The sequence below is a fragment of the Lygodium microphyllum genome, chromosome 30, assembly GCF_053477565.2.
Source record: "Lygodium microphyllum isolate KBCC chromosome 30, Lygodium_microphyllum_v1.1.10, whole genome shotgun sequence".
Lineage (NCBI taxonomy): Eukaryota > Viridiplantae > Streptophyta > Polypodiopsida > Schizaeales > Lygodiaceae > Lygodium > Lygodium microphyllum.
This window is the reverse complement of record NC_141164.1, coordinates 54,039,538-54,111,626: the sequence shown is the minus strand read 5'-3', so window position 1 is coordinate 54,111,626 and position 72,089 is coordinate 54,039,538. Positions and strand designations below refer to the sequence as shown.

Here is a 72,089-nt window from a genome sequence, read left to right as displayed (position 1 = left end):
TGTTGCCAACATATAACGCATGCTCATCTCTAGAGGTACTTGGTTCTTCCTTAGTTTTTTGCTTCTTTTCCTCCTCTAATAGTGATGCCTAGATATCAACAAGTTCAGGATTTGGCATGTTGATTAAAGTTGTTGATACATTATTATATTCAGGAGGCAAACTCTTAAGTAGAACACCGATGCAAACATCTTCTTCCATTTTAATGTTGATTCCTGCAAGTTGGGTAAGAAGTCCTTCCATGTAATTTAGATGTGTGGCAAGTGATGTGCTGGACTTCATTTCAAGCCTGAAAAACTCAATTAGGAGACCATACTTTGATGATTTAGACTGTGCACTGAACAAGGTGTCAAGTCTCTTCCATGTATCCTGTGAGGTCTCACAGTTATCCACATGGTGGATATAGCTGTCGTTTAGCTCCAATTTGATAATGGCCTGAGCCTTATCATCGTTCTTTTGCCAAGTGACAGCAAGATTCGCATCACGAGGCTTCTTTTCTTTTCCAGTGGTAATGGCCCAGAGGCCCTTCTTCATCAAGATCAATTTGATGCGGGTCTGCCAAGTATGAAACCCGACTCCTTTGAAACGGACAGCTGGAGAATCTTTGCCCATGTTCGACTTGAGAGACCAGCAACAAATTAGCTTCAAATGACTGAGAATAACCAGGAATGAGTTGATCTTTGTATGTATCAAAAGACGCAAGCAATGGCAGTGAAGTATCAAAAGATACTAGTTTGAAATTTGATGTTTGTTGCTTGAGTTTGACTTGATGATCTTCAAAAAATCTTCATAGCTTTTCCTCCTTGCTGATTTGATGGTTGAATACTTGGTGAAAACTTCATATTAGAGTGGCCTTGTCTTGGTTTAAGTGGCACGAGAGAGAAAATAAAGGAAAAATGAGCTTAAAGGTAAGTGGCTATGGCTGTCCTGTCAAAATAGGGACTAGCAACTAGTAAATGAGCTCCCACGATTTCCACAAGTTGAATCTGATCAAACCCTTTGAGACGGAGGACCCTCACTAATGGATCTAACTCCCTCTAAGAGGGTTTGTACTCATTATGCTCTAGTTGAGAGATCTAAGCCTTCAAAGTGGTCACTGTCAAAATTGCACCCAGATTTGGGAAAATGCAAGTTCCGGGCATGGTCTGCATCAATCTCCTTGATTTTTGTCCCAACAAGTTGCATCTTGACCTTAAGAACAACTCTCGAGAAGAAATCTCGAAGAGATATGGCCTAGTTGATGAGATATGTCTGCTCCAACAAAGGTAGGTAGGTGCTATCCACAAACACAGTTATGGCAGCAACTCTGAAAAGAGGCAATGCTGAAGCTATAGTTGCCCAATCTCAATGATTGAGGTGCCAAGAAGGAGCATTGGAAGTAGAGAAACACTTCTTCAGAAGGAAGTTCAGAGATATTTGACCTGTGAAGAGAGATATGAAAGCTTCAAACTGACAGGGTGATGTTGTCTATGGCTGCCATGGAAGCTTCATTGAAGGTAGGAATGCAAATGAAGTTGTATTTGGAGCACCCATATCTGGAGCAGAGATACCATCAGGGGAAACTTATTTGGTGGAGCAAAGGATACAAAGTGATCAAGAGCATCGCCCTTGATGTGCAACTTGCTTCTTTCAAAGTTTATCTAGATAGGTTTTTGGCAATGTTAACTTGGATGAGTCATCGCTGCATAAGCACATCCTTGAAAATCTCCATTTTGAAAAACATTGTCTATCTCTTTCAAATTGAAAATCGCCACATACTTGATATATATAATCTCTGCAAGACTTTTTGAATGAGTTGTGTTTTATTCGATTGATGAAAATCTCCATTTTAAAAAACATTGTCTATCTCTTCCAAATTATTAAGATTTTTTGAACTCATTTCAATAGTTTATTTTTTCATATTTTCGCCTTGGTATTCATTCATCTTTGAGCGTCGAACACCTTTGGATCTTTAACACATTCGAGCCTTTGGCAAGACCTATGTATGGATCTAGACGAATGAACATCCATTAGTAGGGCTTGCACAAAGAGAGAGAGAGAGAGAGAGAGAGAGAGAGAGAGAGAGAGAGAGAGAGAGAGAGAGAGAGAGAGAGAGAGAGAGAGAGAGAATCGGAGGAGAGGAGATAAGGCATGGCCATATATGCATTTGGTTATGCGTGTTGGACTTAATGTGTGTGTATTCTTTCACTTTCGAGTCTAGGATATCATCGAGACTAACATGTCTTCAAGTTTGAGTGATGCTTGCTGGGCCTTTGGTGAGTGTCATGTGCACATGTGGATGAATGGACATCCATTGGAAAGGGGAATCATTAATTGGCTTTTGGCGAGCACTGTGTATGTTTGTGCTCATGCATGAGTATTTACACATGTGTTCGTGCATGACTATTCTTTTGTCTTTGAGTCCAAGACACTTTCGATTTAGGGTTTTCAGTTGGAAATGTGTCTTCAATGGCTTTGAGATTTCTCTATTGGGACTCTTATACTCTATTGAAAGTTTCGTGTAGTCATCATGGAACAAAGCAAAGCTATGGACGATGTTCCAGACATAGTGCATTCGACTCCATTGAATGCAATTGATTTGGTTGAATCAAAGAAAACAGCCACAACATCATCTCTTCGATGCTTGCCTGCTTGGAGCCGTTCGCATGGGTATGGGAGATAGTTATTCTAATAATTGTATTTTCGTCAAGGTATTGTGTTCTTTTTGGAGAGATAGTCATTTGTTATTTTGTTGCAGCCAAAATGTGGAGTTTAATAGAGTGAATAAAGTTAATGTGTGAAAGATGAAAGAAGTGGTGAGGCAACAAGGAGGGCATGTTAGTAAATCCACAAGGACATCAACGATTCGAAGAAACACAAAGGCTGCTTCAAGTTCTTTGGAATTTAAATGCCTCAAGACCAAGATGAATGAGTTGATGGAATTGCAGACGAGTTTATCCACACATGTCAATCATGCACTTGCCATTTACTCTATAGAGTTGCATGAACAAGCTAAAGATTTGTATGGTGTTGTGTGCGAGACAAAGCACACCCAAAGTGTTCTTCAACAAGTCTCGAGTGGTTTGGGTGGTGAAGTGAGGGAACTTTCGGCAATTGTCTCTGAGACAAAAAGGTTGATGAATTTTTTGTTGAATGGTATGTGGGCATCATTTTGGGGGCTTGGAAATGAGCACGAGCCTGTGATTTGCCAGAGGGGTTGTCGACTACTATTCTTGCAGTTTCAAATGAATGTTAATAGGTTCAATGCCTGCTACAACAATTGAGTCGTCAAATGAATGGTCCCAATTGAGGAGGACTTGCTTGGCTAAGGCTTATGATCTATTATCGTCCCGCTTATATCTTATTTGAAAGTGCTTGGATCAATGTTTTTTTTGTGATGATGTGTGCTTCCTTTTTGTGAAGCTTATTTTGGTTTTAATGTGACAATGTGATACCTCTTTCTTGAGGTTTAATCTATATAAAGAATTATCATGTCTTGCAATGTGGATACAACTTTTTTTATTTTTGAAGTATAGTGCATATGAGAGTAATATTCTCTAGTTGTATGGTCTAATTATAATTGTAATGTTTGAATATTCATCTCTCTCTCTCTCTCTCTCTCTCTCTCTCTCTCTCTCTCTCTCTCTCTCTCTCCAACATGTGGATGAAGGTTATGATCTATTGTCGTCTTGCTTATGAAGATATTGAAATGCTTGGGCCACTGCTTTTTTTATGATAATGTGTACTTTCTTTTTTTGTAACGAGACTAAATTGAGTAAACTGTATTGGGTATCTATACTGTGGTGTGATGTCTTTTTCTTGACGCTTGATTTGTATAAAAACTTATTATTATCATGTCAAATAATGTGGATATATAACTTTATTCATTTTTGCGGTGTAATGTATGAGTAATATTCTCTAATTGTATGGTCTAATTGTAATGTTTGAATATACACACACACACACACACACACACACACACACACACACACACACACACACACACACACACACACATATATATATATATATATATATCTTCTTAAAAGGATATGGAGGCATAGCAACGTCGCTTTCCGATACTAATAGCGACGGTGCTCAGACCAAAAAAACGTGGGCCGAAACCCGAGCGCGTTATTTTGCACAAGTACACAAAAGAGAGAGCGAAAGGGAAAGCGAACTCCATCTTGCATTTGAGAGGGAGAGGGAGAGAAAGAGAGAAAGAGGGAGAAGGAAAGCTTCTCACCGCCACCGCCGCCGTTCGCGAAGAAGAAGAAGTGTACGGAGGGCGAAGAGGAGCCGCTGTCGCGAAGAGGAGCCACCGAATCCATCCTTGAGCCTTTACAGTGAGTGCATTGTTCCTTCTTGCTTTGTTTTTGTGTTTTCTCTTTTTTTTTTACTTGTTTTTGTTAAAAATCATGTGCATTGAGAGAGGGAGAGGAAATGAGAGAGGGAGAGAAAGAGAGAAAAGGAAAGAAGGAACGAGAGTGAGAGAGAGTGAAAAAACATTAAACATAATAGGAAAAGAGAGAGGGAGAGGGAGAGGGAGAGGGAGAGGGAATGAGAGAGGGAGAGAAAGAGAGAAAAGGAAAGAAGGAATGAGAGAGAGAGAGAGAGAGAGAGAGAAAAAAAAACATTAAACATAATAGGAAAAGAGAGAAAGAGAGGGTGAGGGTGAGGGTGAGGGTGAGGGAGGGAGAGGAAGAGAGAAAAGGAAAGAAAGAACGAGAGAGAGAGAAAAAAAAACATTAAATATAATAGGGAAAGAGAGAAAGAGAGAGAGAGAGAGAGGGAGAGAGAGAGAGAGAGAGAGGGAGAGAGAGAGAGAGAGAGAGGAGGGAGAGGTTGTTATTATTGTTGTTGTTGTTTTATTTCTTCTTTTCTTTTTTTATTGTTTGTTGTTGTTGTGGTAGTCATAGTAGTGGTAGTGGTAGTGGTAGTGGTAGCGGTAGCGGTACTGGTAGTTGGAGATTAATTTCTTATTTTCTTGTTTGTTGTTTTTGTGGTTGTCGTGGTAATGGTAGTGGTAGTGGTAGTAGTAGTGGTAGTGGTAGCAGTAGCGGTAGTGGTAGTTGTTGTTTAATTTCTTATTTTCTTGTTTGTTGTTATTGTGGTAGTCGTAGTAGTAGTAGTAGTGGTAGTGATAGTAGTAGTTGTTTAATTTCTTCTCTTCTAGTTTGTTGTTGTTGTGGTAGTCGTAGTCGTGATCGTAGTCGTCATAGTCGTGATTGTAGTAGTAATAGTAGTTTTCTTGTTTGTTATTGTTATTGTTGTTTTTTCTTATTTTCTTGTTTGTTGTTATTGTAGCAGTTATTATTGTTGTTTTTTCTTCTTTTCTTGTTTATTGTAGTGATAGTGGTTTGTTGTTATGGTAGTCGTAGTCATGGTTGTAGTAGTAGTAGTAGTGGTGGTTTCTTGTTTGTTGTTATTGTTATTGTTGTAGTAGTAGTAGTTTTTTTCTTTTCTTTTTTATTGTTTTTTGGTTTTCTTGTTTATTGTTGTTGTAGTAGTGATAGTAGTGGTTTTTTCTTTTCTTTTCTTGTTTGTTGTTGTTGTAGTTGTTGTTGTTATTGTTGTTGATTTTTCTTCTATTCTTGTTTATTGTAGTAGTAGTGGTAGTGGTAGTGGTAGTGGTAGTAGTAGAGAGAGAGAGAGTTGTTGTGGTAATCATAGTCGTGGTCGTAGTTGTCGTAGTCGTGATTGTAGTACTAGTACTAGTAGTAGTGATCCGGGTTTTTTACAACCCGGATTATTACCACAAAATTTGGCCAAGGCCCCTATCAAGAGCTTACCATATCACTTTAGGTTTACTCTTCAAGCACTAGGTATGCTACATTGCTTCTCGATTATGATAACTCTAGCAAATGGGGGGGACAAGTTCTTAGAAGGCATGTCAATGTAAAGGGTAAATGGGATGGTTATCTTAGTGAAGATGAAAATGGATTACACCTAGGAGTTGAGTGAATGCATAGATTTTTCAAAGGACTAGCCTCCAACTACATATGGGCTCCGTTTGCATCACTAAGATTTGGAATCTATCACCATCATTAGAGGAAACCTCACCCTTGCACACAAGTCAATATCCACATCATGGTGTCATTTGGATCTTGCACAAAAGCTTACAAGCATGGACCCCTTTTGTCACATGCTTATATGTATTTATATACATATGGGATACTAAAGTCAAAGCAGCTTTTGGAAGCCCTTTTTTATAATCTCAATAACTCCCAAGAAAAAGCGAATTTCAAGAAAATTCTCGCGAAGGCCGATCGGTTTCAATCTGGTCTACAAAGTTGCAGAAGAAACTTTTTCCAAATTCCTCACGGATTTGAAGTTACGAAGGCGCAGACTGCTGGCTATATGCAATTTTCTTCTCTCTTTCACCACACCAACTTTCCACTCTATCCTTCTTGTAAATATATTATAATAATGTGCTTTGGGCATCCACCTCTTGTAATCTAGCTCCATTTCTCTATTTTTTCTACCACCACCCTTGGCTTCTTGCATGATGACCAAGGTGGGGACTTGTCCCATCCACTACTCTCCATATTTTCAAAGATGCCATACATCATCTAGGATTATGTTAATCAAGAAGATTAGCTTAATCTAATCCCTCATGAAGGCTATATAAAGAGCCCATGGAGAATGAAGAAGGGGGGAGGAGGGAGAATGACAAGTCCATGAGAGCATTCTAGAATACCCTCATCTCTTTGAGGGAAGCTATGAGTGAGTTCTTTTATTATGTAGCATAATGGCAAGCTTCCTCTACCTCTTCTCCTATTATCTCCCTCTCTTCTCATCTTCTCATTCCATGTAGCATAATGGCAAGCTTCTTCTATCTCTTCTCCTCTTGTCTCCCTCTCCTCTCATCTCTCTCTCTTATATTCCAATATGGTGTCTAGTACATGTATTCTCTCTTGTAAATTTGTGTCTTGGTTCTCTTGATTCTCTTTGAGAAAAGAGAATAAGAAGAATGACAAGTCCATGAGAGCATTCTAGAATACCCTCATCTCTTTGAGGGAAGCTATGAGTGAGTTCTTTTATTGTGTAGCATAATGGCAAGCTTCCTCTACCTCTTCTCCTATTATCTCCATCTCTTCTCATCTTCTCATTCCATGTAGCATAATGGCAAGCTTCTTCTACCTCTTGTCTCCCTCTCCTCTCATCTCTCTCTCTTATATTCCAATATGGTGTCTAGCACATATATTCTCTCTTGTAAATTTGTGTCTTGGCTTTCTTGATTCTCTTTGAGAATAGGGATGTCCTAGCCCATCCTCTCTTTGGCTAGGTGGTGCCCCTCTTTAGTTCTCTTAGTGAGGATTGGAGGTTGGATGGGTAAGAGGCAACCCGTTCATCATTTCAGCCCTCAGTAGTAATAGTAGTTTTCTTGTTTGTTGTTGTTATAGTAGTAGTAGTTTTTCTTTTCTTTTCTTGTTTATTGTTGTTTAGTTTTGTTGTTCGTAGTAGTAGTAGTAGTAGTAGTTTTTTCTTCTTTTCTCGTTTATTATTATTGTTGTAGTAGTTGTTGTTGTTTTTTTTTCTTCTTTTCTTATTTATTATAGTGGTAGTCGTAGTCGTAGTCATGGTCGTAGACGTAGTCGTAGTCATCGTAGTTGTGGTTGTAGTAGTAGTAATGGTTTTCTTGTTTGTTATTGTTATTGTTGTAGTAGTGATAGTTTTTTTTGTTTTCTTGTTTATTATTGTCTAGTTTTCTTATTTGTTGTTGTTGTTGTAGTAATAGTGGTAGTAGTAGTAGTTTTTTTCTTCTTTTCTTATTTGTAGTAGTAGTAGTAGTTGTTGTTGTTGTTGTTGTTGTTGTTGTTGTTGTTGTTGTTGTTGTTGTTGTTGTTGTTGTTGTTGTTGTTGTTGTTGTTGTAGTAGCAGTAGCAGTAGTAGCAGTAGTAGCAGTAGTAGAGAGAGAGATATGTTTTATTAAAGGAAATGAGAGAGGGGGAGAAAGAGAAAAAGGAAAAAGAAATGAGAAAGAGGAAATAAACATACAGCATAATAAAGAAAAAGAAAAAGAGAGAGAGATGGAAGGAGAAGAGATAATAAATGGATAAAAAACAAAAGAGAGAGTGGTGGCGAGGCACGGTGCAATACCACAAGACGAAAAACACTTCGACATACGTTAATTTGTGGGTGGGTGGGTGGAGAATTTACATACATTATCCCTTCTCAAACAATTTAAGAAAGAAAAAAAATGATAATAAAAATAAATTGTTTGTCGTAACATAGACAAAATGAAAAACGATGAAGGTCGTGATGTTCAAGATCGTGTGTTCCATGTCATTGCTCTCAACGTAAGCTGGCAATTAGACGAAAATGTCAATTGTCTATAGAACACGTACGATACTTCGGTGAGTTTCAATCTGAGATCATTAATCAGGCGATCTTGGATTTTGAGCAAATAGTAAGAAAAGCTAATATCAATCATGCATTGTATTTGCAAGCTAATTAAATACCATATACAAAAAGATTGGGTGTGGCTAGCAAATTTTCTATCCAGGGAGGTGACGTCTCGTCCCAAGGAGGAGTACACCCTTTGCGGCCAATTAGAAGAGTTCGTGGACGTGCAATAGATGGAGTGCCTGAGCTAATCCACCACTTGGAAGGTACTACCCAATCTATACCGTCAATACCAAAGGAGACAGACAGCCTTCTAGACTTACCTACAATCTTGGAACTTGAGATGGAGGCAATGATCAATACATTGATTCCCATGGATGTCGAGACTTCTAATCCGCTTAGAGAGGAAGCATCCATACCATTATATGATGGGTATCGAGTATCTCACCTGAAGACACTGCTTACACTCCTAAGTGTGCAAGCAAAATATGGGTGGAGCGATGCGAGTGTGACTGAGTTGATCAGGTACCTTGTACATACGCTTCGTTGATTTCTTTTCAGCACTATCATTAAAAACATTTGTGCTTTTTTAAGGTGTTTTATGATTTTTTTTCAAGTTACTGAAGTATCATATATTACCACTTGCAAATACCATGTCTAAGTCTCGTGATGAAGCACGACATATTTTACGAAAGCTTGGCATGGACTACAATAGTATCCATGCATATATCAACCATTGCATACTGTTTCGAGGAGAATACGAGACTATGGAGACATGTCCAAAGTGTGGTTCTCACATGTATCGACAGGACTTACAAGGACAAACCATCCCTCAAAAAGTTCTTAGACACTTTTCGCTTATCCCCCGCATAAGCCACATATTTCGTACATCCGACATGGCAAGCTTGACAACGTGGCATGTGCAGAATAGGTCCACAAATGGAGTTCAACGAATATCAACGGATTCACACGCATGGAGCCACATTGACTCTACCTTCCCAAGCTTTGCCTAAGAGCCAGGCTTGGTCTTGCAATGGATAGCGTGAACCCATTTGATCTGCGCTCAGCTTCTTACAGTGTGTGGCCTATAGTCCTTGTCAACTACAATATCCCTCCATAGCTTTCTACGAAGAAAGGGCATCTCATCCTTAGCTTACTCATTCCTGGCCGCTACAAAGTAAAAATATGGACGTGTATCTTTGTCAATTAGTTGATGAGCTTAAGATTTTGTGAGAGGAGGGGGTCACCGTGCAAGATATGAGCAAGCACGATGGTTGACGGACTGCCAATATTCGAGCCATTCTCATATGGACCATGCATGACTTTCCGGGATTCGGAGAGTGCTCAGGTAAGTAGGCTTCTGTTCTCATTGGTAATATCTATCATAGCTCGTTCAAGTTTGTATTCACTGGATAGAGGTGTTGGGACATGTCTGGTTACCTTAGGTTATCATGCATGTCCATTGTGCGGGCCACAGTTAAACTCCCGAAGGTCACGAACCATGAAGAAGATGGTATATCAAGGACACGCCGCTTTCTTGCCAGAGGGTCATGAACTCGTGGAAGGTTTTCTTAGACGATCTCCAACACGTATGAATGCCCAAAGCTGGTACCAGCTGAAAATGGTCCACACAGAGTCACATCCAAACGGAATGCGATGGTTCTCAGTTTTCTACGAGTTGCCATATTGGATCCACTTACAGATCAACCACTTGTTGGATCCCATGCATATTTTCAAGAATGTGGGCAGCTTGCTATGGAACCACATCACAGGAAAGAGAGACACTATAGGGGCAAGAGTGGATTTGAAGGAGATAGACAAGATGGAGGCGCTTTGGCCGCAGTCGAGTGCTGATGGTCGCTTGCAGCTACCTCGCACTCCTTGGATTTTGTCTACTAAATATTTCTCGAAATAGATTTCTCAATTTAGATTTCTCGAAATAGATTCTGAAAAAAATGGATGGATTTACGCGACACCTTTATGTTGCTGGTCCATTGTGAACAGGTGTATGAACTCATTTATTTTTTAATTATATTACGACATGGTACATGTCACAATAGTTAAATCTCTCTTGTACGTGATTGTGAACAAGTAATCTTCTATCCAAGCCCCGAAAACCTTGATGGTGATATGTTATACCTTCAGCTCCCCGAAGTGCGAGAGTATATGATCAAAGTGATGTTCCGAGCATAGATGAGGACAATATGCAAATAGAGGGGTCAATATTGCAAGGGGTGGAGGCCACCAAAAGCTTGGAGCATATAGAGGAGCCAGCATCGGGTAACAATGATGGAAATACAGGAGTCCAAGAATTCGAGATGGACTCATCCTTTTGTGGTGACATGTCTATCGACCTTCCAGTGTATGCCGAGTTGTGTCAGGAGATTGGCATGGGACCATAGGATACTTCATGCTTGGAGTATCCACCTACTCAATTCATTGATGAATCGCTTATAAGAGTACATAAGATATGCATTTTAAGTAAGATCATTTTTTTAAGATTTATATTACCGTGCTTTGTATGATTTAAATTGATTATGCTAACATCATTTTTTGTCTGTGTAGGTAACCTTTGTGGATACTTAGATCATCAAGATGAGTCGAGGGATGAGCGATGAGAAGCTACATGAGATCTTTACACACATGTCTCCAGATCATATGGCAAGATTCAGAGACATGGCGAACCAGGAGCTGTCTTGGACACCGTTAGGCCGCTCTATTAGATCTACTTCGACGCGATCTGATGCTTCAGTTTCGAGCAAACAAGGTCGATGCTCTAGACTTGGGCCAAACGGAGGGAGTGGTTCAGGGGGATGCTGCAGAGATCCGGATGCAATGAGCCCGCAATCGGCTTGGGATATAGGTGCTACTCCTCGCTCTCGTGGCGGTTCCAGAGAGCATGGCTTAGGTGGTTGCTGTGGAGGCACGGACGCAGTGTCTCCGTCTCGTCGTTCTACTGGAGTTATATCACCTCCGGGATTTGTCACACCTGTGGGGACGTCTACTCCACTCACTCCGGCTTTTTCTCAGCGGTCCATAGGTGGCACCCCTATGGGTGCTACTCTGATAGATACTACCCCGGTCAGTACACCAGATGTATAGGGGTCTCCTGGATATGCCCAGAAGCGTGGTCGCATGTGGAAGAGAACCCATCTTAGGCATACCCCATAGGGGTATGCTTACCTTGTAGATGATAGGTCATGAGCCATCATCATGAATGATGAAGGAAGGAGGGTGATGGCTCGCATGAGAGAGTTGTGCCAACAAGTTTTTCATCACAATGTCTTGGATCATTGGAAGAACATACCGGAGGGGAGCAAGGACTACATTATAGCATCCTTGCATGAGGAGTTTCCGGTACCAGCCGCAGCAGATAGGTTTTCTATGGGCTGAATGATGGAGTGTATGCGTGCATATATGTCACACAATGTGACAAACGATCGGACGCACACAAGGTACTCAAGAGTGAGGCTACAAAGCCCAAGTGACTAGACGCGGACGACTGGCGCCGACTGAAGGAGGAGGCTATAGATTCTTTAGGATGTTGGAGACAGCAATGCGAGGTGGTGAGAGCACGACTAGAGGTCGAAGTGGTCCATCATCTTGGGAGTGGCGGCCACAAGACATATCTGGAGGACTTTGTAAGTTTTTCTTTTGTTTTGCTTGCTTATTTTTTTGCAATATCCTTTGTACTAACAATAGTGTTTCTAATAGTTGTATTTTGTTTTCTTTGCAACACTCTATTACAAATCATGATCCAACTGACCTTGAGACTCGATATGTAAAGAGGCACAGTCTCACTGCATTGATCAGCTGATTGTATGGACGCGACGGCCCTATAAGTCACTCATCTTTCTTGTCCATAGCTACCATATTTAATTAGAATGCATTATTGTATATTGGACTGATGTATAGTTGTTTCTCTTTTTGCAGAGTCCATTTGATACTCCTGCGGGACGAGGTTTCAGATAGCGATGATCTATAGCTTGCCCTTGGATCCCTGGAGCTCACACACCCTTCTTTTTTGGTCACGTGATCTATATAGACATTTTCTATATAGTAGTAATATCTTGCCATGATTGTACCGGTCACTTTCATTATGTGATCATGTATTTATTTCATATATCAGTGTCATGATTTAAGTACACTTTGTCTTTATTTACACGAGCATTGTACACATGTATGAAACTATTTTGTATGGCCCAAATAAAGCACTCCCCTGCCACAAAAAAAAATCATGTTACTGTCGTTATTAGCGTCGCAAATTTACTACACGCATCGCTATTAGCATCATTATTAGCGTCGTTATTTGCGTCGGTATCAGTATCGCGGCTGATACCGACGTTGCAATACTGATACCGATGCAAATAGCGACGCTGATAACAACACTAATACTGACTATTCTATGGCGTCACCAATAACGACGCATTTTGCGACGACAGGGGTAAATTTATTTATTAATATTTTCGTTGCTTTTAACATCAGTATAAGGCCTATACCTTGTACTCTCTCTCTCTCTCTCTCTCTCTCTCTCTCTCTCTCTCTCTCTCTCTCTCTCTCTCTCTCTCTCCAGTGTTTTGTTCAATTTATTGGGGAGATTTAATCTATGATGCATTCTTCTCTCTTTTAAAGAGATTGTAAACATTGATCGCATTTATAATTCTATGTATGTGTCCATTGTCTCTTTGTTGAGGTTTGATCTATAGATTATAGATAGAATTATTATATCTTGCAATCTAGAGAGAAAACTTCATTGATTTTTGCAATATAGTACGTATCAAAGAGTAATATTCTCTGTAAAATACTTGAATATGGACATCTCTCTCTCTCTCTCTCTCTCTCTCTCTCTCTCTCTCTCTCTCTCTCTCTCTCTCTCTCTCTCTCTCTCTCTCTCTCTCTCTCTCTCTCTCTCTCTCTCTCTCCAATATTAGATTCAATGTCTAGGAACTTGCTATGGATTGGAATAAGATTGTGTATTCTTTCTCTTTTGAAGAGTTTGTAAATATTAAATACATTTTTATTTTTAATTATACTGCCTCTTTCTTGAGGTTTGATCTATAGAAATACTTATTATGTCTTGCAATCTACAGAGAAGAGTTCATTGATTTAAGAATCCTAACGTTTTATAGTTTATTGTGCATTCATGTTGAAGAGTGATGTTGGGGTTTGAGTTATAGGCTTTGGGAGATCGCGCGCTGGTTAGATATAGTTTTTTTTTGTTTGTCTTTGGATTAGATATCTAATTGTATAGAATATATAAAAATATATGATGATTCTAATTTTGACTACTATTGTTCCTTGAACATGGGAGGATTGTGTTGATTTAAATTGCTGTAGTATTTTGGATTGTGTGATTCTAGATTGATTCTACTTTTAAGTCTTTTTGAAAATACTAATCCCAATCAAGTCTCTTCTTGAAAGAATGCATGTTTTCTCTTGATGTGTAGGCTTTGTGAGAATCCAAACAATATGGAATTAAATAATCAAAGAACTAGCAGGGATTATGTGTTGCATATTCATAGGCATAGACTCAACTCTACACGATATAGACAACGACAGGTTGCTAGGCTTAGGGCTCAAATGGGAAAACATGACCGGAGGGGGTACAAAGAGATGTGTTCTACTATAGTTGAGTGTCAGAACATTTTACAAGGAGGGGCTCTAAATCATAGTAGCTTGATTCGTGAGAGACTTCACAGTTTGATTGAGCAGCAATTTGCTAATGATTATAATTGTGATGCTGAAAATCACCAAAACCTAGAAAATCCTGTGATTAATGAGTCACGTGTCAATAATGCTCCAACTTTTAGTCCTAAGCATGAGGTATCTAATCGGTTGGATGTTATGCCTAATTTATTTCCAAACTTGCTTGGGGAGCTTCAATCCATGATATGCACAAGCTTTTAGATCCGTGGGTATGCAATTGTAAAACAGTTCCTTGCATGATTTGAGAATGACTATTTTTGGGGTTCAACATGCTAATAGACAATACTCAGCTCCAGCAGCAACTAAGGTTGCGGCTATCATGCCAGGACAAGACGATAAGAATACTCTTGATCGTCGAGACATACATGTTTATAGTCGAGATGGATGATGTATTGCTATTTCAAACTTGCATAGGGCATATATACCAATGCTATACATTCTTATTTTTCCCATGGGTGATGATGGTTAGCATGTAAAGGTACCTCATAATGGTATTAATGTTCCAATTAATATACATGGATTGTCTAATAAGAACTGTGTTACTCAAATGCAATTTTATGCATTTCGAATACAAATGCATGAGGACACTGAGATGTGCATGTTGCGGGGTGGTCGATTGTTGCAATAATTTATTGTTGATGCTTATTGTAGTATAGAGCAATGTAGGTTGGCCTCGTGTGGTCAAAATCAATCAATTTTACGCTCGAAATTTTATAAGGGCTTAGCAGATATGATGGGAGTGATGGATGATGGACCGATGGGGATTATTGGTGCCTCTATTGGTAAAAGGATGGTTTTTCCATCTTCTTTTACTGGTGGGCCAAGACACATGTATCAGTTATACCAGGATGCCATGGCTATAGTGCGGAGTAAGGGAAAACCTGATTTGTTTATAACGATGACATATAATCCAAAGTGGTTAGAGATAACTAATGCTTTGTTACCTGGAAAAATTGCTTATGATCGTGACAGATTTGATTGCTCGGGTATTCCATAAAAAACATGCTGATGTGATGCATACATTGTTGAAAAGGAATCTGTTTGGGAATGTTGCAGGCTATGTTAGTGTGATTAAGTTTCAAAAGCGAGGGCTACCGCATTCTCATACTTTGCTAATTTTGGAGCACCCTTTTAAACCCTCTGAAGCATGCCATTATGATAGATTTGTTTGTGTTGAGTTTTCTGATAAGGCAAAGTTTTCAGCTTTGTTTGAAACTATCTCAAAATGCAATGTCCATGGTCATTGCGATGCATGAATCCCAAGAGCCCTTGCATGCACAATGGTCGATGCACTAAAATTTTTTCTCGGAGGTTTGTGAATGTAACAACTGTTGATAGCTCTGGCTATCTTGTTTATAGAAGACAAGATAATGAAAAGACGGTCACAATAAAGGATAATACTATTGATAATCGATGGATTGTTCCATACAATCCATACTTGAGTAAAAAATACAATGCACATATAAATGTTGAGGTATACTCAATGATGGCAGCTGTTAAGTATTTGTATAAGTATATATACAAGGGACATGATCGTGCAACCATTAAATTTTTTGTTGGAATCTCAAGGTTAAATGATACAACCTTTCGTGAAGTGGATGAGATCGAGAGTTATTTAGATACACAGTATGTTTCTACTTCGAAAGCATGTTGGAAAATATATGACTATGCATTGCACAATGAGAAGCCTGATATACAATGGTTACAGGTGCACTTGCTTGATGAGAATTATGTGGTGTTTCAAGATATAGACAATATATCAAATGTTATGCAGAATGAAGATATCAAAGCAATCGTATTCATCCAAAGGCTTGAGCTATTCGCTATCAAAACTTCCCGGTGTATTGGGTGTGGAATGCATAACGAAAGATATGGATAAAGAGAAAGCTTGGAAATACATGTGGTCGAATATACTTTGTGCCACCCACATCGCCCACATATGGTGAGCGTTATTACTTGCGAATGCTCTTGACAGTGTCTCAAGGATGTGATGATGAGTGTGTTGTGTGCTTGGAAGAGGTTGCATCTGTACAAATTGGTGCCCAATTGCGTGCTTTGTTTGCTACAATTTTAGTCTTTTGTAAGCTTGCGCAGCCTGGTCAGCTTTGGGATAGGTTTATGTCACCAATGGTGGAGGATATTTTGTATAAGTTACAGCTAAAGCATGTGCATATATCTTCTACAGTTCTACAACAAGAGGCATCAAAGAGGATTTTATTGCATCTTCAAGATCTTTTGCGACAGCATAGGCAAAGATTGTCTGACTTTGATGGATTACCAGAACCTTGTCGAACAGATTCTCAATTGTGTGCTAACCATCTTTTAGAAGATGAATATGCATATGATATACTAGAGCAACGTAGAGTTTGTGTTTGTATGGAGGCAATGTTGAATGACGGACAGAGAGTTGCATATAATGCAGTTATAGATGCCATTGGTGGAAACTTTGGGGATGTTTTTTTTTTAATGGTCCCGGTGGATCTGAAAAGATATTTCTTTACAAGTGTTTGCTTGCTAGGTTGCGCAATGATCGTCATATAGCATTAGCAATGACATCATCTGGCATTACTGCTTTGCTTCTGCAAGGCGATCGTACTGCTCACTCGAGGTTTTAAATTCCATTGGATCTATGTAATCGATCCACCTGTAATATTTCTATTCAGAGCGATCTTTGCTCAACTGTTCAAATATTCGAGCCTTATTTTATGGAATGAGACTCCTATGATATACAGGTTTGCATTTGAAGCTGTTGATAGAACTTTAAGAGATATTATGAGCTGTGATAAACCATTTGGTGAAAAGGTTACTTTGCTTGGGGGTGATTTTAGGCAAATCCTGCCCATTGTGATGAAGGGCTCCCGTGAAGATATTGCTAATGCGACACTATGTTACTCTCATTTATGGTAGTATGTTAAGGTGCTAAGGTTGTCTAGGAATATGAGGATGTCACAACCGCTGGTGGTGTAATGGATAATGGATTTGTTGGTTGGATTCAAGGGATAGGGGATGAAGTGGATATTACGGAGAATTGTGATAAGTTACATATTCCATCTAGCATGGTATTGAAAGGGCACTCTATTGAAACCTTGGTTAATAGTGTGTACAGTGAAGTGTCCACGGTGAGAGACTTTGGAGCATATTTTAGTGAGCGTGCTATACTTGCAGTGCGGAATACAGAGGTGGCTTCTTTGAATCATTGTGCATTGCAATCGATGCCAAAAGAAGTTATACAGTACTATAGTGCGGACACAATTGCAACGATGGGTGATAGTTCATTTTATACTCTATAGAGTATTTGAATACATTGGATCTTGGATGTGGATTTCGTGCCCATCTATTGCTACTAAAGATGAATGCACCTATTATTCTGCTTACGAACTTAAATCCAGCAAAAGGTTTGTGTAATGGTACACGGTTGATATGTAAGACATTCAATAAAAAGGTGATAGATGTTGAGATAATAACAGGGACAAATGTAAGAAAATGAGTTTTTATTCCTAGGATCACTTTTATTCCTAGCACCTTGCAATTTCTGTTTGCTATGAGACGGAGGCAATTTCTTATTCGACTGGCGTTTGCTATAACGATCAATAAGTCGCAAGGCCAAACATTGTCTGTTGTTGGTCTTTACTTAAAGACACCAGTATTTACATATGGACAATTGTATGTTGCATATTCAAGGGTGAAATCCTCATGCGATGTGAGGGTCTTATTGAATGAGGATGGAAGCACTATGAATGTCACGACGAACATTGTGTATAAGGAGGTACTTCAAAAGATGCAACGAGATGCATTGCTTTTTTGCAGAGATGCATACAAAGATGAATTTTTTGGAGGGTGAAATTATATGCTTGCATTTTTTAAAAGATGTATCTACTAAATTTTGATGGCTTTGTAATCCTTGCTTGGTGTGTATGTGAAATGACCTCAAAACTGTATTCGGTTGACATATACTCGATGGTAATTTAGTATATATTCCCTACGCTGTATATAAGTGTTTGCTTGACTTTTGCAAATGCCTACTCCAAGTTGGGGTTGTTATCCAGCTTCTGAGTATCAGAAGGAACTGCAGTGTATCTTGCGAGCAGAGACAATACATGATATTATAACAAGAACGCTTGCAAGGGTCATTGAGCATTTATATGATGATGTCAACATACAGATTTTACTTCCAATTTTTATTGAGATGGTGCATTGTGGATATACTCAGTGTTTTCGAGTGCATATGGGTGAAGCTGACCAAGGGGATAGTCGGCATATGAATTTAAGGACCTCGGTTGTTTTGTGATGCTACATCAAGCTATGATAATGCATGCCGAGTGGTTTACAAATGTTAAGCCAAGTATTATTATTCCAATGTTAAGTAATCTTTGTCAATTGTTAGATGTGTTCACATTTACATTGTGGGCTTTTAAAATTTTAAATGCAAGAAAGAGAGAAAATACTATCATGTCCCCTATACCATCACTGGGACGACGAAGAGTGGCAATGGAACTTGCTTCCCCTGAGCATGCTGTGTTGGAGAATTGAATTTTTCCCAATGATTCCTCAAAGAAAAAAAAGCTTCATTTTGGTTGGGCCCCATGGAAAGCTTCAACATTTTTGCAGCATTTGAATGTAGATATATAGGTGTAATCAAGAAGAGATACTTTGTGGTTTATTGATACTTGGATATATGGTACAAAGTTTTCGCTCTAAAGCAAGCTTTGGTTTTGGGCTTTGCTTCACCTATCTGTATTTGATGCTTAGATATACTTACACTTTGTGGTTCATTTCAACGTAGCAATGTTATTTCCGATTGTAATATCGAATAATCATGTAGAGCTACTTCTAGCTATTGCACATAGCAAGTATGGATGCAACTGCAATATTGATACATGGTCATTGCATGTATATATATAAGTCTATGTACTCCTAGATGCATGTTTGCCCTTTTGTACATGCATGAGAGAGAGAGAGAGAGAGAGAGAGAGAGAGAGAGGAAGAGTGTATGTGAATAGAGAGAGGTGTAAAAGGGATGAGAGATAGAGTAGAGGAGAGGGGTAAAAGAGAGGAGGGAGTGAGAGGTGACAAGGGGGGAGGGAGGAAGAGATAGAGGTTGTGGAGGGAGAAGAAAGATAACAAGGGAGGAGGGAGGAAATGAGGATGATAGATGTGAGAAAGAGAGACGTGTAACAAATGGAGGGGAGGTGAAGATAGGTAGGGAGAGGAAGGAAGAGGCAAAAAATAATGAGAGATTCGGATAGAGAGAATATGGTAAGCAAGCATATAGTTTCTTGCACTCAAGGATACAAAATATGCATTTTGTACGTCTTTTGTTTATGGTTTGGTGCAATGTTATTTCCAATTGCAACATCCAAGGATCGTATAGAGCTACTTCTAGGTATCATGCAAAGTACGTATGGGTGAAGTTTACAAGTTTGGTATGTAAAAGGCGTTGTATACATATGTGAGTCTCTATATACCTAGATGCAAATGCATATCTATCCTTTTATACATGTGTACATGAGAGAGAGAGAGAGAGAGAGAGAGAGAGAGAGAGAGAGAGAGAGAGAGAGAGAGAGAGAGAGAGAGAGAGAGAGAGAGAGAGAGAGAGTGTGTGTGTGTGTGTGTGTGTGTGTGTGAAAATATAGGAAGAGATATAAAAATTGAGTGAGAGAGGGGTCGCAAACAAAGGAGAGGCATAAACTAGGGGAGAAAGAAATACATTGTGGATATACTTAGCGTTTTCAAGTGCATAAGAGGTTTTGATAGCCTCACACTAATAGAGTACCAAGAGAGTGGGCGATATATGAATCTAAAAACCTTAATTGTTTTGTGACCCTACATTAAGCTATGACAAAGCCTACCAAGTGTTTTGCAGATGTTAGGCCAAGTATTGTTGTTTTAATGTTAAGTAGTCTTTGTTGGTTGTTAGATGTGCTTACATTAACGTTGTGGGCTTCTAAAAAATTAGGTACAACAAAGAGAGGAAATTCTATCATGTCCCCTATACTATCAACAAGACAAAGAGTGGCGATCAAGCTCGCTTCGCCTAGACATGCTATATTGGAGAGTGAAAATTTTCCCATTTATTTCTCAAAGAAAAGAAAGCTTCGTTTTGGTTAGACCCTATAGAAATTGGAAAAATTTTTGTAACATTTGGATGTAGATACATAGACACAATCAAGGAGTGACACTTTGTGATTTGTTGATACTTGAAATTGTGGTGCAAGGTTATTGGCGCAATCCCTAAAAGAAACTTTGGTTTAGGGCTTTGCTTCACCTACGTGGATTATTCATATTGAGAGTTTGCATGCAATGCTTGGACAAACCTAAAATTGTGGTGTGGTTCATACGTCTTTCATTTGTGGTTTGTTTCACCGTAGCAATGTTATTTCTCATTGTAGTATCCAAGGATGCAAGTTGTTTCTAATTGTTGTACAAAGCTTGGTGCATGGTCATTGCATGTATATATGTGTTGAGTGTTGAAATTACTTATTTTTTGGCTGATTTTTGTTGTTTTTGAGAGCTGAATGGTTGATTTTATGAGATGATTGATTGATTTGGAAGTGGTTTGAGAGTGTTTTGGAAGTTCATGATGTTTATTAGTGGTTTTGATAGGTTCTGATTGGTTCTGTATACCTTTTGTTTTGTTCTGTTTTGGTCTGTTTTGTTCTGATTGTCTTCTGTAAGGAGGGATGGAGTATTGACTGATGAAGATTGAGATATTGTGAAAGCTTATTGAATGGTTTGTGAAAGTTTGAAATGGTTTGAGTATGAGTTATGTGGTTTTGATGACCTTCTGTAACCTTCTGTAGGTCTTCTGTAGAGCTTCTGTCTCTGTTCTGTACTGTAGCTGTTCTGGTACTATTCTGTGACTGTTCTGTATGCTTCTGTATGTGTTCTGATGGATGAGAGTGTAGCTTGGGAAAGTTTTCTAGCCTTAGAAAGAGGTGAATACAAGTGCAAAAGAGCTGAAAGAAGTGGAAGAAGTAGCTGCTGAAGACTCAAGTGAAGACTAGAGTAAAGTGATAGTAGTGAGCTATGAAAGGACACTGTAGTGGCTCTGGTGAATCTTCATATCAGACATACCTCTTGGGAGGGGTATCCACGACCTAAGAAGGATTATTGAGGGTGATTATGAGAGATTGTAATGAGGATATGATGTATTATTAATGGAGAGAGAGAGAGAGAGTCAGAGATAGCCAATTTTACACAACCAAAGTGATTGTATATGAGAGATTGAGAGAGAAGACTATGAAGATATTGAAGATGAATACTATGTGATGTATTTCCATTCAAAGATGGTGTATTCTTTTGCTTTCTTTGTTCTATTGATGGATTTTATGGAGATATTGAAGAATATGGTTGATTCTATCAAATCCGTGGGAGATCTACATAATGCTGCATGAAGATTTGTTGTGCCTGGTGTTCTTTTCTTCATTGTGATTATATAAAACATAATAAACAAGCTTGTTGATGTTACAAGATAGATTTTCTTGCAAGAGAATTCCCTTTTCCTTGGTGTTCTTATCGGGGCTCCATGTTTTTGGTGCGCAGCCGGGGAAACTTGCCATCAACAAGCACCAGAAGAGGCTGAAAATGAAGGAAATGGCATTGCCAAGAAGAGAAGAATTCAATGGATGTTTGTAAAGTTCCTTCTTCCACTGAAGAGTTGGAATTTCTCATAATCAAAGCCACTTTCCACAAGAAGTTCATCCCACAATGGCGGAAACACATCACCATCATGATGCATGCTCTATGTGGTGGACAATTTCCTCTTCCTGTTGAAGCAGCAGAAACTTGCATCTTGGTGGCAAACTGTTTGGGAATAAACTGAAGAGCAAAAACAGAGAGAATGACCATCCATGGAAGATTTGGCATTCATTGAGAAGTTTCCAGACAACATCAAGTGGGAGATTGTGAAGAAGCTTCAGGAGTCTTAGTCTGTAGAGGTTCACAAAGACAAGAAGGAAAAGAGTTGGAATTTGTTCGTGGATGCTCAACAGCAAGATACATGGGATGCTTGGTGTACTAATAATCTTCTGTTTGTTCAATTAGCAACCCACTGGAAGTTGGTAGACAGAGTGTTTTTCACAACATACACTGTTGAAACCATCAGAAGTTGGCATTACTATGATGATTGTTGAGATATCGAGCTCCACTCGTGATACGCCAGGGTGACCGTTGTGTATTTATGTCACCGACTTGTCAGTTGCAGACGCGGTTGGTACACCGCCCATGAATAATAGCTACATGATAGCTATCCTTATCTACTCTAGTTCGTGGCTCAGTTAGTATGCCACCTTAGTTAGTTGAGTTTGGTTTGAGACCCATATAGAGGGTTCTTCTATTTCTTTGTACTTGAGTTCTTTTGGCTTACACAACTAAGAAGAGGAAAACTGTTTTCAGCCTCCACCCTTGTGTGTCTTCCCCCATTGTGCAAGCAAGAAAGCTTCAAGTGAGACTCCTTCCTTCTCTCCCACAATCTTGACATGGTATCAGAGCCTTGTTCGTGGTAAGGAGCTCAAGAAAGCAAGCTAAGCTCGCGGTGGTCTGGTAAGAGGAGCAGTGTTGCTTTCATTTTCTGTTTTGGGAGCAGATCTCTGCAGGTAGCACAGCCGGAAAGTGCAGGAGTGCATTGTCTCAGGTTGAGACGCCCTTCGCGGTGAAGAAAGAGGGCAGTATATGTTGCGGGTGAGGGCATTAGCCCTCGGCGACCCTGTTTTTTTGATTTGAGGCCATTTCGGGGCCTGTTTTGCAGATGGAAGTTTTCTGCACGCACTCAGGAAAAGGCTCAGTTTTATGCTGTGCAGCCACTGTTCTACAGGTCGGTGAAAAGTTACTGTAGAAATTGCATCGTATGCTTGTGCGCAGAGATATTGGGAGTTTCACAATCATCCTTGGTTCCTGTTTATGCAAAATCGTCACTAGGAAGTGACTATGTGGTCAAATACCACTTTCGCCAGTTTTGCAGATTTGCCCTTGTGAGGGTAAAGCTGTGTTTTTTGCAGTGACAGAATTTCTTGCAGTATTCTGTAATGGCGTCTGATTCTCTTTCACAGATTGTCACTGAAAAGCTTGACAAGAACAACTTCCAGCCATGGAAGTTTAGAATGACGAATTTCCTTATGGGAAAAGGATATTGGGAATTTGTTACAGGAAATGAAGAAGAACCAGTTCTTCCTGATGTTCCCAATCAACAGCAAATGCAGGCATTTAAAACATGGCATGAGAGAGCCAGAAAAGTTATGTACTGGCTGTCTATCAGCATTTCAGACTCTATGATTGTGCATATTCAGGATGCAAGTACGCCAAAGGAGGCATGGGATACTTTGTCAAAAATGTATAGCACAAATACGCAAGCCAGGAAAATGCAGCTCGAGCAAGAGTTGCACAATGTGCAAAGAGAAAATATGAGCATCAACGACTACCACATGAAGGTGAAGAAGATTGCAGATGCACTTGCTTCCATTGGGTCGCCAGTGGAAGATGATGATTTAGTTTCCGTGACCTTGAATGGTCTAGGAAAGGATTATGCACAGTTTCGAACATCCATTTCAGTTCGTGAAAGATTTCCTGATTTTGAGGAGTTGATTGCTCTTCTAATTTCTGAGGAGCAGAGAAATGGTGGTGCATCTTCTTCAGGAGGAACTTCAAAAGAAGCTGTCTTCTACTCAAATGCTAGAAGAGGTAGAGGCAGAGGTAGAGGAGGCCGATTTGGAGGCCGTGGTAGAAATCAAAATATGCAGCAACTCAAGAAAACCAGTCCTATGGAGGAGGACGTGGTAACTCTAGAGGCAGGGGGAGCCAAAGAGGTCGTGGTGGATGGCAAAGAGGTCAAAATGCAAACAGTAATGTTGAATGCTACTACTGTGGTAAAATGGGTCATATGGCTAAAGACTGCTATAAAAAGCAGAATGACATCATGAATGGAAAACTGCAACAAGGGAATTATGCATCTTCTAGTAGACAGGGTGATGACAGAAATGAGCATTTATTCATGGTGCAGCACATGAACAATTCTGTGACAAGTGTAGAAGAAAGCAATGATGTATGGTATGTTGACTCAGGTGCATCAAACCACATGACAGGTCATGCAGAATGGATGGAGGATGCAAGGAAAATGGAAAAACCAGGATTTGTGGAGACTGGTGATGATACTGCACATCCTATTGTGCAGATTGGAAAAATTCCCTTGTCTATGCAGGATGGGAAAAAGAAATACCTGTCCGATGTATTTCATGTCCCGAATATCACCAAGAATCTGGTTTCTGTTGGTCAAATGGTTGAACAGGGCTTGTAGGTCAGATTTAATCCTCATGGATGCTTTGTTGAGGATATGAAAAATAAAGGTCGCTTGATAGCAAAAGGAAAGAAGAAGGGCAGAATGTTTACGTTGGATGTAGATATGTCTGAATTGAGTGCAGCAATGTTTGCACATGGGACCGGTGTAGTTGCAGATATTGATATCTGGCATAAACGCATTGGTCATGTTAATGTACAGCGACTTAAATCAATGCAGGCCCAAAATATTGTTGCAGGTTTGCCAAAATTCAAGGTTGCAGAAATGCATAAGGTATGTGAAGCCTGTCAGTTTGGAAAACAGGCAAGAAAACCATTTCCTAGACATGTTCAAGAGAGTGAGAAGCCATTGGAATTAATCCACTCTGATGTGTGGACTACTAAAGCTGCATCTCTTGGAGGCTGTCATTATTTTGTCCCTTTTATTGATGACTATAGCAGAAAAGTTTGGGTGTATTTTATGAAAAAAAAAAGTGAAGTTTTGTGAGAAATCAAAGTTATAGCATTGGAATGTGTGTATAAGAGGAAGGAGAGGGCTCAAAGTACAAGAACAACATCTTGTTTACTAAGTTGCTTACAAGTACAACTTGGGTACACTCTCCCACTTTTGATAGTGACCCATAGGCTGTTTATGTAGCCTCTGCCAAGCTAGGGTTAGGGTTTTCCCTGCCCCTAAGGCTATTCACAACCATCTGCCCCTTATGCACCCTTGCTTGCAATGGGTTCCTATGCCTATCTTCTAACACCCCCCCTCAATGCCAGGGTGGCATTAGATTGCAAGGCATGTAAGATGTCCCCCCCCTTTAAACAGCCAAGATGCCTTTATAAATCAGGCTACAAGAGTGTTTTTAGGTAGATGGTTTAAAGACTAAAAAAAGTCGATCTTCAAATGAATTGGAGGCATAATTGGCCACCAGTTCTTTGGGTACATCAGGAGTGTTGGGGCATTTACTAGTGATATGTCCTATCTTTTTGCATTTGTTACATTTCATTTTCTCGGGAACATCTAGTGAGAGCTGTATGTACCAATACTTGATCACGGGAAGCTGAAGATGCCTGAGTGTTGCTGCTTTCTTTGTGGTTTCTCTTTTCTTCATCCAAACAGGATTGGATGGTACTTGCCAATGTAGGATCTGGAATGTTGATAAGAGTGGTTACAAGAGTAGGAAACACATGTTTTACAGCTTTTAGGAGAATAGCTATAGCATCTTCTTCATGTATTGGAGCTTGTATACTGAGGCAAGCTGTGCCATAAGTCCCTTCATGTGAGAGATGAATTTTCCCAAGTCTTCTCCTGATCGATATTCCAAGCTAAAGAATTCAATTTTAAGGAATATTTTAGTATTTTTACCAGTGGCTCCATAGAGCTTTTCAAGCTCATCCCATTTTTCTTTAGCAGTATTTAGTTGATCAACATGATGAATCAATGACTCATCTAAGTGTAACATAATGATTGCCTAGGCACGTTGGTCATCCTCTATATCAACTAGATTTGCAGAGTTAACAGCTCTAGTGCCTTGAATGAGAGGCCAATACCCTCTCTCCATCATTTTATACTTGATAAGTACCTGCCATGGGTGGAAAACTTTGCCATCAAATTTTTGAATTTGAGGACGGGCAACATCATATGTTGTGGCCATTGGGAAGGTCTTATCACTTGCTAGAACAAGGGCAGTGTCTAGTCCCTTACAAGTTTGCCACTAAATGCGGAAGCAATTCAAAGTTGTAATGAGGAGAAGGGCTGAAAATCGTACATATGTAATATTCCAAAATATGACTTTGGTGGTCCTTTCTTAGGGGCAAGCTTCTTCCAAGGTTTAATGGTCTTTTTAGGCTTCAATGAGTTGAACCTAGATTGGGACTTTGGGCTCCTCTTTGTGGTATGGTTCAGTGGATGGCCCTTGTGTAGGAAAAGGATGGTCTATGATTTCAATGCTTGTTGCTAATGATTCTGAGGAGAGTACAATGACACTCATTCCTCTAATTTCATTGAAGAATATATTGAAGAAGAAATCACTCAAGATATGCAATACACTTCTAGTGTATGATGGTCTATGTGTTTATAGTTGTACACATAGCCTTACAACTTGATGCAGGGTTCTTAGTTGTTTTATTTTCTTGATGAAAAACATTCAAATTATATAAGTATTAGCAGCAATGATGATTAGGCAATGTGCCTTAGTGCTTACAAGCACTCATCTGTAGCTCATGTTGCTAGAGATGATAAATGTCGGTCTTGATGATGACCCTTCGAGTAGAGAAACCACTTAAATGAAGTTCCCAGGTTCATAAATCACTCTGGAAGAGTTAACTCAGTGATTAAAATCACTGTTGATGACCAAACATTGAAAATTTTTGAAAATGGATGAAGCTTGAAGCTCTTGGCTATGGCTGCCAGAGACCCACAGTTAGGGTTTTGATCATTACAGGCTGTAGGAGATGAATCAGTACAAACCCTCTTAGGTGAGTATAGTCCTATATAGGGGCTACAATAGCCCTAAGGTAGCTGACATTATTATGCCCTGTACCAAACGTAATTTAGCTCGAATCAGGTCACCTGCAAAAACTGTGCCAAATCTGTGATTTCTACAATGTCGTCAACCACGTCAACTAATCTCAACCTTTTTTGTGCTAGGCTGAGTTACCCTGAGTTGTCAAAGAGTTCCTTAGAAGGAACCATGAGTTGAAACATCTTCCTTCATTCTCCTAGAGTCCTCCATCAGAGGTGGGTCTGGTTTGGCTATGGAGGCAAGAGGTAAAAGATGAAGATGATGGACAATCTTGTGCACTTAGTGAGGCTGAGGGTATAGGAAGCTGAAGGGATCAAAAGAGGCTTTGATATCATGCGAGAAATTAGAGTTACAGCATTGGAATGTGTGCACAAGAGGAAGGAGAGAGCTCAAAGTACAAGAACAACATCTTGTTTACTAAGTTGCTTACAAGTACAACTTCGGTACACTCTCCCACTTTTGATTGTGACCCATAGGCTGTTTATATAGCCTCTGCCAAGCTAGGGTTAGGGTTTCCCCTGCCCCTAAGGCTATTCACAACCATCTGCCACATATGTACCCTTGCTTACAGTGGGTTCCTATGCCTATCTTCTAACACTCTTGGCCGTCAAACTAGGGGTATTGTGCCTCGAGTTGCTACCAACATAACTACTCTATCTAACCCAAAGGCTAGATCCATAAAGATCACATTTTTGCTATTCAATCATATAGACCTCGTTTGACATACAAGTGAGGATCCACCCAATGTCCATGCTCACACATGGCTTCTCCTCATAATGTGAGCCTTACAACTTTGAGCACCATGGATCATTGGTGGCCCCTTACGAGGTTGGGGCATTGAGCATATATGACACCCCCCCACAATATCCACTCGCAAGTGAACATTCTCGACCCAATGCCAAGTCACTAAAGATGAATTTGAAGGAGATCCTTTGTAACAGTTTTGGTAAAGATATATGCTCCATTCTCCTCCGTTAGAAAGTAGACTAGCTCTAGTATCCCATCCTCAATCAAGTGTCATGCACACAATTACACTAGATCTCAATGTGTTTGGTGTGTGCATGAAAAACTAGATTTTTGGCAATGATGGTACAACTCTTGTCACATCTCAGCACTGTTGGATCTTCATCATGTACTCCCATATGCCATAAGAGCCTCCTTAACCATGCTACTTCACATGCAACAAAGCAAGATACCTTGTACTCTGCTTCAATAGAAGACAATGCCACAATTGGTTGCTTCTTTTACTAATTCATGGGAAAATTCTTGAACCTAAAGAGAAACAACATTTAGAAATTGATTTATTGGAATCATTGTCACCTATCCAATCTAAGTCACAATTTTCCATAAGAGTACTTCTGAAATTGTATGTGATACCATAGTCAAGAGTTCCCTTCAAGTATCTGAGCACCTACATCCCAGCTTCTAAATGACTTTCTCAGGGTTTGTTTGAGAACCTACTCAAAGACTAATATCAAAACTGATATCTAGCCTAGTGTTACACAAGTAAATGAGGCTACCAACAACCAACTTCATGCACCTCCCAATGCCTACTAGTGCTTATGTATCCTTAATGGATAATTGCACATTGAACTCCATAGGTGTAGCTATCTCCTTACACTCGATCATACCAAACACTTTTAAGATCTCCCATACATACTTCTTTTAAGAGAAAGATTTTTCCAAGTAGAGTTTAGTCCCCAAACAATAGTGCAACAAGCCCAAGTCTATCATTTCAAACTCAAAGCTCAAAGCGTTTTGAGTCTAATGGACCATATCTTCATAGTCACCTATAATAAGAAGGTCATTTACATATACGACAATCACTACAAACTTTTCACTATCCTTGTAAACATAGAAGTTAGCACCTGAGGCACATCTTTTGAAATTCAAACCTAGAAAGAATTTATCTATTTGTTGACTCAATGCTCTAGGGGCTTGTTTCAGCCCATACAATGCCTTCTCCAACTTACAAAATTTGTTCTCAGAATGGGGGGTCTCAAATCCTAGTGGTTGAGCCACATACACCTCCTCCTTGAGGTCACCATAAAAGAATAATAATTTGGCATCCATTTGGTAAACTAGCCACTTCTTATGAGCAGCCATGTAATGTGCCCGCCTATCGGCTGTCTTGGCACGCTTTTAGTGTTCCATTGGGAAATGAGTCTAACTGATGCCGCTCGGCACTCCCATGGAATTCCATGAGGTTTGTTTCCTAGGGTTTCTCGATTTTGCCTCGCAATACAACGTCCACAATTGAACCCACTAGGATCGACCTAAAATCTAGGTTCCTAGGGCCAAGATCTCCTAATAGCATTCTAGCATCGGGGTTTTGGACATCCTACTTTATGCAGAGATTCCCAATACAAAACAGATCCATACCGCACTTCGTTCAAAGATAATGGGAAATGAGAGGGATGTGCCGCTCACCTCTCTGCTGCCTGTAGGGCATAGTCCCATTCCAGTCCCCTGAAACGAAATGAATCGGGTTCTAACTTAACAATACCTAAAGTCAAATGGTGATAAATCCTTGTGAGAAGCCTCCCAGTTCTCTGGGACCGCCCTACCACAGGACGGACGTGTTAGGGATTCTGCCCACTTGCTTCCCTTGATAGCTTTAGTTTTCTAATTAGGTCCTACCACATTTATGTGCAACATTTAAAATTGGCTTCATTAATTAAGCCTTTTAGGGAATAGGGTTCATTCGCATAATTTACAACACAGACACGAAAACAGAGCAATCAGACCTTTTGATAACCAAGTTCCTTAATTTATATTCAAGTTAATCTTTGTCTCCTGCCCATACAGGAGAATTATGTATCCCTTCTATCCAATAGAAGTACCCGGTCCAAATCACATGACACCATAATTTCTATCTAGTATCTAGAATAGGATCTTCCAATGCCCCAGATGTTGGGCTCACGGCAGTCTACAACTCCCGCAAGGGGTCTCCAGAGCTCCACTGACCCCAAGCGACCTAGGAGTGAGACACACTTTCTGTGGTTGGCCTTTTCACCACTCGACCTTTGGCCTGTGAATCGAACAGTGCCCTCTCGGGTTCAAACACAACATAACCTTGGAGATGATCCACCCACACAAAATATCCTTCCTTAATTAAGCCAATCAGGAAACATGCACAATCAAGGCAATCAACCTAATGTCATCTTTCAAGAAACCATTCCTTTATTTCCCATGGCAATTTGTCATTAATTGACCCTTGCCATGTATTTACCATCAAACACAAGCACTTGGAATAATCATCCAGATCACATTCTAACAATCGTTTGTTTAATGCAAAAGCATTTAGAATGTTATTCGATCAATCAACAAAAGAAATGGTGTCCTTTTGGTAACTATCCATCGCATATTGGCTCTCCCCCTTGGGATCAAGAGCAATTCAACAGACCCTTCTTTCAGCTAAGGCATTTGTTAGGGGTTTTAACACTATACAAGACATAAGTTCCATTAGTCACTTATATTGATCGATAACCTAGCCTTCTTTTGAAGGAGTAGTGATCTTTCCTTTTGACTCGATTTTCTTAATCCCTTGGGCTCTCTACTTGCCTTTGGGGACTGGAGCCGTGTTCCAATCCAAATAGGATTGATAAACATAGTTATAGTCCTAATGAATGTTGTTTGTACTAGCTACATAACTTCGGGATCCCAATGACTAATAGTTCGTGATATTAGCAAGACTCTAATACAAGATCAATTTGTATACCATCGATGCATGTGGCATATAATCTTCCCCCATGCATGTATTGCCTACATGCATTTGCAAGCCTTAACAATATTGTCCTAGGTATAGAGTAATCAAGAATTTATTGATGCTTAATACTTTAGAAATACTATATGCCGCTTATGATATGCATGGTTTTGTCGCATAGCAACTAGGGTAATTAACTTCTCTTGATACAAGCACTCCGCAGACTTCATCCTCGAATGCTTGTGACGGACTTTGTCCTTTTAGTTAGCCTAATCTCGCGCGGTATAGTACGGCCTAATGCACTTCATGTGGAAATCAAAGCTAGTTCTTTAATTCAAAAATATATTACTTACGACTAGTAGTACCACAATTGGATGGGCAGAGATGTCCTCACTCGAAGCTTTCGTTGCAAGATTGCCATCTAGGTGCAACAACTTCTGCTTGGATGCCATCCCTGGTCTCTTCTCTTTTAGTTGTACTTTGCACAATACTTTCGTGTCTTGTATTTCAATTAGCGGGGGCCAATTGAGGAGTGAGATGAGCTTGCAATCGAGGGATAAACATGCGAAAATGGGGTTTCGGTCCGCGGCCAATGAGAGAGAAGGTATGCGTGTGGATAGCCTCTACAGAGGGGCCTTCTCCTTCTTCTTCTCCTCTTCTTCTCCCTCTCTCTTCCTCTCCCTATCCCTCTCTCTTCTTCTTCTTCTTCTTCTTCTCCCTCTCTCTTTCCCTCTCTTCTTCTCTTCTTTTCTTCTTCTCTTCTTCTCTCCCTCTCTTCCTCTCTTCTTCTTCTTCTCTTCTTCTCCTCCTTTCCTCTTCTCTCTTCTCTCTCCCACTCTTCTTCTTTTCCTCCTTCTCTTCTCCTCTCTCTCTCCCTCTCCTTCCTTTCCCTATCTCTCTCTCCCTCACGGCCAACAGTAGGTTGAGGCCCTTCCTATTCCCCTCCTCCATTTGCTTAAGGGGGGGGTTTATAATTGGGGGGTGGGGAGGAGGTGGAGTCGCTAGTATCTCCCTCCACCCACCTTAGACAGTGCATGGCGGTGGGGTTCCAGGTGGCCGTGGCGGCTGGTCGAGGGAAATCAGGGGGGGTAGGCCACGTGGCCTTCCCCCCTCCATCATTATCATCTCCATCTACGTCTCTTCTTGACGTCATCTCCTTCCACATCATCGACGCCTTGTCCTCCACCCTCGTTGACGTTGCCCTTCCCCCTTCCCCCCCGCCATCTCTTCACAGCGACGGTTGGGGGGGAAATAATTTTACAAATATTACATTATTCCAAGTTAAAAGGGGGGGATTTATGCAAAGAGGGGTGTGGAATGCTACATCCTCTCCCCCTTAGAGAACTCAAGATGTCCTCATCTCGGAAGAACTAGGGAAGACAAGCATCAGTGGGGCTAAAGGCATGTGGATTAGGACCCATCATGCGTCTGCTGTGCTATTCTAATCACTGATAAGCGTATGGTCATTTGAAACACAACTTATTGTATTGGATATATCCAAGCCTAGATTACAAGAGAAAATTTATTGTAGTTACATCTCAAGTTCTCTTCGAGTTCTCTTGGGACAATTGACGTAGTTATGTCCAATGTTGTGGCACTCGGAGCATGGTGTTTAGGGTACTTTGGACATTCCCTTTTGAAATGACCTAACTGCCTGCAATAAAAACAACGGGAAGCTTTATCACCTGTGGTCAAAAGATTCCTGGTCGTCCTTGGCAATATTTTCTTCTTTAAACCAAATTGTCCTAGGATCCTTTCAGCAGACCGAAGTTGTCCTTTATTGTGGAAACTTTGTTGTCGAATTGTCCTCTTTTTAGACCTAGACTGAGGTCCATGGTCAATCGGTTTTGCTTTTAGTATTAAAGAATACTCCCAAACTTCGTCATTTTGGCAAGACCCAATCTATATTAGTTGAGAAGGAACGACTTAAGGAAAATTCATTGCAAGTTATAGTTGTCATTCCTTGCCAGAGTATCTCTAATCATTTACAAGTTCTAGACTCAAAATAAATGCAACTCATATTACTCAGGTTAACTATAGTTACAAGACTAGAGTTTATTCCAATACAAGTTGTATTTCATGTCAACAAAATTTCTAGAATTTCTAATCATCCTGAAGAGGTGTTGTAGGTTCTAGGTCTTTGTCTTCATCTGATTCCTCTATATATCCATGGATTGCACTTGTGTAGCTTCGTTTCCTTGGAGGCTCAATGTCTTCTAGACTTAGATCAGGGCAGTCTGCTTGGATGTGTCCTAGCTCATTACAATGAAAGCATTGATGGCAGGGACATCTCCTACGAATGTGCCCTATCTCTCCACACATATGGCATCTCTTATCCTGATCTCAGGAATCATCTTTACTACAATTTCTTGATTTAAGTTCTTGGATGATTGGATTTTCTCGAAGTAATGCATGTTGCAAGTTTGTTGGACCGATTTCTTCAAGACGATGGTTCAGAGGAGTGTTTAAGCCATGGAAAAACTTGGATACTTGCTGTGCAATATCCATAGGTGGCGCATATTTTAGTAGGGTTACAAACTTTGAGTAGTAAGCTTCCACAGTTAATTCCACCTGCTTGAGCTTGAAGAATTCATTCATCTTCAAAGTCTGGTAGGTTGGTGGAAGGTATCTTCCGCATACAATGTATTTCAGCTGAGCCCAAAAGACAGCGGCTTCAGAGATACCTTGATCTTTGCACCATTGCTTCCACCATAATCGAGCTTGGCCAACTAGCTTAAGTGAGAGCTAGGTTTAGGATCCAATTTGGACACATTCTTGAAGCGATGGAGCCCATTTTTGGAGCCGAAAAGTGTCAAAGAGGCGATAAAGAGCTAATTTTCATGAAAAATCAAATAGTGGTGGATGATCGAGCTAGAGTTTTCCCAGATGCACTTCGACGTTAGGAATCCAACGCAAGTCTCGGTTTGTCAATCAGAGGTCGTTTGACCCCCCATTTAATCCCCGCAAAAGGGTTGGCGTTGTAGTGCAGCTACTGGATCTAAGAGCGAAAAAGTTTGTGACAGGGCCCAAGTTTATAGATTTTCACACAAGATATAGGCCTTATACAGACGTTAAAAGCGACAAAAATGTAAATAACAAAATTTACCCCCGTCGTCGCAAAAAGCGTCGTTATTGGCGACGCCATAGAACAGTCGGTTATCAGTGTCGCATTTGTGATGCTGATACTGACGCCAATAACGACACTGATACCAACTCTCTGCGATGACAATAATGACGCGAGCAGTAAATTTGTGACGCTAATAGCGATGGTAAAAGGGAAAGAAAAAATTTGAGGCAGGGCGGCAAGCTGCCCTGCCACATAGCACTGTGTGCTTTATTTGGGCCATACAAAATAGTTTATGCACTGTGTACAATGCTCGTGTAAAAAAAACAAAGTATACTGAAATCATAACACTGATACATGAAATAAATACATGATCGCATAATGAAAGTGACTGGTACAATCATGACAAGATATCACTACTACATAGAAAATGTCTACACAGATCAGGTGACCAAAAAAGAAAGGTGTGTGAGCTCCAGGGATCCAAGGGCGAGCTACATATCCTCGCCATTTGAAAGCTCGTCCCACCACAAAGGAGCATCAAACGAACTCTGCAAAAAAAGAAATAACAACACATTATTCCACCATACAATAATGCATTCTAATTAAATATAGTAACTACGAACAAGAAAGATGAGTGACTTACAGGGCCGCCGTGTCTATACAATCAATCGATCAATGCAGTGAGACCGTGCCTCTCTACATATCGAGTCTCAAGGCCGGTCAGATTGCAATTTGTAATGGAGTGCTGCAAAGAAAACAAAATACTAACTGTTAGAAACATGATTGTCAGTACAAGGATATTGTAAAAAAATAAACAAGCAAAACAAAAGAAAAACTTACAAAGTCCTCCAGATATGTCCTGTGGCTGCTACTCCCAAGATGACGGACCACTCTGGCCTCTAGTCGTGCCCTCGCCGCCTCGAGCTACTAACTCCAACATCCTCGAGAATCTGTAGCCTCCTCCCTCAGTCGGTGCCAGTCATCTGCGTCTAGCCACTCGGGCTTTGCAACCCCACTCTTGAGTGCCTTGCGTGCATCTGATCATCTGTGTGACATATATGCATGCATGCAGTCCATCATCCAGCCTGTAGAAAATCTATCTACTGAGGCTGGAATCAAAAACTCCTCATGCAAGGATGCTAGTATGTAGTCCTTGCTCCCCTCCGGTATGTTCTTCCAATGATTTAAGACATTGTGTTGAAAAACTTGTTGGCACAACTCTCACATGCGAGCCATCACCCTCCTCCCATGATGATGGTTCCTGACCTATCACCAACTAAATAGGCATATCCCATTGGGATATGCCTAAGATGGGTCCTCTCCCACCTGCATCCACGCTCCTGGGCATATCCAAGAGACCCCTGTGCATCCGGTGTACCGACCGGGGTAATAACTGTCGGAGTGGCACCCATAGGGGTGCCACTTGCAGATGACCGGAGTAACTAGAGTAGACGTCCCCATAGGTGTGACAAATCTTGGAGGTAACACAACTCTAGCAAAACGACGAGACGGAGATACCGCGTTCGTGCCTCCACAGCATCCATCTGAGCCTGAGCCACGCTCCTGGAACCACCACGAGAGCGAGAAGTTCCACCTATATCCCGTGCTGACCGTGGGCTCACTGTCTCCGTATCTCTGCAGCATCCCTTGACCCTGAAGCACTCCCTCTCTCTAGCCCAAGTCTGGAGCGTCGACCTCGTCTGCTCGAAGCTAAAGCATATGATTGTGCCGAAGTAGATCTAGTAGAGTGGCCTGACGATGTCCGAGACAGGTCGTGGTCTGCCATGTCTCTGAATCTTGCGATCTGATCCGGAGACATGCGCATGAAGATATCCTGCAACTCCTCATCGCTCATCCCTTGACTCATCCTGAAAATGTCACCTGCACAGACAAAAAATGATATTAGCATAATCAATTTAAATCATACAAAGCATGGTAATATAAATCCTAAAAAAATGATCTCACTTAAAATGCATATCTTATGTACCCTTATAAGTGATTAGTCAACGAATTGAGTAAGTGGATGCTCCAAGTATGAAGTATCCTATGGTCCCATGTCAATCTCCTGACACAACTCCACATACACTAGAAGGTCGATAGACATGTCACCACAAAAGGATGAGTCCACCTCGTTCTCAAAGAATTCTTGGACTCCTATATTTCCATCATTGTTAGCCGATGCTGGCTCCAAGCTTTCAGTAGCCTTCACCCCTTGCAATATTGACCCCTCTATTTGCATATTGTCCTCATCTATGCTCGGAACATCGCTTTGATCATATACTCTCGCACTTCGAGGAGCTGAAGGCATAACATACCACCATTGAGGTTGTCGGGGGTTTGGATAGAAGATTACATGTTTACAAACAAGTATAAGACAGTTTAAACTATTGTGACATGTACCATGTCGTAATACAATTAACAAACAAATGAGTTCATGCACCTGTTCACAATGGGCCGGTAACACAAAGGTGTCATGCAAATCCGTCCATTTTTTTTCAGAATCTATTTTGAGAAATCCAAATGGACCTCGTTGAACTGTTGCTCAAGCTCCTTCAAGTACCACTTTGAACCACTGCACATTGAATAGTATCGTGGAGAAGCTACGGTAATCCATCGTAACAATACTTTGCAAGTTTTCAAAATACTCCATCTCATCTATAACCATGTTTGGATCCATTGCTCGTCGCCGGCTCTCCTACTCAAACCTTGCCATGATACCATAGTCCATTGTGGAGCGCATTTTGTCAATACGCTCTACGCGAAAATGTCGTCCGCGCGACCATGCTGCACTATGTATTTTGTACTGTACATTAAAACACTCAAATTAGATGTCGCATATAAAATATAGATATGACAAATCTTAAACACCTCATCACCTTTGGACTATATCCTCTCGAGAAATTCCACTCCTCCATTGAGACCTCTACCCCTTTGCAAGACGCTGCGGTCAAAGCTCCATTCAACCATCGCGTTGACATGAACCGCGTCATCTCCTCCATGCCCTCGGGATATCGAATCGGTCGATGACGTATACTACGTCGAAATTCAGATCGCGCTTCCTCTCGATCTTGCCTAGTGATCTGGTACTTGGCGAGCCACATCTCCATAGAGGCATGGTGCAACATAGAACAGTGATTTACCTTCTCCTTCAATGTAGCATCCATTCCTTTTTCTATCCCATTTTCAACCACCACATCTCCGGTCAGTCTATCATTGTCCTTCAGTGATGACCATAGCATTTTGTTGTCTGGATCCAACATTGGTAGCCATTGTGAAATATGCACTAGACCCTCAGACACCAACCAACCTTCAGCCATGCTACCTTCTAGCCGAGCTCGTTGTCACACAAAGCCTTTCAGGGTTTTCATGAAGCGCTCCAAGAAAAACATCCATCGTGTATGAACAGGTCCAGCAATCTCCACTTCATCTACAAGATACACAAGAAGGTGGATTTGTATCGTGAGCATGCTGGTAGGTAGGTATTTCTCAAAGAGACAGACCGTCTCCACTGCTCCCTGCCTCGCGGATTCAATAGAGGATGTCTTAATCTCCTTTTGTGAGATCCATTGCACCAAAGACGACAACCAGTAAATGGCCCCGCATATTTTTGGAGTAAGGCATCCTGCGATTGCGATTGGTAGTACAAACTGCCACAAATGAGAATGCATTATGAACAATGGCTATACTCCAAATAGCAAAATGCGCATGCCAATTACAACCCATTCGTAGTAACAAACCTGATATATCTTATGCCAGTCATGGAATTTTAGCCCTGATAATTGGTCGTCTTTAGAAAATGTAGACCTGAGAGAACGCATCATACCCGTCAGAGTGCAGATAGATTTGACTACTTGCTTCACAATGCGCTCTTCTTTGGTGGATAAAACCCAAGGAGCACAAGGTAGCTGCACGCAACCATCAGCACTCGACTACGGCCAAAGCGCCTCCATCTTGCCTACCTCCTTCAAATCCATTCATGCCCCTATAGTGTCTCTCTTTCCTGTGATGTGGTCCCATAGCAAGCTGCCCACATTCTTGAAAATATGCATGGGATCCAACAAGTGGTTGACCTGTAAGTGGGTCCAATATGGCAACTCGTAGAAAACTGAGAACCACCACATTCTTTCTGGATGTGACTTCGCGTGGACCATTTTCAGCTTGTACCAGCTTGCGACATTCATACGTGTTGGAGGTCGTCCAAGAAAACCTTCCCTGAGTTCATAATCCTCTAGTAAGAAGGTGGCATGTCCTTAATATACCATCTTCTTCATGGTTCGTGACCTTCGGGAGTCTAGCTATGGCCCGCACAATGGACATGCATGATAACCTCAGGTAACCAGACATGTTCCAACACCAAAACCCAGTGAATACAAGCTTGAACGAGATAAAATATAGATATTACCAAAGAGAACGGAAGCCTATTTAACTAAGCACTCTTCGAATCCCGGAAAGTCATGCATCGTCCACATGAGAATGGCTCGAATATTGGCGGACCATCGACCATCGTGCTTGCTCATATCTTTCACAGTGACCCCCTCCTCCCACAAAATCTTAAGCTCATTGACTAATGGACGAAGATACACGTCCATATTTTTGACTTTGTAGCGGCCGGGCACAAGTAAGCTAAGGATGAGATGTCATTTCTTCGTAGAAAGCCATGGAGGGATATTGTAGTTGACAAGGACTATAGGCCACACATTGTAAGAAGTTGAGTGCAGACCGAATGGGTTCACGCCATCCATTGTAAGACTGAGCCGAGGATTCCTTGGCTCTAAGCCTGGGAAGGTAGAGTCAATGTGGCTCCATACGCGTGAATCTGCAAATATTCATTGAACTCCATCCATGGACCTATTCTGCGCATGCCACGTTGTCAAGCTCACCATGCTGGACGTATGAAACATGTGGTTTATGCGGGGAATAAGCGGAAAGTGTCTGAGAACTTTTTGAGGGATGGTTTGCCCTTGCAAGTCCTGTCGATACCTATGAGCACCACACTTTGGACATGTCTCCATAGTCTCGTATTCTCCTCAAAACAGTATGCATACATGCATTGATACATGCATGTCTCCATAGTCTCGTATTCTCCTAAAAACAGTATGCAATCATTGATACATGCATAGATGTTATTGTAGTCCATGCCAAGCTTTCGTAAAACATGTCGTGCATCATCATGAGACTCAGGCATGGTATTTGCAGATGGTAATATATGATATTTTAATAACCTAAAAAAAATCATAAAACACCTTGAAAAAGCACAAATGTTTTTAATAATAGTGCCGAAAAAAAATCAACGAAGCGTATGTACAAGGTACCTGAACAACTCCGTCACACTCGCATCGCTCCACCTGTATTTTGCTTGCACACTTAAGAGTGCAAGCAGTGTCTTCACGCGAGATACTCGACACCCATCATATAATGGTATGGATGCTTCCTCTCTAAGCTGATTAGAAGTCTTGACATCCATGGGAATCAATGCGTCGATCATTGCCTCTATCTCAGGCTCCAAGATTGTAAGTAGGTCTGGAAGGCTGCCTGTCTCCTCTGGCATTGACGGTATAGATTGGCCTTGCAATTGGTGGATTGGCTCATGCACTCCATCCATCGCATGACCACGAACTCTTCAAATTGGCCGCAAAGGGTGCACTCCTCCTTGGGACGAGGCGTCATCTCCCTGTATAGAAAATTTTCTAGCCAGACCCAATCTTATTGTATATGGTATTCAATTAGCTTGCGAGTACAATGCATGATTGATATTAACTTTTCTTACCGTTTGCTGAAAATCTGCAATTGCCTAATCAATGATCTCAGATTAAAACTCGCCAAATCGTCGTACATGTTCTATAGACAATCGACGTTTTCGTCTAATTGCCAGCTTGCATTGAGAGCAAGGACATGGGACACGCTGATTAAGATATGCCTCGCGATCTTGAACAACAAGACCTTTATTGTTTTCCATTTTTTCTACATTACGACAAACAATTTCTTTTTGTTATCATTCTTTTTTTCTTTCTTAAATTGTTCTCCTCTCCTTCCATCTCTTTCTCTTTTTTTCTTTCTTAAATTGTTATCCTCTCCTTCCATCTCTCTCTCTTTTTCTACGTTACGACTATGACCACAACCACGACTACGACCACAACCACGACTATGACCACGACCACGACCACGACCATGACCACCACGACCATGACCACCATGACCACGACCACGACCACAACCATGACCATGACCATGACCACCACGACCACGACCACGACTACGACTATGACTACGACTACAACCAGGACCATGACTACGACTACGACTATGACCACGACTATGACCACGACCACGACCATAACCACGACTACGACAACCATGACCACGACTACGACCATGACCACGACCACGACTACGACCATGACCACGACCATGACTACGACCACCACTACCATGACCACCACCACCAGATTGAGGGAGAGAGAAGGGTTGAGAGAAGAGATGACTATGACCATGACCACGACCATGACTGCAACCACCACCAGATTGAAAGAGAGAGAAGGGTTGAGAGAAGAGAGAGGAGAAAGAGAGAGAGACCCAACTAGAGCATTTGACACCCATAGTCAACACACTGTGGAAAACACAAGTACAAATTGACATTGAATTATGGCAAGAAAATCCACCACAAAACAATAGTTATAAGGGTGTCTTCTCTGTGGTCTTTCAATGTTGTACCTATCTTAATGTCCACTGGCCTTCAATGTTGCCAATTTTCTTCTTGAAAATGTCCATCGATCACTCCAATGGTGCCTGCCATGTCTGTACTTGTGTACCTGAAATTCTTGGATTTGTGAGACTGAAAAGGAGGAACTAAATGAAATATGACTTAACTGGATCAAGAACCTGAGAAGCTCTCATACCACTTGTTAGAGTGAGAACTAGGGAGAGAGAAAACTGTAGAAGAGAGAGAAAGACTGCAGGAAGAGAGAGAAGAGGAGTGACGAGGAGAGAGAAAGATTAGATTTGGAGAGAGAAAGACACGAAAGAGGGAGAAGCCATAGAAGCTGTGAGTAAGATGGGAGAGAAGGACAGTAATTGTATTAATGTACCAAAAAGATTATTGAAAAAATTACATGTCCTCTCCTTTTATACCAATGTCAGTGTGACATGGCAATACACACTAAATCCCTATTCCTCCCAACTTCTTACAACAGGTGGCGGTCACAAGCGGCACGTCAGTAGTCTCCGGCATGTCACAGGTAGCACATGCACCCAGGAAGAAGTAGGCGGCCGAGAGGAAGCAGGCAGGTACTTTGCCCCGTAGAAGTCATATCTCGCTCATATATCTCTCTCATGGCAGACGAGAGAGAGAGAGAGAGAGAGAAGAACGCCTCTCTCTCTCTCTCATGTCTACCGTCAGAGAGAGAGAAGAACGCTTCTCTCTCTCTCATGTCTACCATCAGAGAGAGAGGTCATATCGTATATATATATATCTCTCTCTTTGATAGCAGACGTTATATATATATATACACACACACACACACACACACACGATATGACGGGTAGCGTGGAGAGGATTGACCTGTAGTATTCTAGCGCAGTGGAGAGAGAGAGAGAGAGAGAGAGAGAGAGAGAGAGAGAGAGAGAGAGAGAGAGAGAGAGAGAGAGAGAGAGAGAGAGAGAGAGAGAGAGGACTGACCTGCTGCCTGCTACCTGCTTGCTTGCTGGCCTGCCTCCTCATGTCTCCTGCCTGTGAGAGTGAGAGAGAGTGAGAGGAGAAGAGAAGGTGGTGGAAGGAGACCACATTTCCTTCTTTCTGCCCCCCAATCATGCGACATAAATGGTCACTTTGGTTTGGTTTGGGAGCTAGGTTCGGGAGCACTGTGGTGCTTCGACACTTTCCCTAACCTGTAGCTCAAATAATAATGTAGTGTGTATATATATATATACATATATATACATATATATATAGAGAGAGAGAGAGAGAGAAGAGCATTTGCACTTTGAGGTCCTTGTCACTGTGTCCTACCTCCCATGTCCCGCCATGCAATGTAAGCACGTTCATTTGATTACCGCACCTTTGCGGCTCCTGCCGATACCCGTAGTAAGAGAGCGACAATGAAAGAGAAAGCGAGCCACTTATAAGTGGCATTTAGGCATGCCGAGCAACGGGGCGAGAACTTGTAGGGTGGGTGTGGTGGCATGAAGTGATGCGAGTGGTTCAGAGAGATGAGCGCCATATCGGTGTGCATGGGAGTCTCACTATAGAATAGAAGAACAGACCATAGTATGTTTTTTCCTAAGGTACCATTCTAGGACCCTTCCAATACCATGAGTTGTGTCCTGGGGATCGAACTTAGGCAAATCAAGATACCCAGTCACCCATGCTGACGTAACCAGCTCGCCTCCCAGATTGGTGGTATAAAGCAATCCTTTGTGATTGGCCACCGTGTTTCACATGAATGACTCAATAAGTTGAATCACTCAATAAAGATGAATGAACTTTCTCATCTGTCTGGGCAAATTAGGGTTCCTAGTCGATGAAGGAAGCAGACGAAGGTAAAAGCCAGGATGACTTGCTGCAGGCCCACACAGACGCCATCGCGTGTTTTCTTTGAGGTTGCGCGTTTCCTCGTGCGAAGGTTCAGCAGGCGAATATGTCCAGCCTGCGTTCAGGCTCTGAAAGCCTCGATGAAGCTTTGGCGTTCCCTGATCTTGCAATAGCAGTGCAAAGTGATGGCATTCTGTCAACGGCTCCAAGACCTGGCCTTTTGGATCATGGAGGTGGGACGATAGAGGTGCAAAATGATAGCATTCTGTCTAGAGCGTCAGGACAGGGCGTTTTGGATCATGGGAGTGGAACGATTGGAGTGCAAAATGATAGCATTCTTTCTACAGCACCAGGACGTGGCCTTTTCGATCATGGAGGTGGGACGATAGGAGCGCAACATGATAGCATTCTGTCCAGGGCATCAGGATACAGCCTCTTGGATCATGGAAGTGGGACTATAGGACCAAGAAATGTTAGCATTCTGTCTATGGTGTCAGGTCATGGCCGTTTGAATCACAGAGGTGAGACGCTAGGAGCAGGTCATGACCTTTTGGATCATGGAGGCCAGGTGCTAGGAGTGCAAGATGATAACATTGTGTCTTTGGCGTCAGGACATGGCCTTTTTGGTCATGGAGGTGAGATGCAAAGTGATAGTATTCTCTCTACCACATCTGGACAAGGCCTTTTTGTTTATGGAGGTGAGACGCTGGGAGTGCAAAATGATAGCATGCTGTCTATGTCATCAGGACATGTGGGAAGAGAGGGCCCTTTTGATCGTGGTGATGGTTGTTCCACCTTGCACATGGTGCCAGCATTTAGAGGTGAACCAGTGATTTGCCGTGATGGTGATAATGGTGATGATCCTAAAGGCAGTGTTCAGGATGGCAATGATTCAACCTTATGCTGGGTGCGAAAATTTGGAGACCGATCTATGATCAGTGATGTCAATGATGTTTGTGACAGCAGTCTCTTGGTGCCAATTCAATGTGCTAGAGGCCATCATGAACTCCCTTTAGGCAATGGTGATAGTAATGAGGCTGGCGCTTCAAGTACAGCAGGCTCAAATGTATCTGATCCAGGTCTTGATGCATCAAGAGTTTGCCTTCATGATACTATTATTTCTTGCACCCAGCAGATAAGAGTGAGTGAGAGATCTGAACATATAAATCCTCACATCAGTAGTGAGAGAAATTGTAGCCATCAGGCCAGCCTGCATCAGACAACAGTATGTAGGAAGGCAACAGAGGAAGATTATAAGAAGACTGATGCTTTCTGGAGAAACCAGCTGGCAACACCAGACCATACTCCAGATGTCTCTACAACCTCCAACAAGCAGTTTGCAGGGAATGCTATAGAGCCAGACCTGTGGTCAAACTTGCCAGATCACATTTTGGATCGAATTCTTACTTTTCTTCCATTTTGGTGCATTTTCCGGTTCCAATCTGTGTCATCAAAGTGGAAGACTCATCTGCAGGCCCGCAGTTTCCAGGAAAGCTGCCGTCGGCCAGCCCTCCATGAGGTGCTATTTATAATGTCATTAGACTTCTCACACCTTAAGGTTGCTGCAGCTTACAATCCAATGTTGAACAAATGGCATCTTGTCCCCTTATCATACTTTTGTCCAGTTTTGCCATTGAAGAAGTTCAACATTTTAGCTGCAGTTGACAGTCTTCTTTGCTTAGAGGAGGATGAATGGCCAGAACGTCCATTGTTTGTCGCAAATCCTATCAACAGGACATACAGGAAGCTTCCCCCCATGTTGAAGATGGAAAATACTTTTGTTGTTGGTATGGTTATGGACGATGATGAGAAGGGTTACAGGATTCTTGTTGCACAGGATGGGCAGGAGCTGGTTTCTCAATTCTACGAATCAAAGAGCAACACATGGAAGATGAATGAAACTTTTAACAGAAGGGCTTCTGTGATAGCTGGTGCTGTATATGAAGGGCTATTTATTTGTCTTACGATTTGGCCAATTGGTTTGATAGCATATAACATTAAAAAGGCATCCTGGTGTGACCTGAAAGTCAGATTACCAGCATCAATAGTTTCTCCCCATGTGTTAGAGTTCAAGAAACAGCTGCTTTTGGTGGGAGGGGTGGAAGAATTTGGACAACTAAGGAGTATAAGGTTTTGGAAGATAGACCTTACTAACCAAGTATGTACAGAAACTGAGAGGATGCCTGACCATCTTTTCCACAAGCTTACTTTTTCTGGTCAAGAGCATTTCTTTTCTGTTGGGCAGGCTGGCTTGATTTGCTTTTATGATGGCTTAACTGCCAATATTCTCATGTACAGCATGGTGGAGAAGCGGTGGTGGTGGCTACCACCATGCCCACTATTTCACTATCAAAATCTTGGATTTTCAATTCAGCCACGGTTTGACTTAAGGGCTGATGTAATTATTTAGTCCATTGCTATTTTTGATTATTTAAATGTCATGGATCACTATCAACTGTTGGTTAAGCATAGCTTTCTGCATGTCCGCATAGAGAAAGCCACCAGGCTTTTTTTCCGGCCACTGTGACTGTACGTGTTTTAATACACAACCAGATGGAATTAAATGAGTGTTCATATCTGTATGTTGGAGACAATAAAGAGCAAACAATAGGGATGACCTTTTTCCACGTTATGGCTGTTGTTAGGCATATAGTGCTTTCAGCTCATGCTTGGGATGTAGCTATTGACCTTGTTGGCTTAGTTTCAGGGTAATATGGGGATCGGTTAAGGAAAGTGATTTTTAGAATATCAATTTTAAGGAAGGTGACTTCGGAAGGCCATTTTTTAAGGGCATCAGATTGTATTGTTTTGGATGTACTGGTGCCAGATGCAGTGCAGCTATGTTAGATAGTAATAGTCATTATGGCTTAATGGTATCAACATCTAGACTAGGAGAATTATCTTCCCTTGAGGACCATTTAATAAGGGCAGGTCATCCTTAAGCAGAGGTGAACATGAATAGTGAGGTATTGCCTAGTAATTAGATGTCAAGTCCTGGCTGTACTAGTTAGCTTGCATTTTGGGCTATTTTTATGGAGTTGGTTGCTTGAATGTGGTACTTGCTGCTTAAAGTAGTGCCCTTTTTCAAGATGTGATTTGGTGATTGAGCAGCAACTTTCTCTCAGGCGAACCATAGTGTGTGTAGCACACTCAGTGGCATATCAGTCAGTCTCTGCAACTGTATGCAGCTGGTGTATTGGCAGCAGAGATTGTTGTGAAATCATGAGTTGCATGTGATGCATGGGGAAGGATACTTATCATAACATGGAGCTGGTCTTTCGGCTATTCAGTTCATTTGATAATTGGGTAGATGCATGATAAATACAAGGGTTCATTTTCAGTTTTGCAGGCATGACAATTTGTTCTGAACCAAGCAACAAGAATGTACGGCCACCTTGTGCAATCTCTTTGAATACAGGAAGTGTTATAAGCTTGAAATCTCTTAACATGCAATTAAGGTGTAATTCTGCCAAACTATAAAGTTGATTGCTGGACCAAGCTGACGCAAATGACTTGTGCCCTCTGTCTTTGTTGTTGTCCTGGTTTACTACTATTTGTTGTACAAAACACCACTGATGCCAATCACTTCTAAAGCAGGTTATGTATTGGCACCTCATTTGTTTTTAGCTGTTTACTAACAAGCTATTGCTGTCCTTTCCCTTTCCTTGGCTACCCAACATAGGTTGGGTCATACTCATTAGTCTTTATAGCATGTCACTATTTAGCATTGATAGCCAACTCTTTCCCATTATGCTTACTATGTGAACTGCTTTTGCAAGAATGGTGAGTGAGGCTCGGCTAATTGGTCCAAATAGTCTAGGTCTTCTAGTGTTTTATCTAAATAGTTGGGTTTCAAAGAAGTAACCAAGCAGTCATGTAGAGCTTTTTTCTTAGTCACTTATGTTGTTATAAGCTCCTTTGCCATTGTGACATGTTTGGTGGAAATGAAATCATATTCCTCCTACGAGCATGGAAGGGCATCTATTGCTTCAAGTGTTTTGCTATTAAAGGTGCATAGGATAAAGACACATTGAGATTTAGTTACCATACACTTTGGAGTGCTATTTGCACAAATAAAACATTTGGTTGCTAAAGCTATAAGAGTTGTCATGCATGTAATGATCCTAAGGTAACTGGGTGCTTAGGGTTTTCTTGGACTTCTATCATCATTTCTTGGACTTCATCTTGAAATTTCATGTTAGTTATAGCCACTTTTGTTGCAAAGTTTTTCTCTAGCTCCACCAAGCGTGTGTGCACTTTGGCATGTGAGTCCTTTAAGACCATTTCCTTTGTTTCCAATTTGCAAAATCACTCACGTAGTTATTCCTCTCAAGGACTTGGCTCATGTGATGTTACAAGGATTGTTGAGAAAGTCTTTGGGTACATGCCATTTGGGAAAGAGTGCAAGTCTAACCTTATCCCTTATGTGTTGCACTTGCATAGAGGGGCGTGATGAAAAAAAGTGTAAAAGCTTGAAACTTGTATAGGTGATAGTCATATAGGATACATAGATATTGCTAGAGAAAAGAAAGGATTATGACTATGCATGAGGCCGAGAAACACCCAAATTCAGAAAGTTGGAAAAACTTATATCAAAGGTGACTAGAATGGATGGTGTTATTGACACAAGCTTATGCTATGGATAACTATACTGTGAGAGTGCGCAACGGAAGAAGGAACATGAACGTAGAGAGAGAGAGAGAGAGAGAGAGAGAGAGAGAGAGAGGAAACATAAAATGAAGGAAGAAATACTGCATTGACTGAAATGAATGCTAGATACAAAGCTATGGACTGATTAGTCCTTGCATGCAATCTAGAGCGTCAATGAGGGTACCGGATCAGATTGATGATGATGACAACACTGAAGACGAAGGAAGACGATTGAGTTGAAGTGTGCACCTGCCAAGGAAGGAGGAAAGATGATAATCTAACTGATTGCCAAGTGGAAAATGGCTATAAATAGCAAAGAAACAAAAAAATTGATTGACCTGAAATTTGAGGCAAAAAATATATCCGGTGGACAATGTCTGGCAGGTGAGGCAAGCTGAAGAATGCAAAAACTGCCTCGGGAAATGCACACAAAATATTGACTGGAGGAGAAAATGAACTGAAATGCAATAAATTGAGTGCTCTACAATGAGCTACCTCCTTCATCAAAACAAGTGATAGACAAGTTAGAGCTCCTAAAGTCCTCGTTTGACTCAGACTGACTCATAGGCAGGAGATGACAAGGCATGACCGCTAACACCCCCTCTCAAATTCTGGATGTGGCGGAAGGCCAAGGGAGAAACGGATCTTGGGGTGGCAAGGGGAATACCAATGTCGAGGAGTCTGTCGATGAAGATTGTCGATGAAGAAACTCCTTATGAGTCTAGAAAACCCCCTCTAAAACACTAGGGGCCAGGAACTCCATAGCTGCATCATTGAGATTGTCTCCCTTTGAAAGGGATGGGGGGCACGAGAGAACCACCGAAGGAGAGGGTGGGGGATGGGAAGGAACCTGTGGAAAAGAGGGTGCACAAGCAGGAATTGATGTAGCAATAGACAATTGCCTCGGAGGACCATGCATAAGAGAAGAAGAATGGAGCTTGTAAAGCCCGCTCTCCTGCCAATCTGTCGTGATAACAACTCATGTAGAAGAATCCTCAATACAAATGGCTTGCTCGGTGAAGACAACCCTGGTACCAAGCCTAGTAAGGCCATAGATTGAGAGGAGTGGAAAGCCCAAGTCCGAAACATAAAGAGCTTGTGAAAGGAGCTCGACGTGCGGTTGGGAAATAAAGGCAAAGTGCCAACACCACAAATAGGCACCGAAACAATGTCAGCACAACATTAACTGAACCCTCAGAAGGACATAGATCTTGCAACAAATCACCTTGTGGAGTCATATGACTAGAAGCTCCACTATCAACCAATCAAGGCCTCTCAGAAGATGAGGCAACCACTGAAGAAGGCTCCTCCAAGTCAACAATATGAAGGAACACTGACTCATAGGTAACCGCCGGAGTAGAGGTAGAAGGCTCAAATGTTTTAGCTCCATCCTTCGCTCTTGGACGAATGTGAGGGTACTTCTTCCAACATTTCTTCTTTAGATGTGTCCCCTTCCCATAGTAGGGGTATTTAGGCTTCTTCAAGTTGGAGTTAGAACCTGAAGACGTCTCTTGTCTTTTAGCTTGCGACTTCCTTTCTTCTGCGTCCCCCCTCCCGAACTTGCAACAAAAGCTTTGGTGGAGCTGGATCCAATGATTATCTCTTTGGCGTGCTCGTCACATGCTCCAAAACAAGCGGGGCAAACTCCTTTCAAAGAAGCTTCTCACAGGTCCTCGATGTAAAAAGGCTGGTGTAGAAGACATCAAACCGGGGAGATAGCAACTGAATCAAAAGAATCATGGCCATATCCTGTTGGAAGAGAGGGAGAGAGACAGAGTGGAGCGGAAGATGAGCCTCAGCTCATTGTTATTCTTCTTTCATTATTCTTCCATCATACTAACTAAAAGAGACTTACACATATAAGTATGACTAACCAATACTAACTGTGGTTAAGTCACTGACTACACCGACTTATTGAATGTCACACACATGTACAACTGTATCTAGCTAATGCCGGTCACACACATAAAGATAGACACATGTACAACTGTATCCAGCTAATGCCGGTCACACACATAAAGATAGACTGACTGAAGAGTAATGAGAGCTTGATGTTCTAACAATCCCCCTCAAACTCAAACCATCTGATAAACTCCAAGTAGCTGTCTGAAATATATGAGCTTTTCTTTACCAAGAGACTTGGTAAATATATATGCTACCTGGTCTTCAGTCTTCACATGAATCAAGTCAATCTACCCTGTAAGAATCATTTCTCTGATGAAATGGTAGTGAAGCTCAATATGTTTGGACCTAACATGGTAGATAGGATTGCTAGCCAACATAACACTAGTGAGGTTATCACAATGCAATCTCACTCTGCTTTCCAATTGTATTCCCAAGTCTTTCAACAGTTTCATCAACCAAACTGCTTCGCAAGCCGCTAAGGCAGCTCATCTGTACTCAGCTTCTGTACTAGACAATGCAATAGTAGGCTGTTTCTTACTCTGCCAACTGATTATATTGTTGCCCAATCCAAATGCATAACCATTGGTTGACCTTCTGTAATAGGAAAAACCAACCCAATCAGCATCAGTAAACCCTGTCAAGTCAATATATTTTCCATATGCATAAAACAACCCATAATCTGTAGTACCCTTTACATATCTCATGATCCTCTTGACTGCATCTAAATGTGGTTTGTGAGGCTTGTGCATGAACTGACTAATCAGCCCCACTACATAACATAAGTCAAGACGGGTAATAGTCAAGTATATCAAGCTACCCACCATCTGTCTATCGATACATGGTCACATTCTCTATGTCATTCCCAACATCAATTTGCAGCTTGACATTCTGATCAAGAGGTGTCTCCATAGGCTTGCATTCAGTCATACCATACTTCTGTAACATGTCATGAGCATACTGCTTCTGTAGCAACCATATACCTTAAGGCGTAGAGACTACCTCAATCCCAAGAAAATACTTTAGTTCACCAAGGTCTTTGACTCTGAATTCAGTCTATAAATATGATTTAATTTCAGCAATGCCCTCTTCATTATCTCTAGTGATGATAAGATCATCTACATAAACCACTAGAAACACATATCCATGATCTGTCTTCTTCGTGGAACAGACTATGATCTGCATCACCCAATCTAAATCCATGTTGGTGTAAATAACTACTGATCCAAGCATTCCATGCTCTAGGTGCTTGTTTTAGTCCATATAAAGCATTTTTTAGCTTATATACATGTGTAGGAAAGTCTGGGTGAACATAGCCTTTAGGCTGCTCCATATATACTTCCTCAACCAAATCACCATTCAAGAAAGCATTCTTGACATCCATTTGCCATAATTTCCAGCCTTTGCATGTTGCCAAAGCAATGATAGTTTTGACTGTTGCCATTTTAGCCACTGGACTAAAAGTCTCCTCATAGTCAAAGGTCATATTGTTGTGCATACCCTTTTGCAACCAGCCTGGCCTTATAGCATTCTAACGAATCATCTAACTTGCACTTAACCTTGTACACCCATTTACAACCAATGGGGACTTTGCCTTCAGGCAACTCAACCAATTTCCATGTCTCATTTTCAGCCAAGGTTGCATACTCCTCATCCATGGCAGCACACTAGTTATCATCTGTAACTGCATCATCAACCTTTGTAGGTTCTTTGTAATATATCACACTAGCCATATATGCATAATGCGGGCTGAATAACCAATGTATGTAGACCTATCAATTGGTTTTCTGACTCTCTTAGATCTCCGTAAATGTGGCTCACTTTGAGCTTGCCTCTCATGACGTGGTACATAATGACTTTGCCTTACTCCAGGCGTCATAATAGACGGAATGCCCAACTCACTATCCAAACTATCACTGTTGGATGACTCATAACCTGCTGTAAGTGGACCTCTCACATCCTCAAGCATCTTTTCTTTTCCCTTATCCAATCTCCCCCCCTCACTGACATACCCGTGTCAATGGATATAGGAGTACGACTCCACAAGCATCCTGACCAAGGACTCACTATACGTGACCTATCACCTGTAGGACCGCTCATAGATGTACTCACTGTAGGTGTATTTTCAGCATTACTAGTGCTAGCTTATCCATTAGTAGCCACTGCAACAGGGTTACCATACTACGATGCCAACTCATAAAAAACATATATGCTAATCAATGTCTCATGTGTAGACGTTACATAACACTTGTAAGCTCTCTGATCTTGTGCATAACCAAGGAACACACTCTTGACAGCTTTAGGATCCGATTTCTTCCTCTTTTCATTAGGAACATGCACATATGCAATGCTGCCAAATACCTTCAACTGTGAAATGTTAGGTTTATGACCATACAACCTCTCATACGAAGTTACATCATTAATCCCTACTGTAGGAGTTCTATTCACCACGTAGACAGCAGTCACTACTGCTTCAGCCCAATAACCATTCGACAAACTCTTCTTATTCAGCATAGCTCTTGTTGATTCCGTCAGTACCCTATTTTTCCTTTCTGCTACACCATTTTGCTGTGGTGTAAAGCTGCAAGTTAACTGTCTTCTGATCCCATGTTTAGTAAGATACCTGTCAAAGTAACTAGAGACATGTTCTCCACCTCCATTTGATCTAATACATAAAATTTTACAGCTCAACTCATTTTCAACATGCTTCTTAAAGTCCTTGAATGCATTAAACACATCATCCTTATGTTTTAGTATGTAAAGCCAAGTATACCTGCTGAAATCATCAATGAAGGATACATAGTAACGAGCACCACCAAACGAAGCATTATGAGACAAACCCCATACATCTGAATGTACCAACTGCAAGGGTCATGAGCTATTCTGTACATGTCTCATAAATGGAAACCGTGCTTGCTTTCCAAACTGACATGCATCACATACATGTCCAAAGTCATGATACTTAAACTTAGGCAATCCAAGCACAATCTCCTTCTATTGCATAGATTTCAGCTTTTGCACATTCACATGGCCAATCAGCTTATGCCATATCTCAACATCCCGTATAGCACCATCATCATGTGTAAACACGGCTGCTTTCAATTTTGGAATTGACACATCAAGAGTAAACATTTTGCCATCCCTTCGGCCTCTAGCAATCAATTTGCATCCATTACCATATTCTTCAACAAAGCATCCATCTCTATTAAATCTCACCTGCAGATTCTATTCTGCCATTTGTCCAAACTGACAAAAGATTCTTGGTTATTGTAGGTACATGTAGTACATCATGCATGCTCTTTTTCTTGCCATCAGGCAGGCATCAACAACGAAACAATTCTTGTGTGCTGAATGTCATGTTGGGTATCATCCCCAGTACACACATAACTATGTGAACTTGCAATCATCTCATCAAACCATTCTCCATGGGGTGTCATATGATTTGAAGCCCCTGAATCAATGTACCATCTCTCATCTTTGTTCTGTCTAGATGCATTCTTAGATACATACTGCATGGCAAACAATCTGTCAATGTGCTCATCATGAGCACTACTAGAATATGCATAGTGCCCATGTTGTTTTCCCTTTGCCTTCATATCTCCCTACTTTTTGTAACAATCCTTTGTGATGTGTCCATATCTGCTGCAATAATGACAGTCCTTATCTCTATTTGATTGATCATTTGACTGCCATGAACCAGATCCACCACCTCTACCATGGGGTGATCTCCCCTGCCTCTAAAGCCACCAGATCCACGTTGGCCCTATGTATTTGTGCCATGCAAGGCATTATGCTGATGGTGTCCATAAGTGTTTTGAGTGTCTCCTCAACCTCGAAAAGAGCCATGGTCTCTACCGCCTTTGTCGCCTCTACCACGCTGGCTAGAGTAAAGAACAATGCCTCTGCTTTGAGATGTACTAGAACCTGTATTCAACCCAAGCTTAACTTCCTCATGCAGTAGCAAAGCAATCAGCTCATCCCAATCAGGGGATTCAGCTCTCACAGAAATAGACGTATCAAATGCTTTATACTCTTTGCCAAGCCCATTCAATGTCATTGCAATCATATCATCCTCAGACACTGAAGATCCAATGGTGGCAAGCTGATCCGCTATGTTCTTGATCTCTGTAGTGTAGGCCTGAATGCTTTTGCCATTCCTAGACATGTTCTTGCATGTGTTACATTTCCATAATTATTCTTCATGAGTATGTTCCATGCATCCTTTGGAGAATTGCATCCAATAATTTGTATAACCATAGCATCTGATATACATAAAGAAAAACAATGTAACACCTTGCATGCTCTCTCAGTCCATAGCTTATGAGCCATTTTCTAATCATTTGTCGAATTTCTTTCATGCATTTCAGGTTTAGCCTCATCACCTATACATAAGTCCCAATAACCTCTACCAACCAAAAAATTATTCATACGGAACTTCCATAAAGAAAAATTTTTATTGTCCAGCTTTTCTCCAACAATTTGAGTGATATTGTCAGTGCCTTGAGCATTTGCCATAGTTGCAGCTTAGGTATTCAGTGATGTATACAACCTGTAAGTATCTAACTCCTTTTTCTACAGTTCAGGACAGTTTCCTGCAATTCAAGGTAGTTTTCATGACAACTTGCTTGCTGTAAACTGTATTCCAATAATAAAAAAACACAGTCACTAAGTATAAACCAAGCTCAAATCAGTTCAAAACATTCTATGGTAGTGGCAAAACATCCCAGCAACAAACTATGTCCATACAAGTATCAATGTTTGTAGTGTACACAAGTATTTTCTCTGTTAAAACGAGAGTATTCAGACCTCAAAACATCCCCCGAACATCTCATTCAGTTGCCACTCTATGCAGGAGTAGATACATGTCCAACCGGCCAGAATATATTGTGTGTATGTCAAGTGAAGATGATAGGTATCCTTCATGCAGACAATAACCAGTCAATACCCTGGTATAACCAGTAACAAATCAGTCCAAAATTTGGACTTTCAGCACTCACAATATCCCAAAAAGCATCTACCACTCAAGTGGTATGATCCAAGCATTTGTTAGTAGCAAATAAGCATCACAGATACTTCAACCCTGTAGGTATATTGTTTCCAAATTCAGGACAACAACCAGTTCACTATTTCTAGCCTGCAAATAAGCTCCAAAATTGAGCATTTAACACTCGAATATCATTCTCAAATGCATGATAATAAGGGCATATACATTGTTAGGATGAAAGCCACCAGTGCCCTGGAATCACCTGCTATTTACTGCAATAAATAGCCAGTCTGCATAGGTCTGTGTTGAATATCTCAAAATCTGTGAGGAATTTGAAAAATAGGCTGCAGGCACAGTCACCTTTGATGACATTTTCTTTAGTCAAATGGCCACTTCCAAGCCTTCAAGCTTCAGGCATTCAAGCTCTAATACCATGTTGGAAGAGAAGGAGAGAGATAGAGTGGAGCAAAAGATGAGCCTCAACTCATTGTTATTCTTCTTCCATTATTCTTCCATAATACTAACTAAAAGAAACTTACACACATAGGTATGACTAACCAAGACTAACTGTGGTTAAGTCACTGGCTACATCGACTTATTGAATGTCACACATGTGTACAGCTGTATCCAGCTAATGTTGGTCACACACATAAAGATAGATTGATTGAAGAGTAACAAGAGCTTGATGCTCTAACATATCCTTTGAAGAGATCATCGTGCCAAGGGACGCAAGCTCATCCCTCATGTCCTCCAACTTGTTGATATGATCCTTCATGGAAGAAGAATCATCAACAGTGAGCATCCATGATTTCTTCTCAAGAGTAATTCGATGGGCAAATGTCTTCTGATGGTACAAAGAAGCAAGCTTTTTCCACACTTCCGTTGCTTTTCACAACCTGCGCACATACACTAGGACATAATCTTGTAAGCTCATAAAGAGGAAAGATCGAGCTCTCGAGTTGAGTCGATCCCATAAGGCCGCACAATCCATCGATGATCCAATGGTGGGATCCCTGGATGGGGAATAGGGTGGGTAACAAACTCCCAAAGATTGAAGGTATCAAGGATACACTCCACCTTATATGACCAAAGTGAGTAGTTGGAACCATCAAGCCAGTCTTCTTTGGGCAAATAAGGGAGTACAGGCACTTGTATAGAGAGTGCCATGGAAGGCATATGAAGGCCAGCAGAATGAGCCTTCTATGAAACATGGAGAGAACGAGGAAGAGAGGGATCTTGTACAAATGGGCTAGGTGACCTTCAGTCATCGTGTGATCTAGCACCAAAGTCTCTCAGTCTCCTAGAGGAAGGAATAGAGACCTCATCCTCTGAGTCAACAAAGAATTGGTGATAAGACATCTTTGTATATATCTACAAAACACCCACAAAAAATCTACAACCAATAGATAGTCAAGATGGAGCCACCATGTCAGAAAAGACCTAGAAGATGCTGTCGCCTGCAAGAGGAGAGAGAAAATACCATTGTTAAAATACGCAGGATCTAGAGCATGGCTATGGTGGCTTGTAAGCATAGGCTAAACTCATGATGACATTGATTGAAGACCACAATTGTTACACAAGTGAATTAGGTTCCAAGATGGAAACTTGGACTCATAAACACAATCTTGTGTAGGACTTACAAGTACAAGAATGACACTAACTGATAAAGAAAAACATCATCATGTATTTATTCATCTATCAAAAGTGGTAGTCAAGTACAATGCTTTATAGTTGTTGGATGGGTACAGTTTTCCCTTTCTGTGCATATGGGATTCTTGCAACCTGCATGTCTTCATCCCAGACTACCTCATATAAAGAGGCTACATTAGGTGTGATTACTAATATCTCAACACCCCTTCTCAATCACAACCAGAAAGTACAAAGTGTGTAGAGGCTTTAGTGAAAGTAACACTTGCAAAGTGTGGGCACACCATAAACATGGCAAAACACCAGAGGCTAAGTGTGGGTACCACAAATATGATGGACATCCAGAGGCTATAGCAAGGGCCTTATAGAGGTCGCAGTACAGGGCTACATGAGGAGTTTTACAAGCTTATGATAAAGACATTTGGGCTAGACATTACAAGACTAAAAAAGTCAATAAAAAATAGGATCAAGGACCGTGAGGCCCTTGCGGTTTTTAGCATTTCTTTTGACATAGATCTTCGATTCATTACAGTTCTTCTTGTCTAGCTTCCTATACTTGTACTTCACTTTGTTTGCCACTTCAAAGTCTTCATGATTTTTTTCTTCTTATTCTTATTCTTGTTCTTTTGGTCCTCGTGATCTGCTTCTTCATTGACTTTGCTTGCAATAGTTGCATTAGTCTTTATGTCCATCTCCCCCCTCAAGCAAAGGTATAATTGTCTTTGAGGAAGCAGAAATGTCTTCAAAATCTTCAAATAAATTCATCGATTGCTCTTCAAAATAAGTAAATCCATCCATCCTTGCAAGCCAAATAAACAAGTCTTCCATGTAATTGAATTGAGGAACAATAGTAATGTTACTCTTCATGAGAAGCATCTTCATAAAAGACTAGATTTTGGTCATTCCCATGATGGAAATCAACTTCAAATGACTGAGAATAACTAGCAATGAGTTGATCTTTGTATGTGTCAAACGACACAAGCAATGACAGTAAAGTATCAAAAGATACTAATTTGAAATTTGATGTTTGTTGCTTGAGTTTGACTTGATGATCTTCAAAAACTCTTCATAGCTTCACCTCCTTGCTGATTTGATGGTTGAATGCTTGCTGAAAACTTTAGATTAGAGTGGCCTTGGCTTGGTTTAAGTGGCACGAGAGAGAAAATGAAGGAAAAATGAGCTTGAAGGTAAGTGGCTATGGCAGTCCTATCAAAACAGGGACCAATGACTGGTAAATGAGCTCCCACGATCTCCATAGGTCAAATCTGCTCAAACCCTTTAAAATGGAGGACTCTCACTAATGGATCTAACTCCCTGTAAGAGGGTTTGTACTCGTTTTGCTCGAGTTTAGAGATCTAAGCCTTCAAAGTGGTCACTATCAAAACTGCGCCCAGATTTGGGAAAATATAAATACTAGGCATGGGGTGTATCAATCTCCTTGATTTTTGTGCCAAAAAGTTGCGGCTTGACTTGAATAACAATCTCGAGAAGAAACCTCGAAGAGATATCTCTTGGTTGATGAGATATGGCTGCTCCAACAGAGGTAGGTAGGTGTTGTGCATAGACACAATTATGGCAGCGATTGTGAAAAGAGGCAATGATGAAGCTATAGTTTCCCAATCTTAATGATTAAGGTCCAGGAAGGAGCTCTAGAAGTAGAGAAACACTTCTCCAGAAGGAAGTTCAAAGAGATTTGGCATATGGAGAGAGATATGAAAGCTTCAAGCTGACAGGGTATTGCTGGCTATGGCTGCCATGGAAGCTTCATTGAAGGTAGGAATGAAAATGAAGTTGGAGATAGGGTCCAGTACTCAAACTGAGCTAAGCAGAGATGGAAATGAGATGAGAGGAGAGAAAGCGGAGTTGGGCCATGCTCAGCTGAGCTCTGATACCATGTTACAATATGTGGGATCTAGAGCATGGCTATGGCGGCTTGTAAGCATATACTAAACTCATGATAGCATTGACTGAAGACCACAACTGTTACACAAGTGAATTAGGTTCCAAGATGGAAGCTTGGACTCATAAACACAATCTTGTGTAGGAATTACAAGTACAAGAATGACACTAACTGATAAAGAAAAACATCATCATGTATTCATTCATCTATCAAAAGTGGTAGTAAAGTACAATGCTTTATAGTTATTGGATGGGTACAATTTTCCCTTTCTGTGCATATGGGATTCTTGCAACCTGCATGTCTTCATCCCAAACTGCCTCATACAAAGAGGCTACATTAGGTGTGATTTCTAATATCTCAACAACTATTGCCTGGAGAGAAAAGCTACTGCCTATCCTCTAGATGATGGCACCTCCCCCTTTGTTGATGTGGATGACCTCCTGTTGACTGCGTTGGATGCAAACGTAGGCTGCAAAAGCACCTAGAAAAATTTTGCCTACTCCTCCTAATGCTGCAAAACAACAAAATGCAGGCATGGAAGGATGTGTTTTAGCCTAGATAGCACTGCTAGGGGCTCGAAAGGATGGAAGAAGGGCTGCACTTGATGGTGTCCTCCTCTGCAATGGAAGCTCTCCTCCATGCTCTCAGTTAGGCTCTGATACCATGTGAGAGTGCGCAATGGAAGAAGGAACACGAACACACACACATACAAAGAGAGAGAGAGAGAGAGAGAGAGAGAGAGAGAGAGAGAGAGAGAGAGAGAGAGAGAGAGAGAGAGAGAGAGAGAGAGAGAGAGAGAGAGAGAGAGAGAGAGAGAGAGAGAGAGAGAGAAATGAAGGAAGAAATACTGCACTGACTGAAATGAATGCTGGATACAAAGTTGTGGGCTGATCAGTCCTTGCACGTAGCTTGAGGAGTTAGTGAGGGCACCAGATCATGCTGATGATGATGGTAGCACCGAAGATGAAGGAAGATGATGGAGTCGGAGTGTGCACCTATCAAGGAAGGAGGGAAGATGATAATCTTACTGATTGCCAAGTGAAAAATGGCTATAAATAGCCAAAAAACCCAAAAACTGGCCGGCCTGAGATTTGAGGCAAAAAATATGTCCGGTGGACAATGTCCGACAGGTGAGGCAGATTGAATAATGCAAAAAATGCCTTGAGAAATGCACATAATGTTGGGGAAAATGCACCTCCACCTAGCTGCCCGTGTATTACTACATTGATAGTACCCGTGCTTGCACACTATAGGTGGTAGGCGGGGGGTAAAGGTGCCTTTGCCTAGCCGCCCGTTTACTACTACACTAATAGTACCCATGCTTGCATACTGCAGGCGGCAAGCACCCATCATTGTTACTTTATTCTTTATTCTTTTAGTGACAAATGAATAAAGGAAAGGCCGGTCACACATTGTGACTATTGGAGTTCCCACATTGTGAGTCTCTCTCTCTCTTGCTCTTGCTCTTTCACAATAGCTCTCTCGTTCGAGCTTCGATCCTTCTCACCTTTCAATTGGTATCACATCATGGTTGCTTGAGTACTTGAGCTTGGTCCATGACTCCTTTAGCATTCATTCGAATCCCCACACCATTGGTTCACAATCTTGGAAGCCATATCCGACTCCTTTGAGCTCTCGATTACTCCCCGGCTTCCCAGCACCTATTTGACAAATTTGGGCACCCTCAGGGCATTTCTTCAGAGGTATTGAAGCATTCTTTTCAGTGTTTATTTTAGTTTGCAGGGTATAGCAAGAAGGGGCAGCCATAGCTCCAACCATTGGAGCTCCCCCATTTCATATCTTGGCTCCTACCTGATTAGGCTTGACAAGGCTTTGTGTAGGCCTTCTTTAGGCCCTACTTGAGTTCCCCTTCCACCCCATTAATACCACATGGACTAGCAACATACCCAGCAATATCAGCCTTGTTTGGGCTAGACCTGCAAAAATTCGTTTTTTGCTTTAACTCTCCTTTAGTGGCCTGAAATACTCAATTTTATAGAGTAAATCATTGCCGTACACTCCAGGACTGAAGTTTATTTAGTCACTTTATTCTTTGCCTATTGGTCATCACAAGTGCTTTCTAGGTGTTTCATATGACTATTGGGATACAAATGAAGGTTGGAAAATACTTTGGATGGTTCTGGAATGTATTTTGAGCCTTTTTTGAGCTCCGTATTGGTTGACATTTACTTAACATTGGTCTACATTGGCATGCTTTGTGACAGAGGTTATACCTATGGTCTATGTATGACCCATTGGTACATGCTTGATGCTTACATTACCTACACATGCTAGTTACATTGTTTGGACTTGAATGCTATTGGAGCTTCATTTAGGCTTGACTTTGGATATTCTAGACCTTATTTTGGTCTTGTTTTGGCTCGTCAAAGATTGATTGGGAATGTCTTCATGACATTGGATGCTATCATTGGATACTTGACTGCTCATATGCTTTGGATGTCTTATTGATGTACGATCTTGGATACTCTGTCTCATTGATGCTCTTACATGCTTTGTTTGAGCTTATTTGCTTGACACTTATGGCTTTTGTGCCAGTGGGAGCATTTTTGTATGCTTATCAGACATTGAGCAGTGTGGGTTATGCATATTAAGCTTTTGGATATTCGAGACTGGGATCTCCTTGTAGATGATGTATGGTTGATATGCCTTGGTCCGTGTAGATGTTCTTGGGCTGATTCAGCTTTGTATTCACTGAGCACACACCAACTTGTGTCAGGTCTTGGCAGTGATATGTACATTTTGTCTTGTTGATTGGGGGGTGTATCGACTTTACTGACGGACTTTGTCTGACATGCTTGGGTGTTGGCCCATGTTAGTTTGACTGTTAAATGCTTGTTTATGCCTGCTTGATGCTAGTTTTGCATTGAAAATCAGTGATTGACTTTGAATATTGGATTTTGCCTACTGTCAGCTCTCATTATACACTGCTATCACAAATTACAGCAAGCATACATCTCTGGACTGTCATGTATTTTTCATGCTGAATCATATTGGTTTGATGTACTTTTGATGGTACTTGGTGGGCAACATCATTATATACTCGTTTCTTGCCATTTTGCCTTGGTTTTGGTGGTTTTTTGGTCATTTTTTGCAGTTTTTTACATCAAGTAGTTTTGAACTATCTGCACTGTTTTAGCTTGTAGTATGACATCTTCTTCCATTGACAGTGCTATCTTCAACATCACTAAGCTTGATGGTATGAATTATGCCTATTGGAAGAACCAAGTTTGGTAGGTATTGGTGCAGAAATTGCAAATAAAGCCACCAAGGTTGAGTGGAGAGCAGCTTGAAACTATGACTAATGATGAATGGATCGAGCTAGATGAGTTATGCAACTCCACTCTCATATTGTCTGTCACTGAACAGGTGCATTACAATGTGGTTGAGAAAGCACAGAGTGCTTGGTAGCTTTGGGATAAGATCAAGAACCTCTATGATAAGCAAAGTCCTGCAAGTCAAATGTATTGGTTGAAACACCTTATGGATCTCTGCATGAAAGAGAATGTGACCATGTTAGCTCATTTAAGCCAGTTTCATGCTATTCTTAAGAACTTGGTTTCATAGGGCATTGATTTCAAAGAGGATGTCACTCCGTTGTTCTTACTTGGAACTCTTAATGAGTCTTGGGATGTATTCTGCATTGCCTTATGTGCTTCTGCCACTACTTTGAAGCTATTTGATATTGAGAGCTCTCTTCTACAGGAAGAGATAAACCGTAAGAATTTGGATGCCTCTCGTAAGAATTTGGATGCCTCTTGTGTGTCTCATGCTTTGATAGTTAGAGGCCGACATGATGGAAATGCAAATAATGATTGTGGCAATGGCCGTGGATGGGATTCACAGAAATATTAGTTGACTTGTCATCATTGTGGGAAGAAAGGCCACAGTGTCATGAATTGTGTAATGAAAGGCGCAAAGACAAGGGGAAAGAGAAAGTGTAGGAGAAGTCTTCTGATCGTAGCATAGTACCTACTAAATCAAGTGTTAAAATTGAAGAGATCAATGTTATACAGCTCGAGGATAGTGATGGGGATTATATCTTTGCAACAGCTTCATCTAGTGCTTAGCAGATGATAGAGATACACTCTACGTATGCACAATGTTGGCTCTTGGACTCAGGTGCATCCTTTCATGTAACACCTTGCCGAGAGTGGTTTCATTCATACCATTCTATTTCGGGTTCTGTGTGCTTGGGTGATAACAGGTCTCTTGAGATTGTCGGCATTGGTGATGTTAGACTACAGCTTTCTTCTAGTAGTAGTTTTGTTATGCACGATGTACATCATGTACCTGCATTGACATGCAGTCTCATGTCCGTTAGAAAGCTTGATGACACATGATATCATGTATCTTTTGGAGACCCTATATGGAAAATTACTCGTGGCAGGCTTGTGCTTGCGAGAGGTGCCAAGGCTGGCAACCTCTACCCCTTAGTTGTTTCTAGATCTACAATTGACAATTCATCATGCTTTGTTTGTGGGGTCTTTACCTCATGTATCTCTTTGGATTTCCCGTTGGGGCAAATGTCCATTAAGGGAATGAAAATGCTTTTTGGTTTGTAGTACTTACCGCCCCTTGACTATTCTCATTTTGATTCTTGTGATCATTGTCTTTATGGCAGGTAGACTAGGTCAACGCATAAGAAGTCTAGTATGCCATGCATGAGTGAGCCCTTGGCTTTGGTTCATTCTGATGTCTATGGGCCCATGCCCTGTCAGTCTATGGGTGGTGCGAAGTACTTTCATAGATGATTTTTTACGTAAGGTATGGGCTTATCCCATAAAGTAGAAGTCCGATGTCTTGGCAGAGAGATGGCTTGCTTTGGCAAAAAACCAGTCTGGGCATAGGCTAAAATGACTTAGGACAAATAATGGGGGTGAATATGTATCATGATTTTGAGGAATTATTTGATGAGAGGGGTATTACTGCCCCTTACACCCCTCCCTAGAATGGTATGGCTGAGTGGATGAATAGGACCATTTAAGAAAGGGTTCGCAGTATGCTTAGCCATGCAGGCCTACCCCTGCACTTTTGAGCTGAGGTAGTTATGATTGCCATGCATATCATTAATAGATTGTCGTGTAGTGGCATTGCTTTTCAGGTTGCAGAGGAGGTATGGACAGGAAAGCCTCCCTCTTATGCGCATTTACTTGTCTTTGGATGTGAGGCATTCTGCCATGTGCCCAAGAACAAGTGTAACAAGCTGGATCCTAAGAGTGTTAAATGCATATTCCTTGGTTATGGAGATGCAGGAGAGATGGGTTACGATCTATGGGGTTCACAGGTGTGCAGAAAGTCATATGCAACCATGATGTAGTCTTCCATGAAGACAAGATGCATAGGCAGCCTAAGAGAGTCGTGGAAATACGCAGGGTTATATTTCAGGAGGAGCCACGTGCTCCCGACAGCCAGCTAGACAGCCTACAACAGCAGCACAATAGATGCTCATGGCCAAGATGTTGGACAGAATGTTGGGGAGGCAACAGAGCTTGTAGTGCGACGTTCTACTAGAGATAGATGCCCACCTTATATATTTGAGCCCTCCATGCACTATGTCTTGGTTACAAATATAGGAGAGCCTCTCACCTATGATGAGGCTATGCACATGGGTGATAGTCGCTCTTGGGAGAGGGCTATACACTAGTTTGAGATAGACTTCTTCCATAAGAATATAACTTGGGATTTGGTTTCTTGTTGGTAAGAAGGCTCTGCCATGCAAGTGGGTGTACAAGCTGAAAAGTACCATTGGACACCCCAAGCCGACATACAAGGCTAGATTGGTAGCAAAGGGTTTTAAGCAGAAGCATGGTGTTGACTTTGATGAGGTCTTCTCTCTTGTGATTAAGATGACCACCATGCACTTAGTCTTGGCTTTGGTTGCACAACTTGACTTGGACTTTTACCAGATGGATGTTAAGACAGATTTCTTATATGGGGACTTGCATGATGAGATTTACATGGAGCAACCTAAGGGCTTTGTAGAGCCTGGCAGGGAGCACCTAAGTGTAGGTTGAAGAAAAGTCTTTATGGCTTGAAGCACGCACCTAGGGAATGGTACCATAAGTTGGATGCTTTTATGCAGTCACAAGGCTATAGTCGTAGTGCTATGGATCCGTGCTTGTACATGAAGAAAGCCCATGATGGATCTTTGCTTGTTTTGGTACTCTATGTGGATGACGTGCTATTAGCATGGAAATCTCATGATGAGCTAGATGCTCTTAAGGCTCAGCTCAAGAAGAGCTTTGAGATGAAGGATTTGGGACATGCCTCTCACATACTTGGAATGCGCATTAGATGCGACAGACATTAAAGACTTCTGTACTTGTCACATAGGAAGTACATTCATAAAGTCCTTGAGCACTTTCACATGCGGGACGTGAAGCCTGCTGGTTGTCCATTGCCTTCTTATGTGAAGGTATCACAGGCCGATTGTTTGTAGACAGATGAGCAGAGAGCCAAGATGGCCAAGATTCCCTATGCATCCTCAATGGGTAGTCTTATGTATGCCATGATAACCACTCATCCAAATATTGCCTTTGCACTTGGTGTTGTGTCATGCTATATGGCTACACCTAGCAAGAAGCATTGGGATGCCCTGAAGGGTATCATGAGGTACCTAAAGGGCACTACATATATATGCATATATATGGCATCCAAGATACAGGAGTTGTGGGGTACATTGACTTTGATTATGTAGGGCATGCTGATAGTAGGAAGTCCACTTTTGGCTATGTGTTCACCTATGCTGGAGGTGCTATCTCTTGGATATCCATGGTGTAGAAGTGTACGACTCTTTCCACCACTAAGACTGAGTATGTTGCAGCCACTAAGGCTTCCAAGGAGGCCATATGGTTAGGTCGTTTGGTTCATGATCTTGGTATTGATGCTATCCCTACATTGCATTCGGATTCTATGAGTGCTATTCAGTTAGCCAAGAATTCAGCTTCCATGCGAAGACAAAACACATTGAGGTGAGGTATCACTTCATATGTGGAGTCATTGAGGACAAGTCTGTTGACCTTGTCAAGATCTCGACTAACCAGAATCCTATAGATTTGCTCACCAAAAGCCTCTTTACAGAGCGCTTTGCCTTCCTCAAGAGATTGATGGGTGTGGGATGAGATGACGTCTTTCCTCATCTTGTTGTACATGTGTACATATTGTACTGTCTTTTCTTTTTCTTTTTCACTCCTCACTGGGGAAGATTCGCTTTAAGTGGGAGGTTGTTGGGGGTAAAGGCGTATCCGCCTAGTCACTCATGTATTACTACACTGATAGTACCCGCACCTGCACATTGTAGGCAGCGGGTGGGGGGTAAAGACGCCTCCGCCTAGCCGCCCGTGTATTAGTACATTGATATGTCCCGCGCCTGCACACTCTGCAGGCAGCGGGCACCCGTCAATGTCACTTTATTCTTTATTCTTTTAGTGACAGATGAATAAAGGGAAGGATGGTCACACATTGTGACTATTGGAGTTCCCACATTGTGAGTCTCTCTCTCTCTCTCTCTCTCTCTCTCTCTCGCTCGCTCTTACTCTCCCGTCGTGCAAGCTTCGATCCTTCTCACCTTTCACATAAAATCTTGACTAGAGGAGAAAATGCACTGAAATGCAATAATCTGAGTGCTCTAGAATGAGCTATCTCCTCCATCAAAACAAGTGATAGCCAAGTTAGAGCTCCTAAAGTCCTTGTTTGCCGACTCAGATTGAGGCTCACAGGTAGGAGATGACAAGGCATGACAAACATGACTGCTAACAATACAAGAGATGCCTAAACTATTACTATATTGGAGGCAATATGAGAGAGAGAGAGTGTGTGTGTGTGCGTGCGCGCATGTGTTAACATCTCTAAAAGGCCAATGTAGCCTATGAGGCTACACTCATACATACAAAGAATTGTAACTCTCATCTTAAGAGAAAAATGACATGCCTATGAGACTAGACATTAGGTGATGTTCTATTTAAGGATATGTTTGTGATATAGATATTACTGATATTGTTAAAAGAAAGAGAAAAAGAAGAGATCGAAGCACTCTTTTTTTATCAGCAAAGTATCTCCCTCAATGGAAATATAGCTATATGTGGCTGAGGTGCTTTGTCATCTATCTCCTATGGCACTCAATGATAGCTCTAATCTATCTATGATAAGGGTGTCTTGACCTCCTCTTGGGTAGACGTGAGTGTCTCACTCAATTGAGTACTAGTCAAGGAGATACCCCTTAAAGATGAAGCTCCTCTACAATGTAGCCCTATTGCATCAATAGTTGTGGCCAACTATGTGGTGGTAAAAAAGTTAGTGACAACCCTCTATCCAATAAAATGTGATTATGGTGGGCTTTTATTCCATAGAATAGCAACTCTACACCTTTGAAGCTCCAAAAGCAAAAAATCTTGAATATCTTTAATCCTCAAAGTGCATCACCTATTACAAAGAGTCAAAACCCTTTTGAAACAAAAAATGGTATATGCCTGTTGCTTCATTGCTAGTTGGAGACCACTAAAAAAATTAGATCCACTTAGATACCAGTTCTAGCCCACCACTCAACTGTATGCTTTAGGTAGCATGAAGCACTGTCCCCTCTTGCTCTCCCTCTTACACCCTTCTATCCATAGCAAGTATGCGTGCTCTCCATCTCTAGTAGAGTCCACTTCCTATTCTTTACTACAAATGCTTCAAGCCTATTGCTTCACTACTGCTTGGAGTAAACCATTGAATATCTTAGATCCACCTAGATCCCATTTCTAGCCCACCTAACCAAATCTGAACTATCATACAACTTGCCATGGATTAGCATCAAGAATTGCCAAGGTAAAAGTCTCAGGAGAATGGTCACAACAGCAAGTCCACCACCACACTTCTAACAAACTCCTCTTGCCCTCCCTCTCTACCATGGTCCCTTGCAATTCTCTCTAGCAATGTCTAAATGAATCTGATGTCTTCTACTACTCCTCCTTGTGAATGCAAAAAATCTGTGTCTGAGAGAATACCCATCATTGCCCGATTTCTATGCACCAATAATCTCCTACATAGGAATGGTGATTGTGTGTGTTGCTATGGTGGAATTCATGTGAACCCCATTGCCTTCTATAAGACCAAGAGACACCCATCCAAGTTCAGTCTTCAATTAATTCCCATCTTTGCACTCCAAATAGCATCCTCCAAATTTGTGTTAAAGCCCTTTTCTACTAATAAGAGGCAACCTTTATTTGCAAATAGTGATGCATAGCCACCCAAGAAGAACTTCTCTGTGAAGGATTATTCATATCTTCCAAAGGATGTGTAGTAGCTATCAATCTCTGCCTTGTGTGATACACCTTGTTTAGAAATTGAATGAATTGTGCACTATGTATTCCAGCTATTTATCCCTCATACAACATCATTTCATCATATATTCAATACTGATGGATATAGTATCTATGTTGGAATGTAGCTACTCATGGGACTTCTCTTGATATCTTTGTTGTAGATGAAAAGGTCCACTATTTGGGGTAGTAGGCAGCTAAAGGGGAGGTTCAATCCCAATCAACGATGCCAAGCCTCATCTCCATAAGCCAAGCATAAGAAATATCACTCCAAAAGAGCTCCATAGACCCCTCTCAACATTAGCACTACCTTAACGAGCTCCTATTGAACCACCTACAAAGGTATAAAGAAAGAAAGTGGTCAAGGACCATAGAAGACATGGCTCAAGACCACAAAGTAAGAGTTTCCCTTGAGAAGTATGCTAACAAATATGGGATGAGTGCCTTAGCAAATTTGAATTGGCAAGTCAGCTGGACCAACAAGAAGCTAAAGGACCAGCAACCATGCTAACAACAAAAGAGGAGAGAGCTTTTCTTGAGTGGTGTTTCAAAAAATGCAATTCATGCCATGGAGTATTTGTGCTCGATGTGAAGTTGAAGGTTGCTTAAATATGTCAGAGTAGGCATACAATATTTAGTCAAGGTATTCTTGGGAAGAGTTGGTGGGAATGCTTTCACAAGCAGCATCCTGATTTGGTGGTCTGAGTAACTGAACACTTGGAGCAATCTAGGGCCATTAGTTTCTAGACAGAAATGTAAAGACCTTGCATGAGAACCTAAAGACCCTTTACGAGCATCACAATTACCCATCAAGCAATATTTGGAATGCTGATGAGATAGGATTCCAAGTCTCCAGAGATAAAGGCATGAGATTTCTTGCATGGAAAGCCATAAGAGCTGTATATGGGATGTCCAAAGACTCTAGGGACTAGACGATAACTTTATGTTGTGTTAATGCTAATGGAAAAGCATCACAAGAGATAGGGGGAGATTATCACTGATGCATGGAGAGAGAGAGAGAGAGAGAGAGAGAGAGAGAGAGAGAGAGAGAGAGAGAGAGAGAGAGAGAGAGAGAGAGAGAGAGAGAGAGAGAGAGAGAGAGAGAGAGAGAGAGAGAGAGAGAGAGAGAGAGAGAGAGAAGAGTAGAGTAGTTTATTATTGTCCATGGAAGGCCAAATTATGACCCATGGGACCTTTCCAGATATACAATGATTCTCCTCCCCCATGGTAGGAAAGGGTAGCTACGGTGAAAGAACGATCTATGCAGCATGGTTCTCTCGAAAGTATAACATGCGGGTGATGAGAGCTCTTAACTTTGATATAGGAGTAGTGGTCAGAAACTGGTGAAGTGGCCCCTATAAAGGGATATCAAAGTCAGCCCGTATGTATGCATATGCTGGGCATGTCATAATCATGTGCTCCTTTGATTCTACAATATGTAGTCCACACAACTTGCATAACCTCATCTCTGTTGCTTGTCCACTCCATGCACGTGTCTCAATCAATTAAGTGTGTGATTGAGTTCGAAGTCATGCAAACTCCATCTAAATACCACAGAGAGCGGGTTGGCTATGTACAGCTGCAAGTGTGCCTTTGCCTGCATGTAGGATTCCCAACATGAAGGATAGATATGCATATTGTAATAAGCAAGTTTGCCATTTGCTCCCTTGCTTTGGTGTTTTGCTTGATATGCTCGTAAGAGGTCTGATTGAAATGTGTCCATGCATATATCTTCAGAAGCCATATCTAGATATCTATCCACTCCCCACCCTTTAAATTATTTTCACATATCTAGCACTCGTGTTGTTGAAAGCACTTTACTTTTCCATGTTTTTTGTAGGCATGTGCTAGCATCCCATGCCCGTTTGGAGAGCCTACTGTCATCCATTTGATGTACTCTGGTGGTATATCTCAGTACTTGGATCATAGCATGTACCTCAATTGGCTGACGGGCAGTTTCCAAAAGCATAAGTACATATGGTGTGGTGCATTTGATGCCCAAATGTCTACGAATAAAAGCTTTTTGCAGCTTCTCAATGTCATTCCATGCAAATGAGGAGATGCTCCCCCCCACACTTCCACTCCATATAATACCGTTTGTAGAACATATGCATAAAAAATCATTCATCATATTTTCCAGCATTTAGTAACAGTGCGGCTACAATCATTTTCAAAGTGATAATGCTTGCTTTCCCTTGTCACTAATCGTCGCTCCACACATGTATGCCATCTGCGGTCTGAAGTATCTCAATTCCTAAGTATTTGAAAGTAGATACTACCTCTATAGACTGTCCCACATAATGTACTTTTGGTGGGGTTTTTGATTGCTTTGTGCGCATAGCCATTAGCTTTGTTTTTGTTACATTCACCATCAAACCACTATCTTGACAAACCAATTCAAGGATCCCCATGAACTACTGCATACGTTCCCCAATATATGTAAAGAAAACCACATCATTTGCATAAAGCAGGAGCAAGATGGCAAATATACCAATATGCGGGATTTTGGCTTCCTCTTCATTCATAGCCGTGAGAAGTATTTCCTCTAGCTTATCATAATGCATAAACCAAAAAATGTAGGGGAGAGTAGGCAACCTTGTTTGACTCCCATATTACTCAGGCAGCACACCACTCATTGATGTATCTTGTAAATTCCCATGCATAGATCATTTGGGAATCCTAATTCTTGCATTCATTGTCATAAGGCAACCCTTGGTACGGTGTCAAAAGCCTTCTTAAAATCCACAAAATAACAATACAAGGTTGCTCCCTCAAGCCGACTCTCATCCATAAGCACATGTAAAGTAACCAACTAGTCTATGGTGTTATGACCAGGGCAAAAACCTTCTTGTCCATAAGCTCGTTTGTTATTACTTTTTGCCCATTTACTCAATTACATTTCCAGGATAGTGCTGAATAGCTTTGCCATGGCTGAACTGACCATAATCGTGTAGTAGTTTGTGAGCAAATTGTGATCTCCTCCCTTATACAACAGTTGTATCCAATTCTCCTTCCATTCTTGGGGAAAAGCATATGCAAAAGTATGATGTATCACATGCAACATAAACAATCTCGTCTCCTTTGTTGTCCATTTCAACATCTTCACATTCAACTGCAAAGTATCACATGCTTTTCCATTAGCCATCTTTTTGAAGGCCGCCTCCAATGTTTCTAAAGTGAATAGAGCACTACATGGCTATGTATGTACATCACATTTGATGGGTTGTACCCCTTTATGCATATAAAGTTCTATAACATACGATAGCATATCAACATCTGTAAAATCCCCATAACACTTGGCCATTTGGTTTGCAATTTTCTCCATGCTTGCCTTGGACATTTCTCAAACTCCCTAGCATCTTCACTTTCTTTGGCCACTACATATCATTGTTGCTTTTTACGCATGAGAGCATTATATCGTTTTTCCGCCTCACTTCGTTCTTGTCTCTTAGGGAGGATTTTCAACTTTCTACGTGCAGCCTTATATTCATCATCAAACCATTTCTTGCATGGAAATCTTTTGACATTTTTGTGACTGCTCTTTGGTTTCCCAAAAACCTCTATAGCTGTATTTAACATTGCATCTCTCAAATCAGCCCATATGCTCCTAGTAAGATTGCTCATAAGACTATCCAGGTGACTAGCATATGCTTGTTTCTTATCTACATCAATACGGAATGCACCAGTACCTACTATGTCCATTGAATGTCCTACATGGTGGCAAATATCAAGTGTCAAGCCCAAAGCTATATGATCCGATTCTGGATGTTTTTCACCTAACCAAAACTCTCTGATCATGCATAAATCATCCATGTGTACCATTGCATAGTCTACCACATTGGAACCTCCAATAGTTGAGTAGCATGTGTATCCTTTAGTATTGGGGAAATAATTCATACCATTCAATATTGGCATGTGCAAACCATTAACCATATCCATCAAAGCACGTCCATGAGCGTTAATGTCTATATCCTCAGACTGTCTAACCAATGTGCATCTACATCCACAACCTCTTCATTGTCTAGCTCATCCCGTGCTATGGCTAAAATTGCATACGTCCAATACGCACATTTAAGTCACCTAAGACCATCACATGTCCTTGTTGCATATATGTGCATGCATCCATACTCAAATATTCAAAAGGTTCTTGCGAATCCACTTCATGTCGTGCATAGAAGGGGGACTCCTTATGTGGAACATAACATCCCGCAATGTACATCGGTGTAGTGTACTTGAGCATAATCCATATGTACCGCTTATGTCGATCTACTTTACATACACAATCATTCCTTCCAAATGACATTTGTATATGCATGCAACTTCTCCTTGCCCTCTTTTTCCTACATGTGGCTGATATGCGCTATGAATTATGTACCCTGGGATATCCAGGATTCTACATGTCTCTCGCTCCCATGTCTCAGCGAGGAACACAATGTCAGCATCAGCAACCATAGCATCATTGCTTTCACCTTTATGTCATGAAAACCCTCTGCAATTCCAAATCAACACCTTCACAAGCACACAACTCCCATGGGTCGCATATCCCTATGCATCCTTTGAAGTGCTATCACTAGATTTCTTTCACTTATTGTATTGCTTCCAACGTTCCTCTTGTTGCATGGGGGTGCGATCCTCATTTACATAAAAATTTGTTCCCTTGAGGTATACTCGAAAGTATAGTTCTCTTACGTGCATCCAATAGAGTGCCTACAATGGCTCTTGCCTTCCCATCGTCTTTCTTCTTGCCCATATGTTGGGCACCAAAGACATGTACATTTGCCATGGCAAAATGCTTACCAAAAAACTCTGTGACTTCCATAGTAAGAAATAGTACAGTCTCATCATCTGTTTTGGGCAATCCCCAAATAATCAGGTTTTGGGCCCACTTTTCTCTTTCTTTATGTTCTTGTGTATCCACATCATCTACCACTACATCACCACCCTTTGCATGAAGTACATGCATGTCTCCATTTGGGGGAGTATGTGCTACTACTCCGGCCCATGTTTTTGGTGTTTCCATGCATGTGCGTGTCACCATACTTGTTTTCAAGTTTGTGATTCTCTCTGAGCTTTCCTCTATCATGATCACGTTCTCGTGCTCCACCAAGCTGTTGATCAGGTTGAGCAAGTTGGTTGGATCCACTTCTCTAGCGCCGCTTGCTTGGTCCTACTCTGTGCTTTGGTCGTCCGTCTATGTCTTGGGATCTTCTCCTATTGGAGGGTTCCTTGAGGTGTTTATCTGAGTGAGTTTCTTGACTTATTGCATCCAATCCTCAATGTATCTCCACTCAGTATGTGTGTGTGTTCTTTCCCATGCACTTGTGCTCAATCAGGCTTTCAGCTGTCCTTAAGTGTACTTCAAGTGCACAAATTTAGGGTGAGTGCGGAAAACAAGTATCTAAGTGACTTACGCACTCTCGCTTCGTTTTAGGCATGATAAGCTTGTTGGCCTGTTCCTCCACAGTCTATTCCAACTGTGTATTCTTGCTTTCCAATTCTTGACACTCAAGAGCCAAGCGTGGGATTTCTTGATTTTGTGCATTGATTGATGCCT

At 41.3% G+C, this 72,089-nt stretch overlaps 1 protein-coding gene across 1 annotated transcript; it reads left to right on the top strand.

Moving 5' to 3' along the window:
• Positions 1 to 42,029: 42,029 nt before the first annotated feature.
• LOC148009860 (uncharacterized) lies at positions 42,030 to 45,052 on the top strand. The gene has a single exon (XM_087673164.1). The coding sequence runs from the start codon at positions 42,236 to 42,238 to the stop codon at positions 44,537 to 44,539; it is 2,304 nt and encodes a 767-aa protein (XP_087529290.1). The 5' UTR covers positions 42,030 to 42,235; the 3' UTR covers positions 44,540 to 45,052.
• The last annotated feature ends 27,037 nt before the right edge of the window (positions 45,053 to 72,089 follow it).

Coding starts and splice junctions, on each gene's coding strand:
- LOC148009860 (XM_087673164.1), top strand. CDS start 42,236: ATGTCCAGCCTGCGTTCAGGCTCTGAAAGCCTCGATGAAGCTTTGGCG.